Source organism: Pristiophorus japonicus, unplaced genomic scaffold (assembly GCF_044704955.1).
Source record: "Pristiophorus japonicus isolate sPriJap1 unplaced genomic scaffold, sPriJap1.hap1 HAP1_SCAFFOLD_190, whole genome shotgun sequence".
Lineage (NCBI taxonomy): Eukaryota > Metazoa > Chordata > Chondrichthyes > Pristiophoridae > Pristiophorus > Pristiophorus japonicus.
Window position 1 is genome coordinate 839334 of NW_027251590.1, and position 72089 is coordinate 911422.

A 72089-nucleotide genomic window follows, 5' to 3' on the forward strand; every position below is an offset into this window, starting at 1 on the left:
CAAACTGTCCCCTGTTCACAGACACAGACAGGATTCAACTTCCCCTTTTCTCCACATTCGCTCTCTGGCCAAAATGTTCAAGCAAAGCATGCCTGGATACCCCGACCATTTGGGCTACTTAAAAATATTCTAACAGTGCTGAGCAGGAAGAGAAGCCATTGCAGGGGATTCTCGGGCTACCACAGGACAGATAAGGATGGAAGCAGGCGAGGGCAGTCCCATCCAGTCTCCTCCCATTTCCCGTTTAAAATTTCTTTGGAAAAACTGTCAGGTCCCAAAGTGGTCGAGAAACGGACTATTGTGTCTGATTCCATCCTATTCCCCAGATCCCAATTCACAGAAGCTAGTCATACCCATTATCGATATTAATTCATATGCACCATCTGGGTGTTCGTTGGATGAATTCACACGGTGCCAAATGTTAAGTAACCTCCATTGTCCTCTGGTTCACTACAACACATTTCGAGTAAGCACGAGACTTCATAGTAGAGTATATGGAACAGACTTTATTGATACACCGTAAAGGTGATTGGTCTATAACTGTATCCAGAGAGTGACTTTTTCCTGGTTTCTGTACCCATCGAGCACACTAACAAACTGTTTGAAAACCATGCTCCTTTATACACCATACTTCGACTACATCTTAGGGAAATGTCAAAATGATGTATCTATTTCCCAAATCATTTGAAAACAGACCCTATGGAAACTCTAGAGAATATAGGCCTAGTTGATGTACACAGTTTGCAATTGTTTACCTCAGAATCACTTCTCTGAAACAAGACTTCCTTTATCTACTGTTATCTTTAGCAAATGGACTCACTGCCCGTTTTGTTCCCTCCACTTATTTCCTTACACAAGCACTTTACTTATCAGAAGACAAGCTATGCTTTCTCTGCACGGCATTTCAAAGTATTCTTGTTCATATCTTGGAAAGCCTGTTGCTTCAGATGCAAAGTTCAACTGTTAACCCTTAACTTCCCAGGATGTCCAGCATACATCTCCCCAGGATGTCCAACATACATCTCCCCAGGATGTCCAACATACATCTCCCCAGGATGTCCAGCATACATCTCCCCAGGATGTCCAACATACATCTCCCCAGGATGTCCAACATACATCTCCCCAGGATGTCCAGCATACATCCCCCCAGGATATCTAACACGAACCATGTCAATGGCTGCAGACAGGTGAAGAAGGATGAGGAGGGATAGACCACGGTCAGTCACATAGAATGTCAATTGTGACTTTAATGAGGCCCGTTTCAGTATTGTGGCAGGAGCAGCAACCAGATTCAACAACCGGCCACAACGGATTCAAATATTAGAAAGATGGGCATGGATTTGGGAGGTGACAAAACGTTCAAGGACTTTGGAAAAGGAAAGGGCATTTTAGATGGGGCAGTAGTTTGCAAAAACATAAGAATTTTGAGCAGGAATAGGCCATTTGGCCCCTCAAGCCTGCTCCACTATTCAATGAGATCATGGCCTATCATCTACCTCAACTCCACTTTCCTGCACTATTCCCATATCCATTGATTCCCTTAATATCCAAAAATCTATCGATCTCTGTCTTGAATATACTCAATGACTGAGCCTCCACAGCCCTCTGGGGTAGAGAATTCCAAAGATTCACCGCCCTCTGTGAGTGAAGAAATTTCTCCTCATCTCAGTCTTAAATGGCCAACCCCTTATTCTGAGACTGTGACCCCTGGTTCTAGACTCCTCAGCCAGCGGAAACATCCTCCCTGCATCTACCCTGTAAATCCCTGTCAGAATCTTGTCTGTTTTAATGAGATAACCTCTCATTCTTCTAAACTCTAGAGAATATAGACCGAGTCATACTTTGGATCTGTCTTCACGAAGGAAGACACAAATAACCTTCCGGAAGTACAAGGGGACCGAGGATCTAGTGAGAAGGAGGAACTGAAGGATATCCTGATTAGGCGGGAAATTGTGTTAGGGAAATTGATGGGATTGAAGGCGGATAATTTCCCGGGGCCTGATAGTCTGCATCCCAGAGTACTTAAGGAAGTGGCCCTAGAAATAGTGGATGCATTGGTGATCATTTTCCAACAGTCTATCGACTCTGGATCAGTTCCTATGGACTGGAGGGTAGCTAATGTAACACCAATTATTAAAAAGGGAGGGAGAGAGAAAATGGGTAATTATAGACCGGTTAGCCTGACGTCGGTAGTGGGGAAAATGTTGGAATCAATTATTAAGGATGAAATAGCAGCACATTTGGAATACAGTGACAAGATCGGTCCAAGTCAGCATGGATTTATGAAAGGGAAATCATGCTTGACAAATCTTCTAGAATTTTTTGAGGCTATAACTGGTAGAGTGGACAAGGGAGAACCAGTGGATGTGGTATATTTGGACTTTCAAAAGGCTTTTGACAAGGTCCCACACAAGAGATTGGTGTGCAAAATCAAAGCACATGGTATTGGGGGTAATGTACTAACGTGGATAAAAAACTGGTTGGCAGACAGGAAGCAGAGAATCGGGATAAACGGGTCCTTTTCAGAATGGCAGGCAGTGACTAGTGGAGTGCCGCAGGGCTCAGTGCTGGGACCCCAGCTCTTTACAATATACATTAATGATTTAGATGAAGGAATTGAGTGTAACATCTCCAAGTTTGCAGATGACACTAAACTGGGTGGCAGTGTGAGCTGTGAGGACGCTAAGAGGCTGCAGGGTGACTTGGACAGGTTAGGTGAGTGGGCAAATGCATGGCAGATGCAGTATAATGTGGATAAATGTGAGGCTATCCACTTTGGGGGCAAAAATACGAAGGCAGAATATTATCTGAATGGCAGCAGATTAGGAAAAGGGGAGGTGCAACGAGACCTGGGTGTCATGGTACATCAGTCATTGAAAGTTGGCATGCAGGTACAGCAGGCGGTGAAGGAGGCAAATGGTATGTTGGCCTTCATAGCTAGAGGATTTGAGTACAGGAGCAGGGAGGCCTTGCTGCAGTTGTACAGGGCCTTAGTGAGGCCACACCTGGAATATTGTGTTCAGTTTTGGTCTCCTAATCTGAGGAAGGATGTTCTTGCTATTGAGGGAGTGCAGCGAAAGTTCAACAGACTGATTCCCGGGATGGCTGGTCTGACCTATGAGGAGAGACTGGATCAACTGGGCTTTTATATACTGGAGTTTAGAAGGATGAGAGGGGATCTCATAGAAACATATAAGATTCTGACGGGACTGGGCAGGTTAGATGCGGGAAGAATGTTCCCGATGTTGGGGAAGTCCAGAACCAGGAGACACAGTCTTAAGATAAGGAGTAGGCCATTTAGGACTGAGATGAGGAGAAACTTCTTGACACAGAGAGTTGTTAACCTGTGGAATTCCCTACTGCAGAGAGTTGTTGAGGCCAGTTCACTGGATATACTCAAGAGGGAGTTAGATATGGCCCTTACAGCTAAAGGGATCAAGGGGTATGGAGAGAAAGCAGGAAAAGGGTACTGAGGGAATGATCAGCCATCATCTTATTGAATGGCGGTGCAGGCTCGAAGGGCCGAATGGCCGAATCCTGCACCTATTTTCTATGTTTCTAGTCGACTCAATCTCTCCTCATAGGACAATCCTCCCATCCCAGGAATCAGTCTGGTGAACCTTCATTGTGCTCCCTCAATGGCAAGTATATCCTTCCTTGGATAAGGAGATCAAAACTGTAATCAATACTCTGTGTGGTCTCACCAGGGCCCTATATAATTTCAGTATGTCTTTACTCTTGTACTCAAATCCTCTTGTAATAAAGACCAACACATCATTTGATTTCTTAATTGCTTGCTGTACCTGCATGTTTACTTTCAGTGATTCATACAAAAGGACACCCAGATCCCTCTGAACACCAACATTTCCCAATTTCTCACCATTTAAAAAATGCCCTGCTCTACTATTTTTACAACCAAAGTAGATAACTTCACATTTGTCCAGTGGTCAAGGGTGGATTTTTTGAAGAGATGGGTTATGACAGCAGATCTGAAGGGGAATAGGACAATACCTGAGGAGGTGGATCCATTCACAACATAAACTAACATGAGAGCCAGGAAGAGACATTGGGTTGTCAGCAGTTTGGTGGGACCAAAATGTGGGTCTCTTGAACAAGATGAGCTGGGAGAGGGTATGATGAGAAAGACTAGAGATGAGAGTTCAGGGTGAGAGCAGGAGGAATCTTTAGGGAAGTTTGGCCCAGTGCATTGGGTAGTCTCACCTCCACTTTCACCTCTGCTCTCCAACCCCCTCACCCCAACCCCTCCTTCAACCCTACTCTCCAACTCCTCACCCCAACCCCTCCTTCACCCCAACTCTCCAACCCCCTCACCCCAACTCTCCAACCCCCCTCACCCCTACTCTCCAACCCCCTCACCCCTACTCTCCAACCCCTCCTCTCCAACTCCCCCTCACCCCTACTCTCCAACCCCCCCTCACCCCTACTCTCCAACCCCCCCTCACCCCTACTCTCCAACCCCCCCTCACCCCTACTCTCCAACCCCCCCTCACCCCTACTCTCCCCTCACCCCTACTCTCCAACCCCCCCTCACCCCAACTCTCCAACCCCCCCTCACCCCAACTCTCCAACCCCCCTCACCCCAACCCCCCTCACCCCCTCACCCCAACCCCTCCTTCACCCCTACTCTCCAACTCCCCTCACCCCTGCTCTCCAACCCCCCTTACCCCTACCCCTCCTTCACCCCTACTCTCCAACCCCCCTCACCCCTACCCCTCCTTCACCCCTACCCCTCCTTCACCCCTACTCTCCAACTCCCCTCACCCCTGCTCTCCAACCCCTCACCCCAACCCCTCCTTCACCCCAACTCTCCAACCTCCCTCACCCCAACCCCTCCCCCTCCTTCACCCCTAGCCCCCAACTCCTCTTTAATCCCTACTCAACAGCCCCCTCTCATCTTCCATTGACTTTAATTGAAAGGAAACCAACAGTTTACACTAGTCAGAATTTGAAAGATATTTACAATTCGTTTTAGTCGTTCTTCGAGTTGGGATCTTTCTTTATTCTGTCCACTCGAGTTGGATAACAGACTTTTCCTGTGAATATAGAGCTGGAGTATTGGGTCGTGATGTGTTTACTTGTTTATCTTGTTGACTCTAAACCATTGCCAATTATTTGATGTAATCTGTTTATCTTTTGTTAAATACATTTGCTGAGTGGATTCAAATTTAAAACCAGGTTTGTAGGCGTGATGCTCCATTCACACATTGAAGGTGGAAGAGATGCTGTGGGGCACACGCTAAGTCCAGTAGCTGAGAGTGATCAACAAGACTGGGTTTTATATCCCAGGCATGTTGTCAACACCTTCCCTGGATACCAAGGCTAGGAGAGGCACTCTGGAAGGTAGGGGGAGCTGGGACGTGTCCCTGAGAGTAATCGAAGGTCTGAGAACTGAAATAATCGAGAGTTAGAAAGGAGAAAAGACCCAAAATGGAACAGTCAGTTAAAGGACATTAATTAGTCTCCTCTTATCTTGAATAGGGACGCAGTGTGTTTAATGCAACGCTGATTTATTTGACACATATCAAAATATTAATCTCCAGCCCAGTTTTAGGAATTATTAACATCAGCAGAAACAAACTCCAACTGTCAGAAGGAACATGGTTCAGTCCTGGATGTGATTTATCTTCATCATAGGCAGTCCCTCGGAGTCGAGGATGACTTGCTTCCACATTAAAAATGAGGTCTCAGATGTCTGTTAAGTCCAATGCGGGAGCTACAGTCTCTGTCGCAGGTTGGACAGACGGTGGTTGAAAGTACGTTGGTTGAAGTGCCGGTTTGTTGAAGTGCTTGGGTTGTCGTGTGCTCCTTCCGCCGTATACGCTTGGTGTCCGCTTGCTCCAAGTGAAGAGACTCGAAGTGTCACACGCCTTCCCGGATTATGCTCTTCCACCTTGAGCGATCTTGCGTGTTGACGCTGGTTTGGAGTTTGTCCTCCGAGTGAGCGCAGATGCAAGCATCATCTACATATTGTAATTCGAGGACAGAGGATGGCATGACCTTGGATCTGGTCTGAAGGTGATGGAGGTTGAACAGTTTCCCGTTTGTTCTATAGATTATCTCCACTCCAGCGGGAAGCTTACTGACGGTGAGATGTAGCATTGCAGCAAGGAAGATCGAGAAGAGCGTTGGTGCAATGACACAGCCTTGCTTCTCCCCGGTCCGTACATGAATTGGGTCTGTGGTGGATCCATTGGTCAGGATCACAGCTTGCATGTTATCATGAAGCAAGCCGAGGATGGTGACAAATTTTTGAGGACAGCCGAATTTGAAGACTACGCTCCATAATCCCTCACGGTTGACGGTGTCAAAGGCCTTGGTCAGGTCAAAGATGACCATGTACAAAGGTTGGTGTTGTTCCCTGCATTTCTCTTGAATTTGTCGCGCGATGAAGATAATGTCCATTTTTCCCCTAGTGGCCAGAATCCGCATTGCGACACTGGGAGCAGTTGTTCTGCCACAGAGAGATGAGGATTCTTGCGATAACTTTCCCTGTGGTACAGCAGGGAAATTCCTCTGTAGTTACCACAATCGGACATCTCCTTTCTTGAAGATGGTCACGATTACGGCATCTCCGAGATCCCCTGGTATGCTCTCCTCCTTCCAAATAAGAGAAATGACCTCATGTATTCGCACCAATAGTGCTTCTCCGCCATGTTTTCGTGCTTCGGTGGGTATTCCATCCGCTCCTGAGGCCTTGTTCCTCAATTGTCCAATGGTCTTTTCAACCTCGCGCAAGTTTGGGGCTGTACTGAGATGGTGGCACGTAGCATGCTGCAGGATGGGGTCGAGTACACTCACCTCGAAGACAGTCTTGGTTAAGGAAATCTTCAAAGTGCTCCTTCCAGCGGGCATTGACTGCCTCTCTGTCCTTGATGAGAACTTCTCTGTTCTTGGCCCGCAATAAGCCAGGACCTTGGGTGCTTGGGCCGTAGGTGGTCTTTACTGCACTGAAGAATCCTCGCACGTCGTGGTTGTCGGCTCGTTGCTGGATCTCCTGCGCTTTCTCCACCCACCATCTGTTCTTTAGGTCGTGAGTTTTTGTTGGACCTCGGCCTTCAAACGTCTGTAGAGCTGCTTTCTTGCATTCGAGTTGTCTTGCTGTTTCCAATTCAAGAATGCCTTGCGCTTGCAGCTTATTAACTCCTGGATTTCCTGGTCGTTCTATTCGAACGAGTCTTGGTGTTTCCTGGTCAAGTGACCGAGTGTCTCCTCACAGGTCTTAATTATGGAGGCCTTGAGGGCAGACCAGGCGCCGTGAGCCCCCTGCGTCCCTGGATCACTGAGTCGCCAGGTTGGTAGTGAGGTGCCGGCTGGATAGCGCGTTCTTAGCATGGTCTCCGAGTGCTCCAGCGTTGATTTTCCTGTGGCATTATTTCTGTTGCCGCCGCTGTATTTGGGCAACATTGGTGGACAGCACCGAGCAGATTAGGTGGTGGTCCGTCCAGCAGTCAGCTCCTGTCAGGGCACGGGTGATGCGCACGTCCTTGTGGCCCCTCGCTCGGACATAACGTAGCCCACCCCTAGAATAACGTGCACCACCACCTTGTTCCCTGAGCTGGTCTTCCCCTTCCTGCCGGGTCTCGCTTACGGGTCCAACGAGGAGTGTCCTATGAATTGCAGGGAGAGAGGTTCTGTGGGAAGGAGGATGATGGACAGTGGAAGTATGTTTATGATTCTATGTATGTACGAGGCTAATGCAACAGAGCCTGATCTCCAGTCGTCTTGGATCCCCTTGCCACTGGACCAAGACCTTGCTCTGTGAAGCCCGTGTGGCAGCTGGTGTACAGCGGCCACTCCACATTAAAATCATTCCGGAGATGAGGGGGTTACCTTATGATGATAGATTGAGTAGACTGGGTCTTTACTCGTTGGAGTTCAGAAGGATGAGGGGTGATCTTATAGAAACATTTAAAATAATGAAAGGGATAGACAAGATCGAGGCAGAGAGGTTGTTTCCACTGGTCGGGGAGACTAGAACTAGGGGCACAGCCTCAAAATACGGGGGAGCCAATTGAGAAGGAATTTCTTCTCCCAGAGGGTTGTGAATCTGTGGAATTCTCTGCCCAAGGAAGCAGTTGAGGCTAGCTCATTGAATGTATTCAAGTCACAGATAGATAGATTTTTAACCAATAGGGGAATTAAGGGTTACGGGGAGCGGGCGGGTAAGTGGAGCTGAGTCCACGGCCAGATCAGCCATGATCTTGTTGAATGGCGGAGCAGGCTCGAGGGGCTAGATGGCCTCCTCCTGTTCCTAATTCTTATGTTCTAATTCACACACAGGCATCTTCAATCACTTGGAATGAAGTTCTGGACCTGGAACGTCACGACCTTCATGGACAATCCCAACAGCAACAGACCAGAATGTCGTACTGCCATCATTGCCCAGGAACTCAGACGCTCTGACGTATATGATTCACAGCAGCAACAACAGCAGAATCCAACCCCTGTTGTCACATGTGAACTCGCTGGTGTGTCAGCAGGTGGGATGACCGAATGAATCCCTTCCCACACACGGAGCAGGTGAACGGCCTCTGCCCGGTGTGAGTACGTTGGTGGCTCAGCAGATCCCTTGTGCATTTAAAGCTCTTCTCACAGTCAGAACATTTAAAAGGTCTCTCACCAGTGTGAACAAGTTGGTGTGAAGCAAGGTTGGTGAACTGAGTGAATCTCTTCCCACACACAGAGCAGTTGAATGGTCTCTCCCCAGTGTGAATTCTCTGGTGTGTCAGCAGGTCGCATGTCCGAGTGAATCCCTTCTCACACACGGAGCAGGTGAACGGCCTCTCCCCGGTGTGAGTACGTTGGTGTGTCAGCAGATCCCTTGTGCGTTTAAAGCTCTTCTCACAGTCAGAACATTTAAAAGGCCTCTCACCAGTGTGAACAAGCTGGTGTTCAGTGAGGGTGGATGACTGCCCGAATCTCATCCCACAGTGAGAGCAACTGAACGGTCTCTCCCCAGTATGAACTCGCTGGTGTGTCAGCAGGTGGGATGACTGAGTGAATCCCTTCCCACACACTGAGCAGGTGAATGGCCTCTCCCCAGTGTGAATGCGTCGATGAGTTTCCAGCAGGGATGGGTATTTGAATCCCTTCCTACAGTCCCCACATTTCCACGGTTTCTCCATGGTGCTGGTGTCCTTGTGTCTCTCCAGGATGGATGATCAGTTGAAGCCTGGTCCACACACACAACACGTGTACGGTTTCTCCCCACTGTGAATGGTGCGATGTTTTTTTCAGGCTGTATAACTGGTTAAAGCTCTTTCCACAGGCAGTGCACTGGAACACTCTCACTCGGGTGTGTGTCTCGGTGCTTTTCCAGTCACACTGATGTTTGAAATCTTTTCCCACAGGCAGGACAGACAAACATTTCTCCTTCCACTTTCAAAGGCCGATGATATTCAGGTCCTGATAAATGGAGTGACTGTCACTTGAGTTTCCCGTCTGTAAATCCTCCCCTTCTAATACCCTGTAAAAGGAGTTTACAAAAGTCATCAAAAGTACAGGATAGAAGTTCAGAACAGACAATTTTATTTTCTATGGAACATACTTTCCTCTCTTGTTCCCCCAAAGCTGTGGTCCAATCAAATTAAACTCTGCAAGTGGCTCAGTTCGTAGCACTGTCGCCTCGGAGTCAGAAGGTTGTGGGTTCAAGTCCCACTCCAGAGACTTGAGCACAAAACTCGAAGCTGACACTCCAAGCAGTACTGAGGGAGTGCTGCACTGTCTGAGGTGTCGTCTTTCAGATGTTATCCCCGGTGTCCTGGGGCCAATATTTATCCCTCAACCAACATAACAAAAACAGATTATCTGGTCATTATCACGTTGCTGTTTGTGGGAGCTTGCTTCGTTTCCTACATTACAACAGTGATGATGCTTCAAAATTACTTCATTGGCTGTAAAGCGCTTCGTCTATCCAGTGGTCGTGAAAGGTGCTATATAAATGCAAGTCTTTATTTTCTTCTGTCTAAAAGAATCCAAAATAAGCAACAAAAGCAAAGTGCCCCTTCCCAACTAAACCAGAACGTTGTTATCAGTGTCTGAGACGCTCTGTACCCCGAGGTTCCCACCACTCATAGAAGGTATCAAACATACCGATGGACACCTCATGCTCCCTCTCCAGGGCCACCCAGGCACAGACAAGACTGTGGGAGAGAGGCAGGCAGCCAGAGTGACCCGGGCCCTGCCCTTCCTGGACCTACAACTTGCTGTTTTAGCCAGGCCCAAGAGCAGATCCTTCGACTTACCCACTCCACTCTACACGGGCGGCCAAAGGTTAGAAGCGTGGAGCTAAAGTGTAACCCTTCCATTTCAGGTAGCAGCTGAGTAAATCTTCTCTGAATCCTCTCCAGTGCCTCTATATCCCTTTTATAATATGGTGACCAGAACTGTACGCAGTACTCGAAGTGTGGTCTAACCAACGTTCAATGCAGGTTTGGTATTACCTCAGTACTTTTCAATTCTATACCTCTAGAAATAAACCCGAGTCTTGATTTGCTATTTTTACGGCCTTGCTAACCTATGTCGCAACTTTTAATGATTTGTATATTTGTAGTCCGAGGTCCCTTTGCTCATCTACCCCACCCAGATTCCACCCTCCAAGTAATGTGACCTCCGTACTCTTCCTACCAAAATGTAATGCCTCACATTTACCTCTGTTGAATGTCGTTTGTCAATGATATGCCCATTCTGCAAGTTTATTTATGTCCTCCTCAGTATTGACGAGCACCATCACCCAATTTGGTGACATCCGCAAATTTAGATATTGTGTTTTTGATTCCAAAGTCTAAATTGTTGATGTAAATTGTGAACAGCAGTGGTCCCAGCACTGATCCTTGTGGAACACCACTACCCACCTTCTGCCACTGTGAATAGCTACCCTTTACCCCTACTCTCTGCTTTCTGTCTTGAAGCCAGCTAGCTATCCATTCTGCTACTTGTCCCCTGACTGCGCATTCTCTGACCTTGTTCATCAATTTATTATGGGATACTTTATTGAAGGCCCTTTGAAAATCTAGATAAATTATATCTACAAAGCAAGTGTTTATATCGGCTAATCATTCAAGAGAAATTCCTACACGCAATGTTGGATGAGCACTGTCATCGGGTGTGTTAGCCTGGATTATGTGCTCAATTATCTGGAGTGGGACTTGAACTCACAACCTTCTGACTTAGAGGTGAAAGTCTGACTCACTGAGCCACAGCTGACACTTGCTCAAATACAAGATCAGCAGATTCTCTGTCCTCTACCGTACCTTCCATTGACCCATCAATCAGAGTAAACTTGCAAGTCCCACGTGTCCACAGTAACTGACACCAGGTCAGCCCGCTGGATGGAACCTCGGGGGCCCTGAGCTTGATCTCCGGTGTCTCCAGTCCCCACTGCCCCCTTACATCAGTCTCCCCTCACTTTTATACCCTGCACTGATCCACCTCTGGCACCGGACTCTTCTTTGTCTCCTCTGCTGGGTTTGGGCAGGAAGTGAGGAAAAGACAGCTGGAACTTCTCTAATCTGTGATTTACAAGGTCACTTTCCCTGGTTCCCAGCAGGTACTTTTCTTCAGTAATTTTCTCATTATCCCTAAACTACTCTTCCTACTGTTAGTTGTTATTTCTTATAGTTTCACAATTATAGGTATAAACATCACACATTATAATCTAATCTATTGTGTTACTCACTCTGGTTTAAGCTTATACTAACAGACAAACCCTGTTCTTTCCCCTGATCTGATTACAGATTCCAACAGTGGGTTCAGTGAATGGAATGTCTGATCAGTGTTGCCATGGCGACCTGTCTGCAGTGAATCGATTGTTTGAGTTTCTAACTCAGACAAACTTCTCTTTCCCATGATGCACATTATATCAGACATTAGAGATGTCAATGTGTTTTAGCCAAGTTGTGTTATTATCTCAAACATACAAGGGCTTCAGTTACACAAATCTTTAAAAGTAGGAGAACAAGTTGATAAAGTGGTTAAAGAATCACATGGGGTCCTAGGTTTTATAAATAGGACAGAGGTCATGTAACCCTGCACAAATCATTGGTTAGGCTGCAGTTACATCGAAACAGAGAAAATAGGTGCAGGAGTAGGCCATTCAGCCCTTTGAGCCTGCACCACCATTTGATAAGATCATGGCTGATCATTCCCTCAGTACCCCTTTCCTGCTTTCTCTCCATACCCCTTGATCCCTTCAGCCATAAGGGCCATATCGAACTCCCTCTTGAATATATCCAATGAACTGGCATCAACAACTCTCTGCGGCAGGGAATTCCACAGGTTAACAACTCTCTGAGTGAAGAAGTTTCTCCTCATCTCAGTCCTAAATGGCCTACCCCTGGTTCTGGACTTCCCCAACATCGGGAACAATCTACCCGCATCAAACCTGTCCCGTCCCTTCAGAATCTTGTATCTTTCTATGAGATCCCCTCTCATCCTTCTAAACTCCAATGTATAAAGGCCCAGTTGATCCAGTCTCTCCTCATATGTCAGTCTTACCATCCCGGGAATCAGTCTGGTGAACCTTCGCTGCACTCCCTCAATAGCAAGAACATCCTTCCTCAGATTAGGAGACCAAAACTGAACACAATAGGTGAGGCCTCACCAAGGCCCTGTACAACTGCAGTAAGACCTCCCTGCTCCTATACTCAAATCTCCTAGCTATGAAGGCCAACATACCATTTGCCTTCTTCACCATCTGCTGTACCTGTATGCCAACTTTCAATGACTGATGATCCATGACACCCAGGTCTCATTGCACCTTCCCTTTTCCTAATCTGCCGCCATTCAGATAACATTCTGTCTTTGCGTTTTTGCCCCCAAAGTGGATAACCTCACATTATACTGCATCTGCCATGCATTTGCCCACTCACCTAACCTGTCCAAGTCACCCTGTAGCCTCCTAGTGTCCCCCTCACAGCTCACACCGCCACCCAGTTTAGTGTCATCTGCAAAATTGTAGATATTACACTCAATTTCTTCATCCAAATCATTGATGTATATTGTAAAGAGCTGGGGTCCCAGCACTGAGCCCTGCGGCACACCACTAGTCACTGCTTGCCATTCTGAAAAGGACCCATTTATCCCGACTCTCTGCTTCCTGTCTGCCAACCAGTTCTCTATCCACGTTAGTATATTACCCCCAATACCATGTGCTTTGATTTTGCACTCCAATCTCTTGTGTGGGACCTTGTCAAAAGCCTTTTGAAAGTCCAAATACACCACATCCACTGGTTCTCCCTTGTCCACTCTACCAGTTATAGCCTCAAAAAATTCTAGAAGATTTGTCAAGCATTATTTCCCTTTCATAAATCCATGCTGACTTGGACCGATCCTGTCACTGCTTTCCAAATGCGCTGCTATTTCATCTTTAATAATTGATTCCAACATTTTCCCCACTACTGATGTCAGGCTAATCGGTCTATAATTACCCGCTTTCTTTCTCCCTCCCTTTTTAAAAAGTGGTGTTATATTAGCTACCCTCCAGTCCATAGGAACTGATCCAGAGTCGATAGACTGTTGGAAAATGATCACCAATACATCCACTATTTCTAGGGCCACTTCCTTAAGTACTCTGGGATGCAGACTATCAGGCCCCAGCAATTTATCGTCCTTCAATCCCATCAACTTCCCCAACAGAATTTCCCGCCTAATCAGGATATCCTTCAATTCCTCTTTCTCACTGGACCCTCGGTCCCCTAGTATTTCCGAAAGGTTATTTGTGTCTTCCTTCGTGAAGACAGAACCAAAGTACTTGTTCAATTAGTCTGCCATTTCTTTGTTCCCCATTATAAATTCACCTGAATCCGACTGCAAGGGACCTACGTTTGTCTTCACTAATCTTTTTCTCTTCACATATCTATAGAAGCTTTTGCAGTTAGTTTTTATGTTCCCGGCAAGCTCCATCTCATACTCTATTTTCCCCCTCTTAATTAAACCCTTTGTCCTCCTCTGCTTAATTCAAAATTTCTCCCAGTCCTCAGATTTGCTGCTTTTTCTGGTATAATTATATGCCTCTTCCTTGGATTTAAAACTATCCTTAATTTCCCTTGTTAGCCACGGTTGAGCCACCTTCCCCATTTTATTTTTACTCCAGACAGGGTTGTACAATTGCTGAAGTTCATCCATGTGATCTTTAAATGTTTGCCATTGCCTATCCACCTTCAACCCTTTAAGTATCATTTGCCAGTCTATTCTAGCCAATTCACGCCTCAAACCATCGAAGTTACCTTCCCTTAAGTTCAGGACCCTAGTTTCTGAATTAACTGTGTCACTCTCCATCTTAATAAAGAATTCTGCCATGTTATGGTCACTCTTCCCCAAGGGGCCTCGCACAACAAGATTGCTAATTAATCCTTTCTCATTACACATCACTCAGTCGAGGATGGCCAGCTCCCTAGTTGGTTCCTCGACATATTGCTCTGGAAAACCATCCGTAATACACCCCAGGAAATCCTCCTCCACTGCATTGCTACCAGTTTGGTTAGCCCAATCAATATGTAGATTAAAGTCACTCATGATAACTGATGTATCTTTATTGCATGCATCCCTAATTTCTTGTTTGATGCTGTCTCCAACCTTACTATTACTGTTTAACACAACTCCCACGAGCGTTTTCTGCCCCTTGGTATTCTGTCACTCCACCCATACCGATTCCACATCATCCAAGCTAATGTCCTTTCTTACTATTGCATCAATTTCCTCTTGAACCAGCAATGCCACCCCGCCTCCTTTTCCTTTCTGTCTATCCTTCCTAAATGTTGAATACCCCTGGATGTTGAGTTCCCAGCCTTGGTCACCCTGGAGCCATGTCTCCGTGATGCCAATTACATCATATCCGTTAACTGCTATCTGCGCAATTAATTCGTCCACCTTATTCCGATTACTCCTCGCATTGAGGCACAGAGCCTTCAGGCTGGTCTTTCTAACACACTTTGCCCCTTTCAAATTTTGCTGTAATGTGGCCCTTTTTGCTTTTTGCCTTCGGTTTCTCTGCCCTCCACTGTTACTTTTCTTTCTATCTTTTGCTTCTGACCCCATTCTACTTCCCTCTGTCTCCCTGCTTCGGTTCCCATCCCCCTGCCATATTAGTTTAACTCCTCCCCAACAGCACTAGCAAACACTCCCCCTGGGACATTGGTTCCGGTCCTGCCCAGGTTATTTCGAAGGAGGAGTTTTCCCCGGTGTCCTCGCTCACATTTATCGCTCAACCAACATCACTAAAACAGATTATCTGGCCATTATCACATTGTTGTGTGTGGGAGCCGACTGTGTGCAAATTGGTTGCTACATTTCGTACATTACGACAGCAACTGCAATTAAAAGGTACGTCATTGGTTGTAAAGGGAGTTGGGACATCCTGAGGTGGTGAAAGGCACTTTATAAATATGTCATCAATTAGTCTCCTTTTGGAGAAATCAAAGAATCGACTCACTGTATGTAGGAAACAAAGCTGATTTATTTGACAGTTGTTTGACAGAGGGTGCAGAAAAGATTTAGAAGAATGCTTCCAGGGATGAGGGACTTCAGTTACGTGGATAGATTGGAGAAGCCGGGGTTCTCCTTCGAGCAGAGAAGTTTGAGAGGAGATTTGATAGAGGTGTTCAAAATCATGAGAGGTGGAGAGAGAGAAACTGTTCCCATTGGTGGAAGGGTCGTGAACCAGAGGACATAGAGTTAAGATGATTGGCAAAGGAACCAAAGGCGACATGAGGGAAAACCTTTTTACGCAGCGAATGGTTAGGATCTGGAATGCACGGCCTGAAAGGGTGGTGGAGACCAATTCAATCGTGGCTTTCAAAAAAGGAATTGGATAAGTACCTGAAGGAAAAGGATCCAGGGAAAGGGAGGGAGAGTGGGACGAGCTGAAGTGCTCTTGCAGAGAGCCGGCACAGGCTCGACGGGCCGAAAGGCCTCGTTCTGTGCTGTAACCATTCTATGATTCGATGATATCCAGAAAATTAAACTCCAGCTCAGTTATCGGGATTCATTACACCAGCAGCAACAAACCCCAACTGTCAGAGTGAACATTTTTCAATCCAGGATGTGATTAACAGCAAAATCCAACCCCTGCAGTCACGTGTGAACTCACTGTTGTGTCAGCAGGATGGATGAACGAGTGAATCCCTTCCCACACACAGAGCAGGAGAACGGTGTTTCCCCAGTGTGAACCTGTTGGTGTTTCATCAGATTATTTCTCCTATTAAAGCTCTTCTCACAGTCAGAACATTTAAACGGTCTCTTATTGGTGTGAACAAGTTGTGTGCAGTGAGTTGAACTTGTGAATCCTGTCCCACACATGGAACAGGTAAAAGGACTCTCCCCGGTGTGAAGTCACTGGTGAGCCAGAAGCTCGGGTGAATTAGTGAAGTCGCTGGTGTTTCAGCAGGTTGGATGACTGAGTGAAGCCCTTCCCACACACACAGCAGGTGAACGGCCTCTCCCCAGTGTGAACTCGCTGGTGTGTCAGCAGGTCGGATGACCGACTGAATCCCTTCCCACACACAGAGCAGGTGAACGGTCTCTCCCCAGTGTGAAGTCGCTGGTGTTCAGTGAGTTTGGACGATTGAGTGAATCCCTTCCCACACACAGAGCAGGTAAACGGCTTCTCCCCGGTGTGAAAATGCTGGTGTACAGCGAGGTGGGATGAGTGCCTGAATCTCTTCCCGCATTGAGAGCAGCTGAATGGTCTCTCCCCAGTGTGAACCCGCTGGTGTTGTATTAGTTCCGGTGAGGTTTTAAAGCTGTTCCCACAGTCAGAGCATTTAAATGGTTTCTCCCCAGAGTGAACTCGCTGGTGTCTCAGCAGGCTGGATGCCGAAGGGAATCCCTTCCCACACACGGGGCAGGTGAACGGCCTCTCCCCGGTGTGACTGCGTCGATGAGTTTCCAGCTGGGACGGGGAACGGAATCCCTTCCCACAGTCCCCACATTTCCACGGTTTCTCCATGGTGCGGATGGCCTTGTGTCTCTCCAGGTTGGACGATCAGTTGAAGCCTCCTCCACACACACAACACGTTTACAGTTTCTCTGCGCCGTGAATAGTGTGATGTTTTTTCAGGCTGTGTAACTGGTTAAAGCTCTTTCCACAGTCAGTGCACTGGTACATTCTCACTCGGGTGTGTGTGTCTCGGTGCTTTTCCAGTCACACTGATGTTTGAAATCTTTTCCCACAGACAGAACAGAGAAGCATTTCTCCTACTTTGAAAGGCCGATGATAGTCAGGTCCTGATGAATGGAATGACTCTGTCAGATCTTGACATCATGTTTGGTTCGAGTTTCCCGTCTGCAAATCCTCCTCATCTAATATCCTGTAAAATGGGTTTACAAAAAGTCAGCACTGGAAGTGCAGGATAGAAATTGAGGTCAGATAATTCTAGTTTCTATGGAACATCCTTTCCTCTCTTGTTTCCCCCAAAGCTGTAAATCTCCATCCCACACACTCTCCCACCCTGGGCTGACATCCAAACCCATCGCAACATCGCCATCATTTCTTCCCTCCAGCCCCAGTTTTCTCGCCCTCTCTGCTCTGGTTGTGTTCAATTTTTCACCCGCTGTGTGCAAAGTAAGAATAAAATCAATGAGTCGATGATTTTCTCTCCTGGTCACTGGGATCCTGAAGCCCCACCCACTCTCTGCTCTTGCAGCAAGAGGGCCACACAGGCACCCTGATCCATCCCTGTCCAAGATGGCGGCCAGTTACCCCAGGCGGCTGGGCCTATCACCATGGTGCAAACACGGGACTTGCGGGCTTTTATTCCATCAGGTAGGCAGCAGTTCCCGGAGCGCATCTCGCTCTCCAACCAATATTCTGTTCCTCCGGGGAGTACAGCCAGAGCCAAATCCGCAGCACCACGAGTCACTCAGTTGAATGGGCCGGGGAGGGCGGGGGGAGAGGTTGAGAAGAGTGGGAGAGCAATAGTGGTAGGGGATTGGATAGTTAGGGGGAACAGACAGGCGTTTGCAGGGCTAAGGGGAAAGGGCAGGGGAGAGAGACTAGCTGAGAGTTGGCATGGGCTCGATGGGCCAAATGGCCTTCTATGCTGTAACGATTCTATGATTCTAAAAGGGCCATTAACGGCTTCTTTGAACATCAATAAAAACAGACTTGCATTTATATAGCGCCTTTCACGACCACTGGATGTACCAAAGCACTTACACCCAATTTTGAAGTGCAGTCACTGTTGTAAAGTCGGAAACGCGGCAGCCAATTAGCACAATGTGATAATTACCAGATAATCTGTTTTAATTATGTCTATGGAGGGATAAATATTGGCTCAGAACACCAGTGATAACTCCCCTGCTCTTCTTCAAAATTGTGTCACAGTATCTTTTACAGCTACCTGAGAGCAGACACGACCTCGGTTTAACGTCTCATCTAAAAGACGGCACCTCTGACAGAGTGGCACTCCCTCAGCACTGCGCTGCAGTGTCAGCCTAGATTTTGTGTTCAAGTCTCTGGAGTGTGACTTCAACCCACAACCTTCTGACTCAAAGGGACGAGAGCTATCCACTGAGCCATGGCATAGACATAGGAGGGGAGGAGATGGGGAAAAAAGAAAAACACATTCCCATATTTGCCTGTGGGACCCACCAACTGAATCATGTCTCCATACACCCATGACATTTTCTACCCTCCCACCCAATATAATGTTGCTTTCTCAAAAGTTGCTCTATTTTCATAAAAAATATTAATTTGGGGGCGGAAATTCCCAAACGACCCAGCATCAGAAACTTAAAAATGTTGTCTCAATGTTGTCCCAGTCCAGCGCCAGTGAAGCTGATTTTCAGGCCCCAGCTGCTGCAAAGGTTGGACTAACAGTAATGGCGGCTGCAATACCCACAAGCCCTCGCGCCCCAGAAAGCGCTCCGGCCGCCGCGCTGAGTTGTGGCACACAGCCCGAATGCTCAGCTCACACCCCGCTTCAGAACCCGGATCACCAGCGGAAAGTGCGTTTTATGCGGGTTTTTTTTTTATATAAATAGCGGAGTGAAGCGCGAGCGGAGAGATAAACAAAAATAAAATACAAACCGGAGCGGGCCCGGCACCGAGCGGCCGCAGCACGGGGTCTCCTGCAGGGAACCGAACTCAGCCACGTGATCAACTCCACGGCAGTGATTGACATGAGCTCCGAGCGAAACAGCGGGCGGGGCTCCAACCAATCGGGGGGCCCGAGGGGCGGGACTCAGGCACAGCTTCCGAGAATGGTGACGTCACAGAGTGGTGACGTCACAGAGGGAGGCCGCTCGGCCCGTGCCGGCTCCCTGCCAGAGCATCTCAGGGAGTCCCAGTCCCCGCAATATCTCTCCTTCACTCCCTGATCCCACTCCCTCAACACCACAATTGTCTCTCCTTCACTCCCTGATCCCACTCCCTCTCAACACCACAATTGTCCCTCCTTCACACCCTGATCCCACTCCCTCTCAACACCACAATTGTCTCTCCTTCACACCCTGATCCCACTCACTCTCAACACCACAATTGTCTCTCCTTCACTCCCTGATCCCACTCCCTCTCAACACCACAATTGTCTCTCCTTCACTCCCTGATCCCACTCCTTCTCAACACCACAATTGTCTCTCCTTCACTCCCTGATCCCACTCCCTCAACACCACAATTGTCCCTCCTTCACACCCTGATCCCACTCCCTCTCAACACCACAATTGTCTCTCCTTCACTCCCTGATCCCACTCCCTCTCAACACAATTGTCTCTCCTTCACTCCCTGATCCCACTCCCTCTCAACACCACAATTGTCTCTCCTTCACTCCCTGATCCCACTCCCTCTCAACACCACAATTGTCTCTCCTTCACTCCCTGATCCCACTCCCTCTCAACACCACAATTGTCTCTCCTTCACACCCTGATCCCACTCCCTCTCAACACCACAATTGTCTCTCCTTCACTCCCTGATCCCACTCCCCCTCAACACCACAATTGTCTCTCCTTCACACCCTGATCCCACTCCCTCTCAACACCACAAGTGTCTCTCCTTCACACCCTGATCCCACTCCCTCAACACCACAATTGTCTCTCCTTCACTCCCTGATCCCACTCCCTCTCAACACCACAATTGTCTCTCCTTCACTCCCTGATCCCACTCCCTCTCAACACCACAATTGTCTCTCCTTCACTCCCTGATCCCACTCCCTCAACACCACAATTGTCCCTCCTTCACACCCTGATCCCACTCCCTCTCAACACCACAATTGTCTCTCCTTCACACCCTGATCCCACTCCCTCTCAACACCACAATTGTCTCTCCTTCACTCCCTGATCCCACTCCCTCTCAACACCACAATTGTCTCTCCTTCACTCCCTGATCCCACTCCCTCTCAACACCACAATTGTCTCTCCTTCACTCCCTGATCCCACTCCCTCTCAACACCACAATTGTCTCTCCTTCACTCCCTGATCCCACTCCCTCTCAACACCACAATTGTCTCTCCTTCACACCCTGATCCCACTCCCTCTCAACACCACAATTGTCTCTCCTTCACTCCCTGATCCCACTCCCTCTCAACACCACAATTGTCTCTCCTTCACACCCTGATCCCACTCCCTCTCAACACCACAATTGTCTCTCCTTCACACCCTGATCCCACTCCTTCTCAACACCACAATTGTCTCTCCTTCACACCCTGATCCCACTCCCTTCTCAACACCACAATTGAGTCTGCCTCAACCACCCTTTCAGGCCGTACATTCCACATCCTAACCACTCGCTGCGTAAAAAAGTTTTTTCTTACGTTGCCTTTGGTTCCTTTGCCAATCAACTTAACTCTGTGTCCTCTGGTTCTCCACCCTTCGGCCAATGGGAACAGTTTCTCTCTATCTACTCTGTCCAGACCCCTCATGATTGTGAACACCTCTATCAATTCTCCTCTCAACCTTCTCTGCTCCAAGGAGAACAACCCCAGCTTTTCCAGTCTATCCACGTAACTGAAGCCCCTCATCCCTGAAATCATTCTTGTAAGTCTTTTCTGCAGCCTCTCTAAGGCCTTCACATCCTTCCTAAAATGTGGTGCCCAGAATTGGACTCCAGTTGAGGCTGAACATAAGAACATAAGAAATAGGAGCAGGAGTTGCCCATACAGCCCCTCGAGCCTGCTCTGCCATTTAATACAATCATGGCTGATCCGATCATGGACTGAGGTCCACTTCCCTACCCGCTCCCCATAAACTCCCTTAATCACTTATCGGTTAAGAAACTGTTTATCTCAGTCTTAAATGTATTCAATGACCCAGATTCCACAGCTCTCTGAGGCAGCGAATTCTACAGATTTACAACCCTCTGAGAGAAGAAATTCCTCCTCAGCTCAGTTTTAAATGGGCGGCCCCTTATTCTAAGATTATGCCCCCTCGTTCTAGTTTCCCCTATCAGTGGAAACATTCTCTCTGCATCCACCTTGTCAAGCTCCCTTATAATCTTATATGTTTCAATAAGATCACCTCTCATTCTTCTGAATTCTAATGAATAGAGGCCCAACCTACTCAACCTATCCTCACAAGTCAATTCCCTCATCTCCGAAATCAACCTAGTGAACCTTCTTCAAACTACCCCCAAAGCAAGTATATCCTTTCGTAAATATGGAAACTAAAACTGCATGCAGTATTCCAGGTGTGGCCTCACCTGTATAACTGTAGCAAGATTTCCCTGCTTTTATACGCCATCCCCTTTGCAATAAAGGCCAAGATTCCATTGGCCTTCATGATCACTTCCTGTACTTGCATACTAACCTTTTGTGTTTCATGCACAAGTACCCCCAGGTCTCGCTGTACTGCAGCACTTTGCAATTTTTCTCCATTTAAATAATAACTTGCTCTTGATTTTTTCCTGCCAAAGTGCATGACCTCACATCTTCCAACATTATACTCCAGCTGCCAAATTTTTGCCCACTCACTTAGCCTGTCTATGTGCTTTTGCAGATTTTTTGTGTCTTCCTCACACATTACTTTTCCTCGCGTCTTTGTAGTGTCAGCAAATTTGGCTACATTACACTTGGTCCTTGCCTCCAAGTCGTTAATATAGATTGTAAATAGTTGGGGTCCCAGCACTGATCCCTGCGGCATCCCACTTGTTACTGATTGCCAAACCAAGAATGAACCATTTATCCCAACTCTGTTTTCTATTAGTTAGCCAATCCTCTATCCATGCTAATATATTACCCCAACCCCGTGAACTTTTATCTTGTGCAGTAACCTTTTATGTGGCACCTTGTCAAATGCTTTCTGGAAGTCCAAATACACCACATCCACTGGTTCCCCTTTATCCACCCTGTTCATTACATCCTCAAAGAATTCTAGCAAATTTGTCAATGCTTCTTTAATAATGGACTCCAACATTTTCCCAACCACAGATGTTAGGCTAACTTGTCTATAGTTTCCTGATTTTTGTCTGCCTTCTTTTTTAATTAGGGACATTACATTTGCAGTTTTCCAATCTGCTGGATCTCCTCAGAATCCAGGGAATTTTGATAAATTACACCCAATGCATCCACTATCCCTACCGCTACTTCTCTTAAGATACAAGCCATCAGGTCCAGGGGATTTATCCTCCTTTAGTTCCATTGAGTACCACCTCCTTAGTGATTGTGATTGTGTTAAGTTCCTCCCCCCCATAGCCCCTTGACTATTCACTGTTGGGATATTTTTAGTGTCCTCTACGTAAAGACTGATACAAAATATTTGTTCAGAGTTTCTTCCATCTCCATGTTCCCCATTACTAATTCCCCGGTCTCGTCCTCTAAGGGACCAACATTTACTTTAGTCACTCTTTTCCTTCTTGTATACCTGTAGAAACTTTTGCTATCTGTTTTTATATTTCGTGCTAGTTTACTTTCATAGCCTATCTTCCCTTTCTTAATCACTTTTTAGTCATTCTTTGCTGGTGTCTAAAAGCTTCCCAATCTTCTGTTCTCCCAGTAGTTTTGGCCACATTGTATGCCCTTGTTTTTAATTGGATACCATCCTTTATTTCTTTAGTTACCCACAGATGGCCATCTTTTCTTTAACACCCTTTCCTCCTCACTGGAATATATTTTTCTTGAGAGTTGTGAAATATTTCCTTAAATGTACGCCATTGTTCATCAACCGTCCTACATTTTAATCTATTTTCCCAGTCCACGTTATCCTACTTTGCCCTCACACCAATGTAGTCTCCTTTATTTAAGCTTAGTACGCTGGTGTGAGATCCAACTTTCTCGTCTTCCATCTGAATTTGAAATTGAACCATGCTATGATCACTCATTCTAAGGGGATCCTTTACTAGGAGATTGTTTATTAATCCTGTCCCATTACACAGGACCAGATCTAAGATAGCCAGCACTTAAGAGGAAGAGAGGGAGAGGAAACCAGTGAGTGTAGAACTGAACCCAGCCAGAGTCTACACCATCAGGGGAGGAGAGGGAGGGGAACCAGAGAGTCTATATCTGAACCCAGCCAGAGTCTGCTCGTTTAGGAGAGGGAAGGACACCAATGAGTGCAGAACTGAACCACGCCAGAGTCAGCACCATCAGGGGAGGAGAGGGAGGGGGACCAGTGAGTGTGGAACTGAACCCAACCAGAGTCAACACGATCAGAGGATGAGAGCGGGAACTAGTGAGTGTAGAACTGAACCCAGCCAGATTTGGTGGTGAAAACTGGGAGTGATGAAGAAATAGTCTAGAAATGTGTGATGGGTTTGGATTTCAGCACAGCAGGAGGGACAATGTGTGGGACAGGGATTGACAGCTTTGGAAGAACAAGAGAGGAAAGAATGTTCCATGGAAACTAGATTTGTCTATTCTGAATTTCTGTCTTGTACTGACAGTGATGAGTTTTGTTATCTCCTTTTACAGCGTATTAGAAGGGGAGATTTTCAGACAGGAAACACAAACCAAGCATCGCGTCAAGATCTGACGGAGTCAATCGATTCATCAGGACCTGAATATCATCGGCCTTTGAAAGTGGAAGGAGAAATGTTTGTCTGTTCTGTCTGTGGGAAAAGATTTCAAATATCAGTGTGACTGGAAAGGCACCGAGACACACACACCCGAGTGACAGTGTTCCAGTGCACTGCCTGTGGAAAGAGCTTTAACCAGTTACACAGCCTGAAAAACATCGCACCATTCACAGCGGGGAGAGTCTGTAAACGTGTTGTGTGTGTGGGCGAGGCTTCAACTGATCGTCCAACCTGGAGAGACACAAGGATACCCGCACCACGGAGAAACCGTGGAAATGTGGGGACTGTGGGAAGATATTCAGATCATCGTCTGAGCTGGAAATTCATCGACGCAGTCACACTGGGGAAGAGGCCATTCACCTGCTCCGTGTGTGGGAAGGGATTCACTCGGTCATCTCACCTGCTGAGACACCAGCGAGTTCACAAGTGACTGCAGGGGTTGGAATCTGCTGTTATTGCTGCTGTTAATCACATCCCGACTGAACCATGTTCATTCTGACAGTTGGGGTTTGTTTCTGCTGATAATAACCCTATAACTGGGCTGGACTTTAATATTCTGGATATATTGCTGATGGTGTTCTCGGGGCTGCAGTGTCCATTTAAGAAACGCTGTGTGTTATCTTTCCCCTTAATTCAGCGACTCTCAACAGAAATTCAGCTTGCAATAAATTTTGAACTTTCACTTTAATCCTAAATTGATCTTTGGCACAAAATCTACAATAGTGTCAAAATTTCCACTGAATAAAATCTCCAATTAGAAAGAGCTTGCTGACAATTCTTACTGACTTGCACATTACACACAGTGGCCCCTCCATTATCCACCAGAAAGAAGGGGAATGGGAATTGGTGGGGAATCTGTGTCCCCAAATGTTGTCCCTCCCGTCTGGTGTTGCAATCCCCTCGGCACGGGAATGGAGACAAGTCCAGACCAAAACTGTGCGCAGTACTCCAGGTGTGGTCTTACCAACGGCCCGTACAGTTGTAGCAGGACTTCCCTACTTTTATACTCCATCCCCCTTGCAATAAAGGCCAGCATTCCATTTACCTTCCTGATTACTTGCTGTACCTGCATGCTAACTTTTTGTGTTTCATGTACAAGAACCCCCAGATCCCTCTGTACTGCAGCATTTTGTAATGGTCCCCATTTTAATAATAATTTGCTTTTTTATTTTTCCTACCAAACGATATAACCTGACATTTTACCACATTATAGTCCATCTGCCAGATTTTAGCCCACTCACTGAGCCTATCTCTATCACTTTGTAGATTCTTTGCGTCCTCCTCACAACTTGCTTTCCCACCTATCTTTGTATCATCAGCAAATTTGGCTGCGTTACACTCGGTCCCTTCAAACAACTCATTAATATAAATTGCAAATTGCACTGATCCCTGTGGCACCCCACTAGTTACAGTTTGCCAACCTGAAAAGGAGCCATTTATCCCAACTCTCTGTTTTCTGTTAGTTAGCCAATCCTCTATCCATCCTGATATATCACCTCCAACACTGAGCTCTTAGCTTGTGCAGTAACCTTTTGTGTGGTACCTTATCGAATGCTTTCTGGAAATCCAAATATACGACATTAACTGGTTCTCCTTTATCCACTCTGCTTGTTGCATTCTCAAACAGCTCCAGCAAATTTGTCAAACATGATTTCCCTTTCATAAAACCATGACTGCAATATGATTTTCTAAATGTCCTGCTACTACTTCCTGAATGATGCACTCCAGTATTTTCCCAATGACAGATGGTAGGCTCACTGGTCTATAGTTTCCTGCTTTCTGTCTCCCTCTTTTCTTAAATAGGGGTGTTACATTTGCGGTTTTCCAGTCCGTTGGGACCTCTCCGGTAGATTACAACTATCTGCAGCCACTTATTTTAAGACCCTAGGATGCATGTCCACCTTTAGTCCCATTAGTTTGCTTAGTACCTTATCTCTAGTGATAGTGACTGTTTTAAGGTCCCCCTGCACCCCGTGCAATAGCTCCTTGATTATCAACTATTGGGATATTTTTAGTGTCCTCTACTGTGAAGACAGATACAAAATATTTGTTCAAAGTCTCTGCCATTTCCATGTTTCCCATTATTAATTCTCCAGTCTCATCCTCTAAGGGACCAACGTTTCCTTTAGCTGCTCATTTCCTTTTTATATACCAGTAGAAGCTCTTACTGCCTGTTTTTATATTTCTTGCTAGTTTGCTCTCACATGCTATCTTCTCTGTCTTTATTATTTTTTTTGTCGTCCTTTGCTGGTTTCTAAAAATGTCCCAATCCTCTGGCCTTCCACTGTCCTTTGCAACATTGTATGCTTTTTTTGCCAATTTGATACCATCCTTTACTTCCTTAGTTAGCGAGGGATGGTTCATCCTTCTCTTAACATCTTTATTTCTCACTTGAATAAATCTTTGCTGAGTTATGAAATATCTCCTTAAATGTTTGCCACTGAGTTTCTACAGTCTTACCCTTTAACATATTTTCCCAGTGCACTTGCTGTCAGTGACAAGGGTTGATTTATATCACATGGGAGGAGATTGGTGTCAGTGACTGTGGGGTTGGTTCAACCTTCTTCGACCTGACCAAGGCCTTTGATATTGTTAACCGTGAGGGATTATGGCGTGCACTCTTCAAATTCGCTGTTCTCAAAAATTTGTCACCATCCTCGGCTTGCTTCATGATAACATACAAGCTGTGATCCTGACCAATGGATCCACCACAGACCCAGTTCATGTACGGATCGGGGAAAAGCAAGGCTGTGTCATTGCACCAACGCTCTTCTCCATCTTCCTTGCTGCAATGCTACATCTCACCCTCAGTAAGCTTCCCGCTGGAGTGGAGATAATCTATAGAACAAACGGGAAACTGTTCAACCTCCATCACCTTCAGACCAGATCCAAGGTTCTGCCATCCTCTGTCACCGAATTACAATATGCAGATGATGCTTGTGTCTGTGCTCACTCAGAGGACGAACTCCAAACCATCATCAACACGTTCACCGTAGTGTCTGAGAGCATAGGTCTTACACTAAACATCCGTAAAACAAAGGTGCTCTATCAACCTGCCCCCACCACACAGCACTGCCCCCCGACCCCCCCCCGATTATCAAAATCCATGATGAGGCCTTGGACAATGTGGACCATTTTTCATACCTCGGGAGCCTACTGTCAACAAGGGCAGATATCGATGACGAGATCTACCACCTTCAGTGTGCCAGCGCAGACTTTGGTCACCTAAGGAATAGAGTGTTTGCAGACCAGAACCTTAAAATCGGCACAAAGCTGATGGTCTTTAGTAGTAGTGATACCTGTCCTCATACATGCTTCTCAGACACGGACTATGTACAGCACACACATCGAAGCACTGGAGAAGCACCATCAACGCTACCTCCGGAAGATCCTGCAAATCCATTGGCAGGATAGACGCACCAACATCTGTTCTCACGCAGACCAACAGCCTCAGCATTGAAGCATTGACCACGCTCGATCAGCTACGATGGACAGGACACATTGTCCAGATACCCGATACGAGACTCCCAAAGCAAGCACTCTACTTGGAGCTTCGACATGGCAAGCGAGCCCCAGGAGGGCAGAGGAAACGTTTCAAGGACACCATCAAGGCCTCCTTGATGTTGTTCAACATCCCCACCGACACCTGGGAATCCCTGGCACAAGATCGCTGAAAATGGAAGCGAATAATCCATGAGGGCGTTGAACAATTCGAATCTCTTCACTTGGAGCAAGCGGAGACAAAGCGTATACGGCGGAAGGAGCGCACGACAACCCAAGCACTTCAACAAAGCGGCAATTCAACCAACGTACTTTCAACCACCGTCTGTCCAACCTGCGACAGAGACTGTAGCTCCCGCATTGGACTTAATAGACATCTGAGACCTCATTTGTAATGTGGAAGCAAGTCATCCTCAACTCCGAGGGACTGCCTATGATGATGATGGTTAGTTTATATCAGACAGGAGGAAATTGGTGTCAGTGACTGTGGGGTGGGTTTATATCAGACAGGAGAAGATTGGTGTCAGTGACTGTGGGGTGGGTTTATATCAGACAGGAGGGGATTGGTGTCAGTGACTGTGGGGTTAGTTTATATCAGACAGGAGGGGATTGGTGTCAGTGACTGTGGGGTGGGTTTATATCAGACAGGAGGGGATTGGTGTCAGTGACTGTGGGGTGGGTTTATATCAGACAGGAGGGGATTGGTGTCAGTGACTGTGGGGTGGGTTTATATCAGACAGGAGGAGATTGGTGTCACTGACTGTGGGGTGGGTTTATATCAGACAGGTGATTGGTGCCATGGAATATAGCAGTTTACAACACAGAAGGAGGCCATTCGGCCCATCGTGAGTGTACAGCCAAAAAAGAGCTATCCAGCCTTATCCCACTTTCCAGCTCTTGGTCCGTAGCCCTGTAGGTTACGGCACTTCCAGTGCATATCCAAGTACTTTTGTAAATGTGATGAGGGTTTCTGTCTCTACTACTCTTTCAGGCAGTAAGTTTCAGACTCCCACCTCCCTCTGGAGGTTATGCTGGAACTGTGTAAAACACGAGATAGGACACAGCTAGAATACTTGCACAGTTCTGGTCATCACATCACCCTATTGGACCAGCCCAGGCTCACCTTATTGGGCCAGCCCCGGGCTCAGTCTATTGGGCCAGCCCGGGCCTACCCTGTTGGGCCAGCACAGACTCACCCTATTGGGCCAGCACAATAGAACCAGTGTTGAGCAGAGAAAATCAGCAGCTGATTGATTTTATTCTCACTCTGCGCACAGCGGGTGCAGAACTGAACCCAACCCTGTAAACTGGAAATGCATTGTCACAGTCACACCAGGGAGAGGCCGTTCACCTGCTCTGTATGTGGGAAGGGATTCACTCAGTCATCTACCCTGATGACACACCAGCGAGTTCACAAGTGACTGCAGGGGTTGGATTCTCCTGTTATTGCTGCTGTTAATCACATCCCGACTGAACCGTGTTTGTTCTGTCGGTTGGGGTTTGTTTCTGCTGATGTTAATAACCCCTATAACTGAGCTGGAGTTTAATATTTTGATATTAAATGTCTCCAAAATGAGAGACTAATTGATGTCCTGTTACTGACTGCACCATTTTGGGCCTTTTCTCCTTTCTAACTCTGGATTATTTCAGTTCTCAGACCTTTGGTTACTTTCAGGGACAAGTCCCAGTTCGCCATACCTTCCTGAATGCCTCTCCTAGTCTTGGGATCAGGCAAGGTGTTGGTAACATGCCTGGGATCGCTAAACACAAAACCTAGTCTGTTAATCACTTTCAGATACTGGACTTAGCGTGTGTCCCACAGTATCTCTCTCACCTTCGATGTGTGAATGGAGCATCATGCCTGGTTTTAATTTAAATTTGAATCCACTCAGCAAATTTATTTTTAAAAATATGTCCATGTAAACTGATCACATCAAATAATTATCAAAGATTTAGAGTCAACAAGATGAATAAATAAACACATCACGGCCCAATAAACCAGCTCTATATTCACAGGAGAAAGTCTGTTATCTAACTCCTCGAATGTCAGTTGGTGGGATGAGACTGAATCACTTTCCACACACAACAATAGTCAGGAGACCAGGGTCAAAGTGCGAGGTCCCATGGAGGGACAAAGCCGGTGGAAGCAGGATGGGGCCGGCGCGGAGCATCGACGAACCGCTGTCCAAATTCAGAGACGGGCGCAGCAGGCGAGGGAAGTCCAGAGGCTATTTGAGGGGCAGAGAGTTCGAGGAGTGAGTTGCCGCAGGAATGAGAGTCAGTGGCGGTAAAGGAAGCTGATGGTGAAACAGACCCAAGTTGGAAGTCACCGTAGATCAAAGTAAAACCACAAGCCAGCGAGCAGCAAAGCTGGAAACCGGTGGAACGAGTCACCGGACGGACAGCAAATGACACAGCAGGTGTTAGCTACAGGCCAACAGCGCTGAAAAACCACAGGAACCAGTTCAGCACACACGGCCGCAGTTTCAATTAGTTTAAACTTTTTTTTTAAACAGCAGAGATAGACAAAGCAGAAACGTAGTCTCATCAACATCACAGGCAGTCACTCGGGATCGAGGAAGACTTGCTTCCACTCTTAGCATGAGTTCTTAGGTGGCTGAACAGTCCAATACGAGAACCACACTCTCTGTCACAGGTGGGACAGACAGTGGTTGAAGGAAAGGATGGGTGGGACAGGTTTGCCGCACGCTCCTTCCGCTGCCTGCGCTTGATTTCTGTATGCTCTCGGCGACGATACTCGAGGAACTCAGCGCCCTCCCGAATGCACTTCCTCCACTTAGGGCGGTCTATGGCCAGGGACTCCCAGGTGTCGGTGGGGATGTCGCACTTTATCAGGGAGGCTTTGAGGGTATCCTTGTAACGTTTCCTCTGCCCTCCTCTGGTTCGCTTGCCGTGGACGAGTTCTGAGTACAGCGCTTGCTTTGGGAGTCTCGTGTCTGGCATGCGAACTATGTGGCCTGCCCAGCGAAGCTGATCAAGTGTGGCCAGTGCTTCAATGCTGGGGATGTTGGCCTGGAAGAGGACGCTAATGTTGGTGCGTCTGTCCTCCCAGGGGATTTGCAGGATCTTGCGGAGACATCGTTGGTGGTATTTCTCCAGCGACTTGAGGTGTCTACTGTACATGGTCCATGTCTCTCAGGCATACGGGAGGACGGGTATTACTACAGCCCTGTTGACCATGAGCTTGGTGGCAGATTTGAGGGACTGATCTTCAAACACTTTTTTTCCTCAGGCGGCCAAAGGCTGCACTGGCGCAATGGAGGCGGTGATGATCTCATCATCAGTGCCTGCTCTTGTTGAGAGGAGGCTCCCGAGATAGGGGAAGTGGTCCACGATGTCCAGGGCTGCACCGTGGATCTTGATGTTTGGGGGGCAGTGCTGTGCGGCGAGGACAAGCTTGTGGAGGACCTTTATCTTACTAATGTTTAGCCTAAGGCCAATGCTTTCATACGCCTCGGTAAATACGTCGACTATGTCCTGGAATTCAGCCTGTGTGTGTGCACAGACGCAGGCGTCTTCCACGTACTGCAGCTGACGACAGAGGTTGGGGTGGTCTTGGACCTGGCCTGGAGACGGCGAAGGTTGAACAGCTTCCCACTGGTTCTGTAGTTTAGTTCCACTCCAGCAGGGAGCTTATCAACTGTGAGGTGGAGCATGGCAGGGAGGAAAAGGGCTGGGGCGATGATGCAGCCCTGCTTGACCCCGGTCCGGACATGAATTGGGTCTGTGATGGATCCATTGGTAAGGATCACGGCTTGCATATTGTCGTGGAGCAGGTGGAGTATGGTGATGTACTTTTGGGGGCATCTGAAACGGAGGAGGACGCTCCATAGACCCTCGCGGTTGACAGTATCGAAGGCCTTTGTAAGGTCGTAGTCTAGATGTCCACTGAAGCCCAGATCGCAAACCAATTTGAGAAATGAATTCAGCAGCTGAAGACACTGAAGCGACTGAATAGCAGAGCAGAGACACAGCGGCTGAGTCACACAGTGTGCTCAGTAGAGCAGCGGAGTCCTGTGGCCGAGGAATCCAGCTGATGGAAACAAGTTTCAGCAGAGTTCCGGCAGGTGAACGGGCTCAGTGAGAACAAAGACACACAGGGTCGGGGGATGGGCAGCGCACTCAGCAGGGACACCTTTAAACCTGTAGTTTGGCCTGAAATGCCTTCACCATCAGAGCCAGGGTATCTTTAGCAACGAGAGAAAGGACATTGGGGGAAGAAAGGGCAAAGGATGGCCAAGGATACCGCTGGAGAAGAGAGCTCAGTAAGGAGCTGTCAACCCAGGAGTCATCTTGAATCCAATATTCACCAATCCCAGTCACTGACACCAATCTCCTCCTGTCTGATATAAACCAATCACAGTCACTGACACCAATCTCCTCCTGTCTGATATAAACCAATCACAGTCACTGACACCAATCTCCTCCTGTCTGATATAAACCAATCACAGTCACTGACACCAATCTCCTCCTGTCTGATATAAACCAATCACAGTCACTGACACCAATCTCCTCCTGTCTGATATAAACCAATCACAGTCACTGACACCAATCTCCTCCTGTCTGATATAAACCAATCACAGTCACTGACACCAATCTCCTCCTGTCTGATATAAACCAATCCCAGTCACTGACATCAATCTCCTCCTGTCTGATATAAACCAATCCCAGTCACTGACACCAATCTCCTCCTGTCTGATATAAACCAATCACAGTCACTGACACCAATCTCCTCCTGTCTGATATAAACCAATCACAGTCACTGACACCAATCTCCTCCTGTCTGATATAAACCATCATCATCATAGGCAGTCCCTCGAAACGAGGATGACTTGCTTCTACATCAAAAAGGGATGAGTTCACAGGTGGTTTAATGAAGGACCTAATATTCCAGATACCGAACCACATGCGGAAGGGTGGAAGATGCCTGTGTGTGGTGGCCGTTACACACCAGCCACCACACGGGCTTGACCGAGCTCGGTCTTGGTCCAGTGACAAGGATTAACCAAGACGACTGGAGACCAGCTCTGCTGCACTGACCTAGCGCGCACACATATCACAGTGTGGGCTGGCCAGTGCTGGCTCTGGGCCCCGACCACGCCCCCACTACGAACTCTCGCCGCTCCTTCGCCCCGACCTCACCGCCCCTGCTGTACCTGCCTGCCTGAACTCCAATCAGCGACCTGGATTTGGACATCATCAAATTTGGGTTGCTCCTTCTAATGGCCCCGGCCCGCAAGACCATCAGCAGGCCGGGGGCACCAGAGGGAGCAACGTGCGGTGGCCCGCCCGGAAATCAGCGCGGTCCTGGCCTGAAAGACCATCAGCAGGAGTAGAGATACAACAGAACCATCGAGAGCGGATTGAAACCTCCGCGACACTCAAGGCCTCAAGGTACAAACTGCGCTGCCCACGAGAGCAAAACATGGGACACCCAGCTTTAAAATATCCCCCCATTAAATCTATAACTATGCTGCTGCCATGTCGCTCGCTGGCCCTTTACAACAGGAATCCTGTGGGAGAACTGATGGGGTGATATAAACCCACCCCACAGTCACTGACACCAATCCCCTCCTGTCTGATATAAACCCACCCCACAGTCACTGACACCAATCCCCTCCTGTCTGATATAAACCCACCCCACAGTCACTGACACCAATCTCCTCCTGTCTGATATAAACTCACCCCACAGTCACTGACACCAATCCCCTCCTGTCTGATATAAACCCACCCCACAGTCACTGACACCAATCTCCTCCTGTCTGATATAAACCCACCCCACAGTCACTGACACCAATCCCCTCCTGTCTGATATAAACCCACCCCACAGTCACTGACACCAATCTCCTCCTGTCTGATATAAACCCACCCCACAGTCAGACACCAATCCCCTCCTGTCTGATATAAACCCACCCCACAGTCACTGACACCAATCTCCTCCTGTCTGATATAAACCCACCCCACAGTCACTGACACCAATCCCCTCCTGTCTGATATAAACCCACCCCACAGTCACTGACACCAATCCCCTCCTGTCTGATATAAACCCACCCCACAGTCACTGACACCAATCTCCTCCTGTCTGATATAAACCCACCCCACAGTCACTGACACCAATCTCCTCCTGTCTGATATAAACCCACCCCACAGGCCCAGAACCATTAAACTCAGCCCGTTATTTGGATTGAATATGTCTCCATTCCCGTGCCGAGGGGATTGCTGCACCAGACGGAGGGGCAACATTTGAGGACACAGATTCCCCACCAATTCCTATTCCCCTTCTTTCTGGTGGATAATGGAGGGGCCACTGTGTGTAAGATGCAAGTCAGTAAGAATTGTCAGCAAGGATTAACCAGCACTTTCTAATTGGAGATTTTATTCAGTGGAAACATTCGGACACTGAATTGTAGATTTTGTACCAAAGATCAATTTAGGATTGAAGTAAAATTTCATAATTTTATTGCAAACTAATTTCTGATGAGAGTCCCTGAATTAAGGGGAAAGATAACACAAAGCGTTTCTTAAAATGGACACTGCAGCCCCGAGAACACAATCAGCAATATATCCAGAATATTGAAGTCCAGCCCAGTTATAGGGTTATCAGCAGAAACAAACCCCAACTGTCACAATGAACATGGTTCAGTCGAGATGTGATTAACAGCAGCAATAACAGCAGATTCCAACCCCTGCAGTCACTTGTGAACTCGCTGGTGTCTCAGCAGGTTGAATGACTGCGTGAATCCCTTCCCACACTTAGAGCAGGTGAATGGCCTCTCCCCGGTGTGAACTCGCTGGTGTTTCAGCAGGTTCGATGAACGAGTGAATCGCTTCCCACACTCAGAGCAGGTGAACGGTCTCTCCCCAGTGTGATCTCGCTGGTGTATCATTAAGGTGGATGACTGAGTGAATCCCTTCCCACACGCTGAGCAGATGAATGGCCTCTCCCCAGTGTGAACTCGCTGGTGTCTCAGCAGGGTGCATGCTAGAGTGAATCCCTTCCCACACTCAGAGCAAGTGAACGGCCTCTCCCCAGTGTGAACTCGCTGGTGAGATACAAGGTGGGATGACCCAGTGAATCCCTTCCCACACTCTGAGCAGGTGAACGGTCTCTCCCCAGTGTGAACTCGCTGGTGAGTTACAAGGTGGGATAACCCAGTGAATCCCTTCCCACACTCGGAGCAGGTGAACGGCCTCTCCCCGGTGTGACTGCGATGATGAATTTCCAGCTCAGACGGGTAATTGAATCCCTTCCCACAGTCCCCACATTCCCACGGTTTCTCCATGTTGAGGGTGTCCTGGTCTCTCCAGCTTGGACGATCAGTTGAAGCCTGGTCCACACACACAACACGTTTACAGTTTCTCCCCGCTGTGAATGGTGTGATGTTTTTTCAGGCTGTGTAACTGGTTAAAGCTCTTTCCACAGGCAGTGCACTGGAACACTCACTCGGGTATGTGTGTCTCGGTGCTTTCCAGTCACACTGATGTTTGAAATCTTTTCCCACAGACAGAACAGACAAACATTTCTCCTTCCACACTCAAAGGCCGATGAAATTCAGGTCCTGAGGAGTCGAGAGACTGTCAGATCGTGACGTGATGTTTGCTTTGAGTTTCCTGTTTGCAAATCCTCCCCTTCTAATACCCTGGAAAAGGAGATTTCAAAACTCATCACTAAGTACAGGACAGAAATTCAGAACAGGCATATGTAGTTTCCATGGAACATTCTTTCCTCTCTTGTTCCCCTAAAGCTTTAAATCCGTGTCCCACACATTGTCCCTCCTCCCTGTGCTGAAATCCAAACCATCACACAACTCTCGACTGTTTCTCCTCCACTCCCAGTTTTCACCACCAATTCTGGCTGGGTTCAGTTCACCTCTCCTCCCCTGAAGGTGCTGACTCTGGCTGGGTTCAGTTCTACACTCACTGGTTCCCCTCCCCTGAAGGTGCTGACTCTGGCTGGGTTCAGTTCTACACTCACTGGTTCCCCTCCCTCTCCTCCCCTGAAGGTGCTGACTCTGGCTGGGTTCAGTTCTACACTCACTGGTTCCCCTCCCCTGAAGGTGCTGACTCTGGCTGGGTTCAGTTCTACACTCACTGGTTCCCCTCCCTCTCCTCCCCTGAAGGTGCTGACTCTGGCTGGGTTCAGTTCCACACTCACTGGTTCCCCTCCAATATGTGACCCATGTGCCCAATCTCCATGTGTGAACCTCGACAGTGAGTGTCGACAGGCTATTCCACTGTCCTCACCTGAGGCCTCACACTGGCATTCCAGTGTGACTGAGTCATAGGAACAGGAGGGACCCAGGTTTAATCCTGTCTGCATATCCTCCCCTTCTAATCCCCTGTAAAAGCTGTTTACTGTAAGTCGGAACATAGGAACAGGAAAAGGCCATTCAGCCCCTTGAGCCTGTTCCGCCATTCAATTAGATCGTGGCTGATCAGTATTTTAACTTCGTCGACCTGCCTTGGTTCCATCGCCCTTAATACCCTTGCCTAAGAGGAATTTATCAATCTCAGTTTTGGGATTTTCAATTGGCCCCCAGCCTCAATTTTATGGGGAACAGAGTTCCCGATTTACATTACCCTTTAATAACATAAGAAATAGGAGCAGTAGATCATACGGCCCCTCGAGCCTGCTCCGCCATTCATTGAGATCACGGCTGATCTTGTACTTCAGCTCCACTTTCCCCGTATCCCTTGATCACTTTAGTGTCCAAACAGCTCTCTATCTCAGCCCTGAATACACTCAATGGCTCTGTTGTGTATGGAGAAAGAATCAGACTGAACACAGTGAGCTCAAAGTAAAGTGTGACCGTAGTCCTTTATTGCAGGTCTCCAGAGTACCTCTCCAACCTGTGAAGCCTCCTTAAATATCTGCAATCCCAAGGGATTATGAGATTCCTTGGGACTCCAGGAGATGAGCCCTCTAGTGGTTGTACAGAGTAAATACAAGTCCACATATATAACAGAGTCAGCATCCACAGCCCTCTGGAGCAGAGAATTCCAAAGGTTCACAAATCTCAGTGCAGAATTTCTCATCTCAGTCCTAAATGGCCGACCCCTTATCCTGAGACGATGATCCCTAGTTCTAGACTCTAAAGCCAAGAGAACAGCCAATCAGCATTTGTGTGAGGAAGTGCTTCCTGACATTAGTCCTGAACGGCCTGGCTCTGATTTTAAGGTTGTGTCCCCTTGTTGTGGACTCCTCCACCAGAGGAAATATTTTATCTCCATCCACCCGATCAACTCCTTTAATCATTTAAACACCTCAATTAGATCACCTCTTCATCTTCTAGATTCAAGGGAATACAAGCCTAGTCTGTGCAACCTGTCCTCATCATTTACAAAAGTCATCATTGCAAGTACAGGACCAGAGAGCTCAATTTTCCCCAATGCCGTTTTTTGGTGTATTTCAAGAGTTACACCCATTTTCTTTTGGCCCCGACGACTCCAAGCATGCCCAGTACACCTCCCGGTCTGAATTCAACCATTTTAAAGAGCCAGTTGTGTGTGAGAACTTTAATTCTCAGTGGAAAACAATCGGAGCTGCAATATGCGATGTGGCTCAAGGACCAAGAATTTCTGACGAGGAAGTGGAGGCCCTGGTTACTGTAATTGAGGTCAGAGGGCACGAACTGGACACCAGCAGAGGTCACATAAAAGTTTCACCAAAAGAAAAGAAGAAACGCTGGAACCAACTTGCAGAAGATCACTGTGCAATGGTGACCACCCCGAGGTCTGGAGGCCAGTGCAAAAAGAAGCGGCAGGACCCTGGTCAAGTAGTTAGTGTAAGTAATATTTTCATTTATTCACTGGAGTTGCAATTGTAAATGTGACCATCTGTATATGTTCTACCCAGCAGAAAGACACCCTCGCTAAAAAGTTATATTTCCATCTTTGCAGAGGAAGGGGGCACACAAGAGAGAACTTGAACAGGAGGAGGCCCGGCAAATCTGCAGCCACTGACACCCTTGGATGCTGCTTTGATGGGCCCTGCCTGCAGAAAAGCAACCACCACTGCACAAGCTGGGCCCACACTCGAGGGAGAGTCCTGCAAATTCCACATTCTGGCTTTGCTAAAAGTTAAGTACTGTGTGGGCTAGCCATGCTTCAGTTCATGGGGATGTCTCCGTCAGTTCGGTTGATGCAATGTGCTATCATTCATCGTGGTCCTTCAAATGAGCCTGCTGCCTGTGCTGTGTGAGCCCACTCATGGCTCTCTGCACCTCCTCCGCTGCTAACCATTTGTCTGTTCGGTTATATTTTGCAGAACTTGAGGCCAACCCTGACGAGGCTGAAGCCGATGCAGAAGATGATTCCGACACTGTCGAACCTGAAGAGGAGAACATCTTCCAATCCCACCTTCCAGACCAAGAGCATGGGGGTGAGGGGGAGGGCAGGATGAAGCCCCCACTGTTGTACTCACTCTGGAGGAAGTGCTGGTGCCGTCCATTGAGGTGCCAGCCCCTTTCCTGAGTGGTACAAGTGTTGGGACATTGCATGGTTTCTCTCAGTCTGAGGCTGCAGGTCCCAGTGTGGTGCAGCAAGGCACACCCAGGGCCCCACCGTCTGAGGCTGCAGGTCCCAGTGGGATGCAGTGAGCCACACCCAGGGTGAGGAGGGGAAGGAGAGCTCGACAGCGCTCTGCTGAGATGCAAGATCTAACAGATGTTGTTCAGATGATGGCAATGAGTGCGGAGAGCACTGACCTTACGCGATCACTCCTGGACACCATCAGTGGGGTGGGTGACGAGGTATCGAGACTGTCGGGAGAAGTAACAACACTCTCACGAGAAATGGAAACACTGTCCGGGCACGTGAAGGAATGTCGCAGGTAGCTGATACACTGTTAGTGAACATGAGGGAGGGAATGTTGCAGGTAGTTGAGATGCTGTCGGGGCACATGAGGGAGGGAATGTCAGAGGTAGTTGCTGCAATAAGGGAACATGTTCAGACCCCGCGGCCATTGACGGAATCAACTGCCACTCCCACTCCAATCCCCAGACCAGCCTCCGAAGAGGCCCAAGCCGAGACTTCCACATTACCGCCTGCCCACGCCCCCCCCCCCATCGAGATGTTCGAAAGAATAAGCTTGGTACCAACCCAAGAAACACTGCACCTCCGCCCGCGGGCAGGAGTGGAGTCACCAAGACCAAGCGCAGCAGGCGGACTTGGAATAAGGTGGAGGAGAGATGTAAATTTACAAGTTTAAAAGTTTATAAGTGATCTTAACTGAAAACTTTAAAGTTTGATACAAAAATATTTTAACTAAAGTTAAGGTAAGTACAGACAAGTATTAAACTTTTGAATAAAATATATTTTAAATTCTAACTGAATCATTTCCATTATTTGTTCCATTAACACAACACAACATTACGGAACAGGTCCAAACAGTAAACATGGTCCATGTGGAATAGTTGCCGCTGGGCCTTCAGGCAGAAAAGCGTTCTCGGATGAGCTGCTGGTACAAGGCTTGAGCAATCGTTAAAGGGGCACAACGGCCCACCCACACTCCTCCGCCGTCCTGCTCCGGGTTCAGGTCGTTGCATGGCTTCCTCGTCATCTGCATCTTCCTCATCGTCAGCCACTCTCCCCTCAGGTGGGTCTTCTACTACCAGCTGCTGCTGCCTCACGATGGCTAAATTGTGCAGCATACAGCAGACAACAGTGAACTGAGCGACAATCTCAGGGGAGTATTGCAAGTAGCCTCCGGAATGGTCCAAACATCGGAAACGCTGCTTCAAGATGCCAATGGTCCTCTCCGTTATGTTGCACGTCGCATTGTGCGACATGTTGTATTCCCGGTCAGCTTCTGTCCGGGTCATGCGTAGGGGCATCATGAGCCAGGTGGCGAGGCCGTACCCTTTGTCCCCCAACAGCCAACTCTGTCCTTCTGGCTGCTGCTGAAACATGGCCAATAGTGTTCTCGCGTAGGATGAACGCATCATGGGTGCTCCCAGGGTATCTCGCATCAACTGTCATGATGCGATGCATGTCGGCATAGACGACCTGCACATTCGCGGAGTGGAAGCCTTTTCTGTTCCTGTACATCTCGGAATCCTCTAAAGGTGCTCGCAAGGCGATGTGGGTACAATCAATGCAGCCCTGTACCATTGGGAAGCCAGCAATCCTGGAGAAGACCACAGCCCTGTCACGCATTGCCTGGGCAGTCATGGGGAACTTTATGTAATCATTCCTCTGGGCATATAGTGCAGCAGTCACCTGCCAAATGCAGATATGTGTTGCATGTTGAGAAATGGTGCACACATCCCCAGCTGTGGCCTGGAATGATCCAGATGCATAAAATGAAAGTGCAGCTGTAACCTTTACTTTAACTCACAAAGCAATCCTCCTGAGACTTCGAGGGTGCAGGTCTGCTTTTATTAACTCACAGATCTCGGATACAATTTCTTTGTGGAAACGCAGCCTTCTCACACAGTCTGCATCACTCAGGTGCAGGTATAAACGCCTGTCTCGATATACCCGATGTGGGTAAGGCCTCCTGCCTATCATCCTACGTGCTCGGAGGTTCCTCATGTGATGATGTCAAATCAATATTCTGCTCCGCAGCACAATCATGCAGAAGCCTTGCGAGGTATGGCATTGTCAATATCGCCCCCATAATTTAACAGCAGGACTGTTGAAGGGCGTTTCCTAAGGCAAAGGCACCTGCGAGGTACATATGAAATGGCTGCTAGAGATTCCGCAAAGCATTAGGGGAACTTAGCTAGCCGACTTGACCACATTCCTAGTTAACTGATATAACAGCATTTCCTCACACAGGAACACACAAAAAGGCACATTCAGCAAACCCCCAGACAAGATGTCCTGGTAAAATGCTAAACAATGGTACTCCTGTAACAGTGTTAAGATAAGAAGGCTATGCGCACACAGAACCCAAGGACAGTAGATAAAGGGGGGGCCTGGAAAACCTCACGAGACCATGAGTAACCCCCTAGCTGAACATGAAGTGATCACGCAGACCCCTGCTTCTTCGGGGCCAATTCCATTGGCCCAAATAAACCTGTATGTAATCTATAATCGGTATGATTGGATTGTGTCCAGCCAAAATGGGCTGAGTAACTGTTGTAAACTGTTGTAAAACATATAAGTATCGATGAATTTCTTTGTTCGGTGGAGAGGGGTGCCTGGTGTTACCCAGAGGCTTTCTCCCCGCCGGCGTAAATAAAACCATTTTGACGTTTGGAACCGACCCGATTGACGAGTGATTCTTCCAGGATTCATTCGTGCTAACAGTGGCAGGATATTTCGGAGGGCGCTCGATATCGGTGGAAACATCGGGGGAGTATATTTAAACTTATCCCGGGGCCGGGGGATGCCTAGCGATCAATGAACGGTGAACAGGGTCAGACCAACAGGTAAAACGGTGATCCGTAGTTCGTTAAGGAGATGTAGAGCGCTCTCGGGAATTGCTTAAAGTATTTAAGAATTGTATCATAAGCCTGGTGTAAGAAAGACATTGTGACAGACTTGTGACCTGATAGCTAGCCAGCCAGGAGACGGTCTACAAGTATCGCTAGACAGAAAGCGGACCTCAGAGTAGGTTCCTAATGGTTCTAATCCTACCCAGGAATGGCTAATGAACAGACAAAACTCGATTGGGGGCCAGAAGGGTCCCTTACCCGCCACCTGGCAGAGAAACAGAAGAAAGCAATAGAAAGGATGATTAAATCTCGCCCGCCGGCTGACCAGCAGGAGTGGTGAAAGGAGGAAAAGAAAGATAAGGGCGAGAAGGCCTGGGTTCGGATTCTTCGAGCCCACGTAAAATTAACAGAGAAAGTAAATCAATATGTAAGAAATAAAAGGGAGCAAGTAACTGTCATGTCCGGACAAACAGTCCTGCCAACACTAACAAAAGGTCCCAATGCACCACCGAGTGAGGATGATATTGACTGGGGAAGAAGAGGCAGATAATTATGACCAAGGAGGAGGGGAAGCTCTACCACCCCCATATACCCCAACAAACCCAGCCAAAGCGGCTCCCATAAAGGTGGAGTACATACCCGGGACCCCAGCACCAGGCGGAGCGGACCCTTGGGTCACCCCGCCCAACCCGCGCAAGTAAGGATGACATACGTATCCCTATCTCCCGGGGATACTATGCAGCTACTAGATAAATTACCACTCCCAACACCCCGACATAGTCATGCGGTCTTCTGTCAGAAGATCAAGGAGATGCAAATTTGCCACTTGCTCCACAATCGGGACGTAACAGGATTAGTTAGAACCAAAATGCCAGAGAACTATCGGGAACGATTACAGGTGGCCCACCGGGACGGTACCTGGTGTGAGGACCAACAGCAACAGGAAGAAGACCCAATCGCCTTTAAAGCAAATGTGACAGCAGCTTTCGGTCAGGACCCTGTAAATCGGAACTCAATGGTGGGAGCGACACAAAAAAAAAGACAAAGGGGCGCAGGAATACGGGACTAGAAAATGTGAGGCCTTCCAAGCATACAATGGTGTACCAAATGTGGACCGACAGAACCCGGCTTTCACACAGTTATACAAGGTCAGATTAAGCCCCGTTCACCAGACAATACTAAAGAGAGGATTGGTAGCGTTCAATAATTACGTCGATCTGGAGAACTGGGCCACTGCGGTAGATAGCCAACAAAAGTCCAAAGTGGCAGCCAGTACAACTGAAGCCTGTTCAGCAGCCACCATGAAAGCGACCGGAATATGATTTAACTGCAACAAACCAGGGCACTGCCGCGCCGAGTGCAGAGCCCCAAGGCGCGATAGCCGCAAAAGGTGCAAGAACTGTAACAAGGTAGGGCACGAGATAAAGGATTGTTGGGCAGAGGGGGGCGGACAGGAAGGAAAGGGACCACGACAGGGACAGAAGAAGGGGCAAGGTACTGACAAGAAAACCGTAGATGCTAGCAAACTGGGGAACCAGCAGCTGTTAGACATTATACAGCAGACGCAGCCCCAGTGAATTGCATCGGCCCCCGGACAAGGACCCGATCGCCGTATGTGGATCAATGCATCGTTAGGGGACCGGCGATACGACATGTTAATAGATACAGGGGCATTGGTGTCCCTAACCAACCTGGATCTGCCCAACACCCGACGATCTATTACAATCCAGGGAGTGGGGGGGGGAACAGGACCATTGTGTACCAGAGCGAAACACAATTATTAGAAGTAGACGGTATAATGTTACCGGTCCAGTTCTGGGTGTGCCCAAACCCGGAGGGTACAATACTGGGGATGGACTTACTCAACGAACTGGGTATGATAGTGGATGCGCAAAATAGGCAAACAATCTGGACAGCGAGAAAGGGACACAAAGACAAAATCATCGGAAAATGGGTCCTGGTGAGAAACGTAGCCACAATAGGCAACGCGGGTGCATTGACTAGAGATTAGTCCGAAGACGGTATGTCAGGCCATACCAGAGATCTGGGCAAAAAGCAAACAGGACTGCGTCCTCATTAATATTACGCCAGAGAAAATCGCAGGACCAATACACCCTCCCCACAAACAATACCCCATTAAACCAGAGGCCATGCGGGCAACTGAGAATAAAAGCCTTGGTGGAACGACAGATAGTATCAGTCACAAACTCCCCGATGTGGCCAGTCAAAAAACCCGATGAGAGTTCCCGACTAACTATAGATTATACGGCCCTGCATAAGGCAACACCTAAGGAACACCTTATCGTAGCCAGCCCAGCTACGATCTTTAACGGTCTAAGTCCGGAGTATAGGATTTTCACAGTTTTAGACATCGCCAATGGATTCTGGTCGATCCCCCTGGACCCTGAGTCCCAGGAAAAGTTTGCCTTCGCCTCAAAGAGCAGACAGTAAACGTGGACTCGACTCCCGCAGGGGTTCCATAATAGCCTGAACATTTTCCACCGAGTTACGAGTAAGGTCCTGGAGGAATGTGATTTAACACCGTACAATGGCACGATCCTACAATACGTAGATGACATCCTAATAGCCTCATCAAATGACCGAGAGCACCTGGGAGCCACAACAACCGTAGTAATGACCTTAGAAAAAGCAGGATTTAAGATAAATCCAAGGAAGGCACAAATCGGACAGGCTAAGGTGCGATACTTGGGACATGATAAGTCAGGGAAGTAAGACACTCCCCACAGACCGGAAAACAGCAATCGCTAACATGCCCCGACCCACGATGGTGCAAGGGTGTGCGGCGGGTAATGGGCTTGTTCAACTACTGTAGAAATTTCATTCCCCAATTCACGACCATAGCCGAACCCATTCAGCGCTTAGTAAAGGGAGGAAAGCCAGGAACGGATCAAGTAGAATGGGGAACGGAGCAGGAAGAAGCGTATGAGAAATTAAGGGCTGGACTGCTAACAGCCCCTGCCCTGAAGTTACCAGACATGACCAAACCGTTCCACGCATACCACGATCTCGAAGGGGGCCGTTCCACGCATACCACGATCTCGAAGGAGGCAGTTCCACGTATACCACGATCTCGAAGGAGGCAGTTCCACGTATACCACGATCTCGAAGGGGGCCGTTCCACGTATACCACGATCTCGAAGAGGGCCGTTCCACGTATACCACGATCTCGAAGGAGGCCGTTCCACGTATACCACGATCTCGAAGGGGGCCGTTCCACATATACCACGATCTCGAAGGGGGCCGTTCCACGTATACCACGATCTCGAAGGGGGCTTTTACAGCGCCATAGTGACCCAGGAAAAGGGAGGGGTGATGAGACCAGTAGCTTATTACTCAACACAGAAGTCCCCGGTCGTTAAAGGACTCCATCTGTGTGTAGCTCCCCTCGACTGTGCCGCCTGGGCTGCGAGAATATGCTAACCAGTGACAATGTCCGGGCAGCTAGTCATACACACCAAACATACCATAGTGGAATTGTTGAATACCGGGAGATTAAAAACAGTGTCCGATGCCCGACAGGCCACGTGGGAGGCGGTGTTACTACCCAAAGACCAGTCTATACGGATAATCAGGGATATAGGATTTAACCCAGCCGAGGGAAGGCGAGCCCCACCGGTGTCAGACAGAGATGGATCAGGGGACAGAAGGAGAAATAGCCGACGTACCCCGAACCAATCCCGACCTGACTCTTGTATGTCGACGGGTCCCGACGGTATATCAACGGAGAGTTCCATACCGGATGGGCCGTGGTAGACCAAGACGGTACCACCCTCCTACGAGGAGGATTGGAAGGGACGATATCCGCTCAGGTAGCGGAGCTCGTGGCTCTAACTGAAGCTCTGAAATTAGCAGAAGAAAAGCGTGTGAATGTCTTCACGGACAGCCGATACCCGTTTGGGGTAGTACACGATTATATGACGGCTTGGAGTAGACGAGGGTACGTAACATCAGGAGGGGGACACATTAAGCACGAGAATGCAATTCGAGAATTAGTGAAAGCAGTGAACCAACCCGCTACGGCAGCCGTGATAAAGATTAAGGCACACTGGAGGATCGAAAGTAGGGAGCAGCAGGGAAATGTGCTCGCGGACCAAGCAGCCCAAAGGGCTGCAGAAGAGGCCGAGCCCCAGGCAATACAAGTAGCCGCGGTAGGGCCAGGGGAATTAAACATCCGGAAAGTGCAGGAAGAGAACAGCCCGGAGGAACGGTCCCGATGGGAATGTCAAGGGGCAGTTATTGGAGAAAGGGACTGCAGGTAGTCGCCCCACCGTCGATCCAGACCCAACTACTCAGACGACACCATGAGCCGGACCACAGCAGGCGGGACGGGAAGCTGAACCGTCTACTCAAAGACTGGTGGTGGGCCGAGATTGGACGAGACGTAGCAAAACATTGCCAGCGCTGTATAATATGTGCGTAGCATAACCCAGGAAAACCCACAAAGGTTAAGATGGCACATCAGCCGCGCCCCAAGGGTCCGTGGGAAAACTTACAGATCGGTTTTACCGGACCTCTACCCAATAGCAGGGGAAAGAGATACAGTCTGGTAATCATTGATCAGGCCACCCAATGGGTTGAGGCATTCCCCCCCGTATTCCCGCCGGTGACATAATCCCACGCTGGGGAGCACCCCTTCAAATTGATTGAGACCAAGGTACACACTTCACGGAACAAGTCATGAAGCGGGCGTGCGGTTTATTGGGGATCCGACAACGGTTCCATATCCCATACCACCCCCAGAGTTCAGGGATGGTGGAACGAATGAACCGCGCCCTTAAGGCCGCGATCGCCAGGCCATAACTGAGGCAGGGAAGGGATGGGTGGATATCCTACCCTGCATATTAATGAGACTCAGAGCCACCCCCCATCGAACAACGGGTCTGACCCCCTTCGAACTAATGACAGGGAGGGCCATGAAACGCCCTGAAAACATTATAGTGGGTGGGGAGGACATGGGACCCCTACGAGACCGGATTAAACAATATGTAAAACAATTAGATTCACAGTTAAAAGAATTACGATAAGAAGTGAGGTATCAACAGACCATATGCGACTAAGAGACCCAAGACCAGGGAAAGGCCGACCCACACTACCACAGATAGGGGACAAGGTTTTAGTACGAGTCACCCCTGAACAAGTCGGATTTGCCCCGAAATGGACCGGACCCTACAACATCATCCTGACTGGCGACACCTGTGCCTGCGTCGATATGAACGGAAAGGGCCGGTGGAAGCACTGGTCCCAACTAAAAAATATCATCAAAGGGACAATGGCCGACCCAGAGGTAGTGCCCATCAGGGAGCCCCCGCCTGGTATGCCACAAAATATCAGGAGTGGCAAAACACACCAAAGGATGGGATGTTTGGAGGAACAGTGCTGGCACTGATGACAATTGGAGTTTGGATAATATTTAGGTGGGTCACCGTGCAGGCTCGAGCACAACAGGCCCAAATGCAAAACCGACAGCAGCTCAGACAGGAACATGAGGTGATAGAGATGGTACGACGATAAAGAATATGGATAACCTAACCTTACCTCCGATTTCACAGAGTGACCTCGACATGCATGGATAAAAGAGGAGTGGACCAGAACCTAACACCAGGTGACGACCAGGCTATCTGTTTAAAATTTGCAGGTAAAACACTCACCGAGATGGGACCACAGCGGCTATTTCAACTCTGGAGACTCAGGATACTGGGAACCTTGAGGCCCATGCAAGCACTGGATAATACAGACGGACTACGAGAGATACAGCACACGCAGGAAAGACACAACTACATGAACTATGGGGCTTTGTTTAATTTAACTAACGGAATATGCATCCCAGCAGCCAAGGACTGGAGCAAGGACAGAACTTATTTTAACGCATGACTACAAGTACACTCGAGCAAGGACAAAGTACGCGTGCAATGTTCCACCGATACAAGGGTCAGCTGCACCGGAAGAAGAGAGGCCAGAGGGCCCGATAAGTGTACTTTTGGAATAATTTGTGCGCCCCCTGTCAAGCCCCAACCAACGGTTACCGACCGAAAGGAGGGGGGGGGGGGGGAAAGGAGTGTGCGGGTATTATGAGGAGGTAGGGGCAGCCACTGTATCTTTGTATGTGTACTTTTCGCCTCCTCCGATGCTGCGCCCCCTAATAACCTCCACCCAGCCTGTGAACTTGTCATGTCCCACAACTACTAAGGGACCAGAAAATGGGATTGAACTGTTCAACGAAGGTGAACTATTATATGATAATGTTAAGCATGAAATCGCGCCTGTTCTGATCAATATCTCAGGCATACGAATGCCGGAATATTGTACGGAACAAGCAAGAAATATGTATAGTGTATTAAAGTAAGGTTGTAACGCAGCAGGCTGCCGATGCCATGGGCGCCAGTAGATTCCGAGGACAGGAGCAAGTTGATCGGACCAAAAGGGGAATAGTTAATGACGCTGCTACTGGTTTTAACACCGGAACCTCCATAGTAAACTCGCTGGATATACAAGGGCTAAACGAAAAGGTGGAACAACTCAAAGGGGTGATGAAAGGACTATTAGAACGGCAGAGCAGAATCAGGAAGATCAAGCTAACCTAGGAAGAGAGGGCACAGAAATCCAACTGGATGGAATTTCAGTCCTAGAAGCTCAAGCCAAAACAACGAATCGCCTCATCGACAGAGAGAAGGAAGATGCCGGAACGGTCAGACAGAGACAAGTCTGTCACGCTTATGACTTATGGGTGGTGGGACAGATACGACACAACCTCGATCAGATCCAAAGGGGGGTGGTGGTGGGGGGAGGTGCCAGACTGGATAGACAGCCCACATCTGGCTCAATTGGCCAAACTGAAGAGGACACTGGGTAACTGCACTCTGAAGGGACTGACCAGAGTATACCCAGTGATCCCAAACTGCCCAATGGGCAAAGCTCCCGGAGTGGGAAACATAGAAAACAGGTGCAGGAGTAGGCCATTCAGCCCTTCGAGCCTGCACCACCATTCAATAAGATCATGGCTGATCATTCCCTCAGTAACCCTTTCCTGCTTTCTCTCCATACCCCTTGATCTCCTTAGCTATCTCCCTTTTTCTAACTCCCTCTTGAATATATCCAATGAACTGGCATCAACAACTCTCTGCGGCAGGGAATTCCACAGGTTAACAACTCTCTGGGTGAAAAAGTTTCTCCGCATCTCGGTCCTAAATGGCCTACCCCTGGTTCTGGGCTTCCCCAACATCGGGAACATTCTACCCACATCTAACCTGTCCCATCCCGTCAGAATCTTATATGTTTCGATGAGATCCCCTCTCATCCTTCTAAACTCCAATGTATAAAGGCCCAGTTGATCCAGTCTCTCCTCATATGTCAGTCCTGCCATCCCGGGAATCAGTCTGGTGAACCTTCACTGCACTCCTTCAATAGCAAGAATGTCCTTCCTCAGATTAGGAGACCAAAACTGAACACAATATTCCAGGTGAGACCTCACCAAGGCCCTGTACAACTGCAGTAAGACCACCCTGCTCCTATACTCAAATCTCCTAGCTATGAAGGCCAACATACTATTTTCCTTCTTCACCGCCTGCTGTACCTGTATGCCAACTTTCAATGACAGACGAACCATGACACCCAGGTCTCGTTGCACCTCCCCTTTTCCAAATCTGCCGCCATTCAGATAATATTCTGTCTTCGTGTTTTTACCCCCAAAGTGAATAACCTCACATTTATCCACATTATACTGCATCTGCCATGCATTTGCCCACTCACCTAACCAGTCCAAGTCACCCTGCAGCCTCTTAGCGTCCTCCTCACAGCTCACACCACCACCCAGTTTAGTGTCATCTGCAAACTTGGAGACATTACACTCAATTCCTTCATCCAAATCATTGATGTATATTGTAAATAGCTGGGGTCCCAGCATTGAGCCCTGCGGCCCCCACTAGTCACTGCCTGCCATTCTGAAAAGGACCCATTTATCCCGACTCTCTGCTTCCTGTCTGCCAACCAGTTCTCTATCCACGTTAGTTTATTATCCCCAATATCATGTGCTTTGATTTTGCACACTAATCTCTTGTGTGGGACCTTGTCAAAAGCCTTTTGAAAGTCCAAATACACCACATCCACTGGTTCTCCCTTGTCCACTCTACTAGTTACATCCTCAAAAGATTCTAGAAGATTTGTCAAGCATGATTTCCCCTTCATAAATCTATGTTGACTTGGACCAATCCTGTCACTGCTTTCCAAATGTGCTGTATTTCATCCTTAATAATTGATCCCAATATTTTCCCCACTACTGATGTCAGGCTAACCGGTCTATAATTACCCGGTCTCTCTCCCTCCCTTTTTAAAAAGTGGTGTTACATTAGCTACCCTCCAGTCCATAGGAACTGATTCAGAGTCGATAGACTGTTGCAGAATGATCACCAATGCATCCACTATTTCTAGGGCCACTTCCTTAAGTACCCTGGGATGCAGACCATCAGGCCCCGGGGATTTATCAGCCTTCAATCCCATCAATTTCCCTAACACAATTTCCTGCCATATAAGGATAGCCTTCAGTTCCTCCTTCTCACTAGACCCTCAGTCCCTTAGTACTTCCGGAAGGTTATTTGTGTCTTCCTTCGTGAAGACAGAACCAAAGTATTTGTTCAATTGGTCTGCCATTTCTTTGTTCCCCATTATAAATTCACCTGAATCTGACTGCAAGGGACCTACGTTTGTCTTCACTAATCTTTTTCTCTTCACATATCTATAGAAGCTTTTGCAGTCAGTTTTTATGTTCCCGGTAAGCTTCTTCTCGTACTCTATTTTCCCCCTCTTAATTAAACCCTTTGTCCTCCTCTGCTGAATTCTAAATTTCTCCCAGTCCTCAGGTTTGCTGCTTTTTCTGGCCAATTTATATGCCTCTTCCTTGGATTTAACACTATCCTTAATTTCCCTTGTTAGCCACGGTTGAGCCACCTTCCCCGTTTTATTTTTACACCAGACAGGGATGTACAATTGTTGAAGTTCATCCATGTGATCTTTAAATGTTTGCCATTGCCTATCCACCTTCAACCCTTTAAGTATCATTTGCCAGTCTATCCTAGCCAATTCACGTCTCAAACCATCGTTTCTGAATTAACTGCGTCACTCTCCATCTTAATAATGGTCACTCTTCCCCAAGGAGCCTCGCACAACAAAATTGTTAATTAGTCCTTTCTCATTGCACATCACCCAGTCTAGGATGGCCAGCTCCCTAGTTGGTTCCTCGACATATTGGTCTAAAAAACCATCCCTAATACACTCCAGGAAGTCCTCCTCTACCGCATTGCTACCAGTTTGGTTAGCCCAATCAATATGTAGATTAAAGTCACCCATGATAACTGCTGTACCTTTATTGTATGCATCCCTAATTTCTTGTTTGATGCTGTCCCCAACCTTACTACTACTGTTTGGTTGTCTGTACACAACTCTCACTAGCGTTTTCTGCCCCTTGGTATTCTGTCACTCCACCCATACCACATCATCCAGGCTAATATCCTTTCTTACTATTGCATTAATTTCCTCTTGAACCAGCAACGCCACCCCGCCTCCTTTTCCTTTCTGTCTATCCTTCCTAAATGTTGAATATCCCTGGATGTTGAGTTCCCAGCCTTGGTCACCCTGGAGCCATGTCTCCATGATGCCAATTACATCATACCTATCTGCGCAGTTAATTCGTCCACCTTATTCCGAATACTCCTCGCATTGAGGCACAGAGCCTTCAGGCTTGGTCTTTCTAACACACTTTGCCCTTTTAGAATTTTGCTGTAATGTGGCCCTTTTTGCTTTTTGCCTTAGGTTTCTCTGCCCTCCACTTTTACTTTTCTTCTTTCTATCTTTTGCTTCTGTCCCCATTCTACTTCCCTCTGTTTCCCTGCTTAGATTCCCATCCCCCTGCCATATTAGTTTAACTCCTCCCCAACAGCATTAGCAAACACTCCCCCTGGGACATTGGTTCCGGTCCTGCCCAGGTGCAGACCGTCCGGTTTGTACTGGTCCCACCTCCCCCAGAACCGGTTCCAATGTCCCAGGAATTTGAATCCCTCCTTTGTGCACCACTCCTCAAGCCATGTATCGTCCTGATGATCCCTATAGTCTCAAGACTCAGGGCCATTTCACCTTTATCAACTGGAGAATATCGAGGTCACACGGGAAAACACCTCCCTCTGTTACTATCTCTCCGCAGAGACAACACACTCTATTGGATCTCCCTGACGGGATGCAAGAAGAGGGGTGACGTTACGGAGTGCCCTCACCCAGTGGGACAAGGAGAATTAGACGAGTGTGGGTTCAACTGAACGGATGGATGCGCATTAGAAATAGTACCTGCCCCCACACACTTTGCCAGAGCAGGTTACGGAGGCAAAGGGAAATACTGTGTCTCTACCACGGAACGCTCTTATCAGTACAATGGCCTACACAATGGCAGATCTCACAGCCAAACTTTTGCTTTACACCTCTACGACCCGTTACTATAGGGCAAGCCCGCATTATCCAGGTTAGACGCCGAGGTACTGAAATGATTAACGTCACCGATCAGCTCCACGATCACCTACAGGATTATGACGAGCCAGAGCAGGCCCCGATCCCACATTTAGCTGAGGTACTAAGGGAACTAAGACTCAGAGTGGGCCAGTCTGTCAAGCTCTACCACCAATTACAGACAAAGATTGAAATACTGGAAAAGAGTACCGACACAGAGTTACAAAACCAGAGTTGGTGGAGGAAGATCTGGAACTGGGGGATGAATGTAAACATCCACCCCTGGATTCAAATAATATCGCACATACTGGTCAGGGTACAGCTGGTCTTGGCACTAACATGGGGTGTTATTGCCTGTTGATCCTGCAGGCATTATGCACGACGAAGGAGCATCAGAACCAGAGCTCAAGTAAACAAGGAGATCTGCCTAGCAGAGGGACAGGGTAATTTGAAATATATCAATTTGATCAAAGCAATTGGAACTCCTGAGACCACGTGACTGGCCAGCACGTTGAGGTGGGGAGTACCAGGTGGTACGTAAAACAATAAATGGGGTAACAAATAGTGTCGGTTAAAGGGGACTAGGACTAGTCCCTTACCGAAAGGGGGGATTGTTGGAGCGAGTTTCCTAAGGCAAAGGCACCTGCAAGGTATAGATAAAATGGCTGCCAGAGGTTCTGCAAAGCATTAGGGGAATTTTGCTAGCCGACTTGACTACATTCCTAATTAACTGACATAACTGCATTGTCTCACATAGGAACACACAAAAGACATGTTCAACAGAATGTCTCTAATCAACAACCTCCAGACCCCCAGACAAGATGTCCTGAGACCATGAGTAACCCCCTAGCTGAACATGAAGTGATCACGCAGTCCCCTGTTGCTTAGGGGCCAATTCCGTTGGCCCAAATGAACCTGTATGTAATCTATAATCGTTATGATTGGATTGTGTCCAGCCAAAATGGGCTGAGTAACTATTATAAACTGTAGTAAAACATATAAGTATCGATGAATTTCTTTGTTCGGCGGAGAGGGGTGCCTGGTGTTACCCAGAGGCTTTCTCCCCGCCGGCGTAAATAAAACTGTTTTGACGTTTGGAACCGACCCGAGTGACGAGTGATTCTTCCAGGATTCATTCGCGCTAACAGATGCATAATGAGGGGAAATCAATCTGTGCACCTTTAACTAACAGCGACATGAGGGAAATGAATGATCTTTAAACACCTGGTCCAGTTGGCACTGAAGTGTCTGAAACTCATAATAGGAACTCCAGGGAAACAAAATACTGACAAATGTTAAACTGTTTGGTTGACAAAAGAAATCTCGATTTAACTGTTTAACTATTAACGCTATTTAAAGATGAATTGTTTAACAGGGGTTCACACTGACTCACCTGATTGGCCGACTCAGGATCCACCCCTCAAGCACCGCGATTGGTTACAGAACACGCTGCTCCCTGGGCCCTCCGGCCTCTGAGCTCTCTTCCTGTTGGTTCCCAGGGCAATCAATCACCACTCGCCAACATTACGCTGCCAGATGAAGTTGAGGGGCTCAGAGGAAGAAATAAAATGAGGCTGTGAATCTGAGTTAAGAAATAAAATTAGAGAAACATGATTAAATTTATAAACAAAACTATTTAAAGTCAAATCAAATTAATTATTGCATTTAATATATTCCTTTTGGGCCAAGTGGGAAACAAGTGATGTGTGGGCTGTGCAGAGTGTCTGTGCCCGGTTACACAGCGTGTCCCTGGCTCCCCGCTCCAAGTGCACATGTTTCAGCTCACATCCAACTGACTGGATAAACCTCGGCCGTCTAAACCCATCACACAAATATCAGCATTTGTGTTTAGTTATGCTCAACCTTTATAAACACTGGTTAGGCCTCAGCTGGTGCACTGTGTTCAATTCTGGGCACCACACTTTCAGAAGAATGTCTACACCTTAGAGAGGGTGCAGAAGAGATTTACTAGAATGGTACGAAGGATGAGGGACTTCAGTTATGTGGAGATACTGGAGAAGCTGCAGTTATTCTCCTTGGAGCAGAAAAGGTTAAGAGGAGATTTGATAGAGTGTTCAAAATCATGAACGGTTTTAATAGACTGAATAAGGAGAAACACTTTCCATTGGCAGAAGGGTCGGTAACCAGAGGACACAGAGTTCAGGTGATTGGTAAAAGCAGAGGTGACATGAGGGAACATTTTATAAGCAGCGAGTTGTTGCAATCTGGAACGCACTGCCTGATAGGGTGCTGAAAGCAGATTCAATAGTAACTTTCAAACGTGAATTGGATAAATACTAAAGGGACAATATTTGCAGATCTATGGGGAAAGAGCAGGGGAGTGGAACTAACTGGATAGCTCTACCATAGAGTCAGCACAGGCTCGATGGGCCGAATGGCCTCCTTCTGTCCCGTTTCATTCTATGAAAATGGCAGATGATCTTACCTAGAATGCTGTGACCACATATCCCCAGCATAACCAACACCGCCTATTTCCACCTCGATAACATCGGCCGTCTCCACCCCTGCCTCAGCTCATCCTCTGCTGAAACCCTCATCCATTCCTCGGTTACCTCGAGACTTGACTATTCCAACACACTCCAGGCTGGCCTCCCACATTCTACCCGTCGTAATCTGGAGCTCATCCAAAACTCGGCTGCCCGTGTCCTAACTCGCACCAAGTCCCGCTCACCCATCACTCATGTGCTCGCTGACCTACATTGGCTCCCGGTTAAGCAATGCTTAGATTTCAAAATTCTCATCCTTGTTTACAAATCCCTCCATGGCCTCACCCCTCCCTATCTCTAATCTCCTCCAGCCCCACAACCCCCAGCGATGTCTGCGCTCCTCTAATTCTGTCCTCTTGAGGATCCTGATTACAATCACTCAACCATTGGTGGCCGTGTCTTCTGTTGCCGAGGCCCCAAGCTCTGGAACTCCCTGCCTAAACCTCTGTGCCTCTGACCTCTCTTTCCTCCTTTAAGACGCTACTAAAACCTACCTCTGATGCAGCTTTTGGTCACCTGCCCTAATTTCTCCATATGTGGCCCAGTGTCACATTTCTTGTCTCATAATATAACACTCCTGTGAAGCACCATGGGCCGTTTTACTACATTAAAGGCGCTATATCAATACAAGACAAAAACAAAATACTACTGGAATCTGAAATAAAAACAGAGAATGCTGGAAATCTCAGCGGGTCAGGCAGCATCTGTGGAGAGAGAAACAATATCTTATATTATATAAATACAGATGTCGTTGGCATGACCACACCGCACTCACTCAGCACACGAGCACACCGCACTCACTCAGCACACCGCACTCACTCAGCACACGAGCACACCGCACTCACTCAGCACACGAGCACACCGCACTCACTCAGCACACGAGCACACCGCACTCACTCAGCACACGAGCACACCGCACTCACTCAGCACACGAGCACACTCACTCACTCAGCACACGAGCACACTCACTCACTCAGCACACGAGCACACTCACTCACTCAGCACACGAGCACACTCACTCACTCAGCACATGACCACACTCACTCAGCACACGAGCACACTCACTCACTCAGCACACGACCACACTCACTCACTCAGCACACGAGCACACTCACTCACTCAGCACACTCACTCACTCAGCACACGAGCACACTCACTCACTCAGCACACGAGCACACTCACTCACTCAGCACATGACCACACTCACTCACTCAGCACACGAGCACACTCACTCACTCAGCACACGAGCACACTCACTCACTCAGCACATGACCACACTCACTCACTCAGCACACGAGCACACTCACTCACTCAGCACACGAGCACACTCACTCACTCAGCACATGACCACACTCACTCACTCAACACACGAGCACACCGCACTCACTCAACACACGAGCACACCGCACTCACTCAGCACAGGAGCACACCGCACTCACTCAACACACGAGCACACCGCACTCACTCAGCACAGGAGCACACCGCACTCACTCAGCACACGAGCACACCGCACTCACTCAACACACGAGCACACCGCACTCACTCAGCACAGGAGCACACCGCACTCACTCAGCACACCGCACTCACTCAGCACACGAGCACACTCACTCACTCAGCACACGAGCACACTCACTCACTCAGCACAGGAGCACACTCACTCACTCAGCACAGGAGCACACTCACTCACTCAGCACACGAGCACCCCTCCCCCATCGAGCTAGCTCTCGCCTGCGGGCTGGCAGCCTCTATCTGGGGCTCTGCGGCTGGCAGTGATTCTCAGCCAAAGGCTGGTGTCAGTTCTGAGCCGGAAGCTCTCCGGGGGCCGGGTGGGGGCTGTAGTGACGTTTGCTCAACATCTGAATGTGATCGGGTCCGAGCTGGAAAATCTGCCCCGAGAGTCCCAGGCGGCTGTTGCTCAAACAGCAACTTCGCTCGTCGTGTGGCTAGTGATTGCCTGTGACGGTTCCTGAGTTAAATATCAAATGACACACTAGACAATGGCAGTACCGCTAATGATCATTTAATGCAGAAAAAGTACAAGACTCACCACTTATACTTTATAGTTACCCAATAGGTCTGCTGATGATCAGTCCCGTCCTAACACTGTTCCGTTAAGGGTTTCTTCCGATACCTGCTTCTGCCTAGTGCTGCTCTTGGGTCCTCGCTATGGACTGTCCGAACCTGTCTATCTTTATACCCTTCTTCTGCCTGTTCTGTTCTAACCTAAACTATCGAGTTGGTTCCAGTAAGTCTGAGGTGATCATGTCAGTAAGTCTAATATAATCAGCTAAATTCAATGACCGTTGTTCTGCTAATGTCTGGCGATTCACTAGTTTAGCTTGTACCTGGTCTATTGTAATACAATTGGGGTGACTAGCTTCTTTCCTGCAGAAATTGAAAGTGCATAATGGCCTGTACTTCCAGAGCTGTACATCCCAGCCGCGAGCCGATTCCGTTTGTCCGCAGCCACGTGATCCACGGGAGGTGCTGACCAATAGGGAGCGAGTGGGCGGCACCTTGAGGACCGAGAGTGCGGCTGGTCCTCCAACCAATCCGAGGGCCTGTGGAGTGGGGCTTCAGCCGAGCTTCACTCAGCATCAATGCTGTACCTGCCCTGGGAGTGTTTGATGGGACAGTGTAGAGAGAGCTTTACTCTATCTAACCCCATGCTGTCCCTGCCCTGGGAGTGTTTCATGGGCCAGTGTAGAGAGAGCTTTACTCTATCTAACCACATGCTGTCCCTGCCCTGGGAGTGTTTCATGGGCCAGTGTAGAAGGAGCTTTACTCTGTATCTAACCCGTGATGTACCTGCCCTGGGAGTGTTTGATGGGCCAGTGTAGAAGGAGCTTTACTCTGTATCTAACCCGTGATGTACCTGCCCTGGGAGTGTTTTATAGAATCACAGAAATTTACAGCACGGCAGGAGGCCATTTCAGTACATCGTGTCCGCGCCGGCCGACCAAGAGATCGCCAGCCTAATCCCATTTTCCAGCTCTTGGTGCGCAGCCCTGTAGGTTACAGCATTTCAAATGCACATCCAAGTATTTTTTTTAAATGTGGTGAGGCTTTCTGCCTCTACCACCCTTTCAGGCAGAGAGTTCCAGACCCCCACCACTCTCTGGGTGAAATTTGCCCTCCTAGCACCTCTAAACCGTTTACCATTTACTTTAAATCTATGCCCACTGATTGTTGACCCCACCGCCAAGGGACACAGGTCCCTCCTATCCTGGCCCCTTATAATCTTATACACCTCAATCAGGTCTCCTCTCAGCCTCCTCTGTTCCAAAGAAAACAGACCCAGACTATCCAATCTTTCCTCAAATCGCCAAAATTCTACAGACCAGGCAACATTCTTGTAATTCTCCTCTGCACCCTTTCCAGTGCAATCACATCTTTCCTGTATTGTGGTGACCAGAACTGCACACAGTACTCCAGCTGCAGCCTGACCAGTGTTTTCTACAGTTCAAGCATAACCACCTTGCTCTTGTATTCCACGCCTCGACTAATAAAGTCAAGTATTCCGTATGCCTTCTTAACCACCTTATCTACCTGGCCTGCTACCTTCATGGATCTGTGAACCTGCACTCCAAGGTCCCTTTGTCCTCTACAATTTTCAGTGTTGTATCATTTAATGTGTATTCCCTTGCCTTGTTAGACCTCACCAAATGCACTACCTCACCCTTATCCGGATTGAATTCCATTTGTCACTGTTCTGCCCACCTGACCAGTAAATTGGTATCTTCCTGCAGTCCGCAACTTTCTTCTTCATTATCAACCACACAACCTATTTTAGTATAACCTGCAACTTCTTAATCATACTCCCAACATTCAAGTCTAAGTCATTGATATATATCACAAAAAGCAAGGGACCCAGCACTGAGCTCTGTGGAACCCCACTGGATACAGCCTTCCAGTCACAAAAACACCCATCAAGCAATACACTTTGCTTCCTGCCTTAGAGACAATTTTGGATCCAACTTGCCACTTTGCCCTGGATACCATGGGCTTTTACTTTTGTGACCAGTCTTCCATGTGTAAAAGTAGCCAGGACACCAGGGATAACCCCCAGCTCTTCTTCGAAATAGTGCCATGGGATATTTTACTTCAATCTGAGAGCAGACGGGACCTCGGTTTAACTTCTCATCCGAAAGACCGTGTTTGATGAGACAGTGTATATTCAGATCCTGATAAATTGAGTAACTCTGTCAGATCTTAACATGATATTTGGTCTGAATTGCTTGTTCTCCAAAGCTGTAAATCTCAAGCCCACACACTCTCCCTCCTCCCTGTGCAGAAATCCAAACCCATAGCAGCATCTCATTTTCCTCTGCTTCCAGTTTTTTTCCCCTCCCTGAAAGCACTGACTCTGGCTGGGTTCAGTTCTACACTCACTGGTTCCCCTCCCTCTCCTCCCCTGAAGGTGCTGACTCTGTCTGGGTTCAGTTCTACACTCACTGGTTCCCCTCCCTCTCCTCCCCTGAAGGTGCTGACTCTGACTGGGTTCAGTTCTACACTCACTGGTTCCCCTCCCTCTCCTCCCCTGAAGGTGCTGACTCTGTCTGGGTGTCTGTGCTCTCGTCACCTCTTTATACACTCTGACCGTCCCTCTCTATCTGTAATATCTCCCTGTTTTGGTGATGGGCTCTCCCTGACCACTCTCCATTTCACCACCTTAGACAGATGCTCCCAGACTGTCACCATTTCAGGGAACCATACAGCACAGGAGACCAATCGGCCCATCGAGCCTGTCCGACTCACTGAAAGAGCCGCTCCCTGCACCTACCCCAAAACACCAGAACATTTCCCCTTTGAAACATTCATCGTTTTGAAAGTTATTATTGATGAACTTTTCAAAGTGTGGAGCCCAGAATGGGGCCCAAGCCTCAATATGTGAGGTGTAACTAGTGACTGATAAAGGTTGACCATAATCAGCTTGTTGTTGTACTCTATACTGCTATTAATCCTGGAACAGATTGATCAGCTGACCCCGCCCCTCACAGGTTTGTGGTCACCTTTAAATTGGACCATTTGCTTCAGAAAGTCTCCCATTTTTCTTGCTTCCAGAATACATTGAGTGTGGGTGTCCCTGGGAGCCTGAGGCCCTGTCCCCGCGGGCGGGCGGGCCAAAGCCGGGCCCAGCCTCTGGCCTGTTACTGGGCCCTGGGCCCTACACCAGGGGTTTATGAAGCTCACCAGCCCCACTCGCGGCTCCAATTCCTGCCCCGCGCCGACAACCCACCGTCTCGTGTCCCACATCATCCGGGCCCCACCGACTGTCGCCGCCGCCGCTCCGGGCTCAGCCCCGCCCCTCGCACACTCCGATTGGTTGGAGGACCGCCCGCCCGCTCGGTCCTCCAGTCCCGCCCCCGCTCTTCCTATTGGCCCGGAGCCGCCGTCAATCACCCGGGCAGTCTGAGCTGAGCATGCGCGGTGGGGCCGGCTGTGTCTGAGGCAGCGGCTGAGAGATGGGCGGAGGGAGCGGGTTAATAAACCCCGGGGGGACGCGGGCTTCACACACACCGAGTGCGGGCCCAGGCCCCGCCCGCCCGAGACACCACACTCCGCATTACCCGCTTCACACACACCCGCTGTGGGCCTCAGGCCCCGAACAACAACCTGCGGCTCCGGCCTTTCCCCGAGCGGGGCCCCCGGGGGGCAGCTGCGGGGCTTTCTCCCGGTGACAGGCCCCCGGCAACGGCCGCTCTGTCCCGGGGTGGGCGCTGGGTGCGGGGGGGAGGCGCTCCCGGGCCTCCTGTGGGGCTCTGTGTGTTGCAGCAGTTTGAGCGGCAGTGGGGATGGAGGAGAAGCTGCTGGGTCCCCCCCAGTACTTCTGGGCCCAGTGGGACCAACAATTGCCCATGTGGGGCTGTCCGGGGAGGTGGGCTCTGGGCCCAGTGGGACCAACAATTGCCCATGTGGGGCTGTCCGGGGAGGTGGGCCCTGGGCCCAGTGGGACCAACAATTGCCCATGTGAGGCTGTCCGGGGAGGTGGGCCCTGGGCCCAGTGGGACCAACAATTGCCCATGTGGGGCTGTCCGGGGAGGTAGGCCCTGGGCCCATGTGGGGCTGTCCGGGGAGATAGGCCCTGGGCCCATGTGGGGCTGTCCGGGGGGGTGGGCTCTGGGCCCAGTGGGACCAACAATTGCCCATGTGGAGCTGTCCGGGGAGGTGGGCTCTGGGCCCAGTGGGACCAACAATTGCCCATGTGGGGCTGTCCGGGGAGGTGGGCCCTGGGCCCAGTGGGACCAACAATTGCCCATGTGAGGCTGTCCGGGGAGGTGGGCCCTGGGCCCAGTGGGACCAACAATTGCCCATGTGGGGCTGTCCGGGGAGGTGGGCCCTGGGCCCAGTGGGACCAACAATTGCCCATGTGGGGCTGTCCGGGGAGGTGGGCCCTGGGCCCAGTGGGACCAACAATTGCCCATGTGAGGCTGTCCGGGGAGGTGGGCCCTGGGCCCAGTGGGACCAACAATTGCCCATGTGGGGCTGTCCGGGGAGGTAGGCCCTGGGCCCATGTGGGGCTGTCCGGGGAGATAGGCCCTGGGCCCATGTGGGGCTGTCCGGGGGGGTGGGCTCTGGGCCCAGTGGGACCAACAATTGCCCATGTGGGGCTGTCCGGGGAGGTGGGCCCTGGGCCCAGTGGGACCAACAATTGCCCATGTGGGGCTGTCCGGGGAGGTGAGCTCTGGGCCCAGTAGGACCAACAATTGCCCATGTGGGGCTGTCCGGGAAGGTGGGCTCTGGGGGAGATTAGATTATTAAACAATGTAAGTTTGTTTTAGGAACAAGTATTTCTGTATGGACTTTTAATCCATTTAACATTTACATGTTTTTTGTGTGTTCTGGGCTGTGGCCGATTCTGACAAGGCCAGCATTTATTATCTGTCCCTAATAACACTGGAGAAGTTGGTGGTGAGTTGCCTACTTGAACCGCTGCAGTCCGTGTGGTGGAGGCACTCCCACAGTGCTGTTAGAGAGTTCCAGGATTTTGACCCAGTGACGATGAAGGAATGGCGATATATGACCAAGTCAGGATGGTGTGTGATTTGGAGGGGACTTGCAGATGATGGTGTTCCCTTGCGCCTGCTGCCCTTTTCCTTCTAGGTGGTAAAAGTCACGGGACAGGTTGGGTGGCAGGTTCCCTTCCATAAGAACATAAGAATTAGGAGCAGGAGTCGGCCATACGGCCCTTCGAGCCTGCTCCGCCAGTCAGTGAGACCATGGCTGATCTTCGAGCTCAACGTGACTTTCCCGCCCGATCCCCATATCGCTGAAGGACATTAGTGCGCCAGTTGGGATTTAGTGACAATCCGGCAGCTTTCATGGTGACTGTTTATTCTACAGCCTGCCCCACAAATTCCCCCATTCATTAAACTCAATTTTACAACCAGCCTGTGTGTTTTTCTGGGTTCTCTCTCTCATTCCCTTTTACCTGTTTTATATTTATTTTATAGGTTATTAGAAGGGGAGGATTTGTAGATGAGAAATTTAACTCCAACATTACATCAAGATCCATTCGTCTATTCATCGGGACCTGAGTATCATCAAACAAAATGCGTTGACAGCGGGGCGAAACCGTACATGTGTTGTGTGTGTGTGGACTAAGATTCAGCCGATCCTCTGGCCTGGAGAAATACAAAAGCAGTCACACTGGGGAGAAACCGTGGGAAAGGATTCAGTTACCCGTCTGAGCTGGAAACTCATCAACACAATCACACTGGGGAGAGGCCGATCACCTGCTCCGAGTGTGTGTCAGGATTCATTTTTTCAACCCACTGACTGAGACACCGACCTGTTCACACTAATGTGAGACTTTTTAAATGTTCGGACTATGAAGAGCTTTAAAAGCAAAAAGGAGCTGCTGGCACACCAGCGCACTCACACTGGAGAGTGGCTGTTCACCTGTTCCGTGTGTGGGAATGGATTCAACAGCAATTTCCACTTTGAGACACCAGCGAGATCACACCATGGAGAGGCTGTTCACCTCCTCCATGTGTGGGAAGGGATTCATTTGATCATTCAGCCTGCTGAGACACCAGCGAGTTCACAGGCAACTCCAGGGTTTGGATTCTGCTGTTATTGCTGCTGTTAATCACATCCAGGACTGAACCATGTTCATTCTGCTGTGGAACTCCGCTGACCCTGCTGAAGGTTGTAAGCTCAGGGAGTGGGACCTCCAGGAGTGGACTGTAAGAAAGCTGGGTTTCAGTATCCTGACAAATATATGGTGCAGTACCAGAGGAATCCTTACTGGTTAGGATCTGGAATGTACTGCCTGAGAGGGTAGTGGATGCAGACTCAATCATGGCTTTCAAAAGGGAATTGTGCAAGTACCTGAAAGAAAAAGATTTGCAGGGCTACGGGGAAAGGGTGGGGGAGTGGGACTAGCTGAAGGGCTCTTGCAAAAAAACAGCACAGACTTGATGGGCCAAATGGCCTCTTTCTGTGCTGTAACCACTCTGATTCTGTACAAAGGAACCATCTGGGGTTTGACTGTCCAGCGTGGGTCTAGGGGTGAATGATACCTAATTCCCTGAACTGTTTCACATTGAACCCAGTTCAGACCAAAATGAATTCAGTTTAGACGAATAGAGAGAAATATCACCCCCAACTGAGGGAGACAAAAGCAGCCATTGGAGAAACTAAGAGATCTTTGGAAAAGAAGATAGTGCTCAATTATGGTAATCATTGCAAAAGTTTTTACAACTCCGTCAGGAGGCAGAAGACCATTAAAGATGGTTTAGGGCAGTGGTGGGCATTATTTGGGCTGGAGGGCCACTTAACAAGTTTTGCTGAGTTGTTGAGGGCTGCCCACCAATGTTCCCCCCAAGGTGGCCGGCCGCACGGTCACGCACCAATCGCGAGGTCCCGCCGCTGGGAGAGACACCTGCAGCAGATTTAAATGGACCACTCACCCGCTCCCACAGCTGGGAGAGACACTGTGCAGCAGATTTAAAGGGACCACTCACCCGCTCCCACCACTGGGAGAGACACCGTGCGGCAGATTTAAAGGGACCACTCACCCGCTCCCACCGCTGGGAGAGACACTGTGCAGCAGATTTAAATGGACCACTCACCCGCTCCCACCGCTGGGAGAGACACTGTGCAGCAGATTTAAAGGGACCACTCACCAGCTCCCACCGCTGGGAGAGACACTGTGCAGCAGATTTAAAGGGACCCGCACGTTGGTGAGAACAAAGTACTGAATTGGTAAATTTGAAACGATCCCACTCTTAGTGTTGGGCATCACACCATTTCTACCCTCCCAATAATTTATAAACATAAAGCCATATACTAACTTAAATACACACAATGTGGCCTGAAACAGTAAAATCTTCCGTCGCTAAATGAATGAAATGATCGATTGATGAATTATCTGTTGTACTGAATGTCTACGGGGCTGTTTGGCAGAGCAGCTCGAGTATTTTGAAGCACAAGTAGCTCTTTGTGGACACTGTTTCTGCTTCACAAACCTGAAAAACGTAATAAATAATTAACGGAGACTGGCACAGCTGCCAGTTCAACAAATGGCAGCACAGAATGGTGGGATGTGGGTTTGTGCTCTTTGTCCCTCACACAGCAAGTCCGCAATCTCCACTGGACTGTCGGGAAGGAGGAAGGGTCAACAGAAAATGAGCATGTCCCACAAGGCAGTAAATGTGGAGGGTGAGATACCACGGGTCACAGTCAGAGATCTGGGAGCAAGTGGGCCACCTTTTCTCTCAGCTGAGAATGCACTGGTTGTGGGCAGGGACCGAAAGACTAAAAACACCCAACAGAGTAAAAGGTAAAAGGAAACTTCACAGGGTTTGTTTAAAGTAAGAAAATACGATACAGTATTTGTAAAATAAATGCAGGTAGTTCATTAACTAAACTCTTATTTACTCAAACAATCATACTCCAGTCAGTGATATTGCAGCTTGCTGTTGATAATCAGATGTACTTTGTAGATAAATAGTGTGTGAGGTTTAAAAGCACTTTGCTTCCCATTTGGCCATTCATGTTGTTGCGGAACTGCTCAGACTGTTTCCATGGTTATTTTATTTTCTTTTTGGCCATTTTTAGTCGTTGTCCTTCTATTCCTGCTCCTAATTCTTATGTTCTATTTTCTTGTGCTTAGCTCTCTCTACAACATGCTGCTTCCACTGTTTAACATGCACATAGTCCAGTGTTGTAGCTTTACCAGGATGGTACCTCATTATTAGCTCTGCCTGGTGCTGCTCCTGGCATGCACTTCTACACTCCTCATTGAACCAGGGTTGGTCCCCTGGCTTGACAGTAATGGTAGAGTGAGGGATGTGCCGGGTCACGAGGTTACGAGGCCGTTCGCCTGCTCAGTGTGCAGGAAGGGATTCGCTCATACGTCCCACCTGCTGAAGCACCAGCGAGTTCACATTGGGGAGAGACCATTTACCTGCCACATGTGCCGGAGAGATTCGTGCATTCACCCAACCTGTGGGCGCATCATCTTGATCACACTGGCGAGTGGCCGTCGCGATGTTCCGATTGTGGGAAGGGCTTTAAAAGGTTCTGGCAGCTGAAGAGACACCAGAGAAAGGCCGTTCATCTGCTGCGTGCGTGGGAAGGTTTTCAGTGATCCGTCCAACCTGCGAGCACACCAGTGGGTTCACACCGATGAGAGATCCTGTAAGTGTTCTGACCGAGGGAAGAGCTTCAGCAGACACAGGAACCTAGCACGCTGCAATTAGGCCCTTCGTCTGCTCCCTGTGTTCAAAACGATTCACTCTGTTATCCACCCTGCTGAGACACCAGTGAGCTCACACTGACAAGAGACATTTTAAATGTTCTGACTGTGGGAAGAGCTAGAAAAGCTCCAATAACCTGCTGAGACACCAGCGAGTTCACACTGTTCTGTATTGCAGGGCCTGCAGATCGCTGAGGCACCATGACTGAGGAATGGATGAATGTTTTATAAATTTTGTACTGTTTAATCTTTCAAACTGTTGTGCTCGCTGACCTACATTCTTCCCGGTTAAGCAACGCCTCCATTTCAAAATTTTCATGCTTGTTTTCAGATCCCTCCATGTCCTCGCCCCTCCCTATTTATGTAATCTCTCCCAGCCCCACAACCCCCGAGATATCTGCGCTCCTCTAATTCTGCCGTATTAGGCATCCCTGACAATAATCACTCAACCTTCTGTTGTCTCGGCCCCAAGCTCATACTCGTTCCCTAAACCTCTCCGCCTCTCATTCCTCCTTTGAAGACACTCCTTAAAACCTTTGTCTTTTACACCTGTCCCAATATCTGATTATGTGGCTTGGTGTTATGTTTTTGTCTTATAATACTCTCTGAAATTCCTTCAGACGTTTTACACATTGAAGGCATTATATAAATACAAGTTTTGTTTTTGTTGTTGCTGATTCCCTTGATTTGACCTTTCAGGGTATTACATAGAATGTACAGCACAGAAACAGGCCATTCGGCCCAACTGGTCCATGTCTGGGTTTAAATGTCACACGACCCTCCTCCCACCCCATCAACATATCCTCCTATTCCTCTACAGTGAGGAGTTCCATAGTCACTGGTTGCCTTCTAGTGCCTGTCCAAAGGGCCAATGTGTGAGGGTATGCAGTGATTATTGGCATCCTATTCAACCTTGGGGGCATCACAGTCCAAGAAATGCTCCTTTGCAGACTTGGCCTTTGCTGCTGGGGTGAGTGGACAGTGATCAGTAGCAGGAGCCCAGGGCACTGAGGTTAACTGCAGTCTCCCCCACTACAGCCCAGGCTGGGATCAGCTGACAACCCCCACAGTAAGCAGCTGGAATATACAACCTCTCCTGGTCTGCACTGGGGAGCAAGGGAGGTCAAGGGTCAGCACAGAATGTGCTTTGGTGAATCAAGTTGCATTGACGTCATGACATCTGCACGTTTCATGATGTCAACACGTTCCAGCGACGTCACCCTCAGCCGCCCGCCCACTGTTCCCGCGATCTCGCTCCCCATTGGTCGGAAGCTCCTATCAATCAGGCCGTGGGCCCGGGTCACGTGTCCCTCATGTGCGCCGCCCAACGACCGGAGGCGGAGAGAAGATTCCGGAGCGGGGGAGGAGGGAGCGGCGGCGGCGGGGCGCAGGGGAGCCCTGGAACCGGTAGGGAGGCTTTCTAAACACCCGGGGTAGGCCTCAGGCCCCGAACAAGAACCTGCGGCTCCGGCGTTTGCCCCGAGCCGGGCCCCCGGGGGCAGCTGCGGGGCTTTCTCCCGGTGACAGGCCCCCGGCAACGGCCGCCATCTTGGGGCAGGATCTGCTGGGGACAGTGACGTCACGGGGCTGCAGGGCGCTGATTGGTTGGTGAGTCGGACAGGCTTTGTCCCTCCGCGGGCTGACAAACTGTCCATTGCTGCAATCACAACTTGTATTTATATAGCGCCTATAACGGAGCAACACGTCCCAAGGGCTTCACAGCAGCGTTACAGGCACAACACATACATTTAACACCCAGACACAAAAGGAGCAATTGAGGCAAGTGACCAAAAGCTGGTTTAAAGAGGCAGGTTTTAAGGAGCGTCTTAAAGGAGGAAAGAGAGGGAGAGGTTTAGGGAGGGAGTTCCCGAGCTTGGGGCCCAGGCAGCTGAGGGCACGGCCACTGCTGGTGGAGCGATTAAAATGAGGGATGTTCAAGAGGCCAGAATTTGAGGAGCGCAGACGTCTCGTCGGGTTGTGAGGCTGAAAAAGAGTGATTTATAAAACAGGGTGAGAATTTTGAAATCGAGGCGTTGTTTAACCGGGAGCCAAAGTAGGTCAGCGAGCACAGGGGTGGTGGGTGATCGTGACTTGGTGCGAGTTAGGACACGGGCTGCTGAGTTTTCGATGACCTCAAGTTTACGTTGTGTAGAATGTGGGAGGCCAGCCAGGAGTGAGTTGGAGTAGTCAAGTCTCGAGGTAATAAAGGCATGGATGAGGGTTTCAGCAGCAGAAGAGCTGAGGCAGGGGTGGAGGCGGGCAATGTTACAGAGGTGGAAAAAGGCAGTTTTAGTTATGCTGCGAATATGTGGCTCAACTCATTTCAGCTTCAGATATGACACCGAGGTTGTGAACAATCTTATTCACCCTCAGATTGATGCCAGGGCGAGGGATGGAGTCAGTGGTTAGCGAATGCAGTTTGTGGCGGGGACCAAAGATAATGGCTTCGGTCTTCCCAATATTTGGAGAAAATTTCTGCTCATGCAACCGGATGTCGGACAAACAATCTAATTCATAACTACTTTATTTAATTGGTAACTAGCGTAACATAAGAAAAAGGAGCAGGTGTAGGCCCCTCGAGCCTGCTCCGCCATTTAATACGATCATGGCTGATCCGATCATGGACTCAGGTCCACTTCCCTGTCCGCTCTCCATAACCCCTTATTCCCTTATCGGTTAAGAAACTGTCTATATCTCGGTCTTAAATTTATTCAATGACCCAACTTCCACAGCTCTCTGAGGCAGAGAATTCCACAGATTTACAACCCTCAGAAGAAATTTCTCATCTCAGTTTTAAATTGGTGGCCCCTTATTCTAATATTATGCCCTCTAGTTCTAGTCTCCCCCACCAGTGGAAACATCCTCTCTGCATCCACCTTGTCAAGCCCCCTCATAATCTCACACATTTCGATAAGATCACCTCTCATTCTTCTGAATTCCAATGAGTAGAGGCCCAACCTACTCAACCTTTCCTCATAAGTCAACCCCCTCATCTCCGGAATCAACCTGGTGAACCTTCTCTAAACTGCCTCCAAAGCAAGGATATCCTTCTTAAATATGGAAACCAAAATTGCACGCAGTATTCTAGGTGTGGCCGCACCAATACCCTGTATAACTGTAGCAAGACTCCCTGCTTTTATACCCCATTCCCCTTTGCAATAAAGACCGAGATGCCATTGGCCTTCCTGATCATTTGCTGTACCTGCATACTAACTTTGTGTTTCATGCACCAGGACCCCAGGTCCTGCTGTACTGCAACATTTTGCAACTTTTCTCCATGGTGTGCAACAGCCACCACACGTTTAAAAATTGCTGAAGTTCATCCATGTGATCTTTAAATGTCTGCCATTGCCTATCCACTGTCAACCCTTTAAGTATCATTTTCCAGTCTATCCTAGCCAATTCACGTCTCATACCATTGAAGTTCCCTTTCCTTAAGTTCAGGATCCTAGTCTCTGAATTAACATTGTCATTCTCCATCTTAATAAAGAATTCTACCGTATTATGGTCACTCTTCCCCAGGGGGCCTCTCACAACAAGATTGCTAATTAGTCCTTTCTCATTACACAACACCCAGTCTAGGATGGCCAGCTCTCTTGTTGGTTCCTCGACATATTGGTCTGGAAAGCCATCCCAAATACACTCCAGGAAATCCTCCTCCGCCGCATTGCTACCAGTTTGGTTAGCCCAATCTATATGTAGATTAAAGTACCCATGATAACTGCTGTACCTTTATTGCACGCATCCCTAATTTCCTGTTTGATGCTGTCCCCAACCTCACTACTACTGTTTGGTGGACTGTACACAACTCCCACTAGCGTTTTCTGCCCTTTGGTATTCCGCAACTCTACCCAGACAGATTCCACATCATTCAAGCTAATGTCCTTTCTTACTATTGCGTTAATTTCCTCTTTAACCAGCAATGCTACCCCACCTCCTTTTCCTTTCTGTCTATCCTTTCTGAATATTGAATACCCCTGGATGTTGCGTTCCCAGCCTTGGTCACCCTGGAGCCATGTCTCCGTAATCCCAATTATATCATAATCATTAATGGCTGCCTGCGCAGTTAATTCATCCACCTTATTACAAATACTCCTCCCATTGAAGCACAGAGCCTTCAAGGCTTGTCTTTTTAACACCCTTTGTCCTTTTAGAATTTTGCTGTAATGTGGCCCTTTTTGATTTTTGCCTTTGGTTTCTCTGCCCTCCACTTTTACTATTCTCCTTTCTATCTTTTGCTTCTGCCCCCATTTTATTTTCCTGTCTCCCTGCATAGGTTCCTATCCCCCTGCCATATTAGTTTAACCCCTCCCTAACAGCACTAGCAAACACTCCCCCTAGAACATTAGTTCCGGTCCTGCCCAGGTGCAGACCATCCAGTTTGTACTGGTCCCACCTCCCCCAGAAACGGTTCCAATGTCCCAGGAATTTGAATCCCTCCCTTCTGCACCACTCCTCAAGCCAGGTATTCATCTGAGCTATCCTGCAATTCCTACTCTGACTGGCATGTGGCACTGGTAGCAATCCTGAGATTACTACCTTTGAGGTCCTGCTTTTTAATTTAACTCCTAGCTCCCTAAATTCAGCTTGTAGGACCTCATCCCGCTTTTTAACTATATCGTTGGTACCTGTATGCACCACGACAACTGGCTGTTCACCCTCCCGCTCCAGAATGCCCTGCAGCCGCTCCGAGACATCCTTGACCCTTGCACCAGGGAGGCAACATACCATCCTGGAGTCTCAGTTGCGACCACAGAAACGTCTATCTATCCCCCTTACAATAGAATACCCCGCCACTATCGCGCTCTCACTCTTTTTCCTGCCCTCCTGTGCAGCAGAGCCACCCATGGTGCCATGAACTTGGCTGCTGCTGCCTTTCCCTGGTGAGCCATCTCCCCCAACAATATCCAAAGCGGTACATCTGTTTTGGAGAGAGATGACTGCAGGGGACTCCTGCACTGCCTTCCTACTCCTGCTCTGCCTGGTGGTCACCCATCTCCTATCTGCCTTTGTAACCTTTACTTGCGGTGTAAACAACTCACTGAATGGGCTATCCACGACATCCTCAGCATCGCGCATGCTCCAGAGTGAATCCATCTGCAGCTCCAGTGCCGTCATGCGGTCTAACAGGAGCTGCAGCTGGATACACTTCCTGCACACAGTCGTCAGGGTCACTGGAAGCGTTCCTGATTTCCCACAGGGCACAGGAGGAGCATGACATGGGTCTGGGCTCTCCTGCCATGACTTAAACCCTTAAAATAACCTAATTTGGCAACAATGCCAAAAGGTTTCTTACTGACAAGAAAGTAAAGATCCCCCCAACACTGTCCCTTCAAACGCTCCCGCAGCAGGTACAGCACAGGTTAAATACAGAGTAAAGCTCACTCTGCACTGTCCCATCAAACATTTCATGGGCAGGTATTACACGGATTACATACAGAGTAAAGCTCCCTCTGTTCTGTCCTATCAAACATTCCCAGGCAGATACAGTGAGAGTTAGATACAAAGTAAAGCTCTATCTACTGTCCCATTAAACACTCCCAGGATGGGACAGCTCGCGTTAAATACAAAGCAATGATCCCACTATATTGTCCTAGCAAGCATTCCCAGGGCAGGTACAGCACAGGTTAGATACCGAGGAAAGCTCTTCCTACACTGTCCCATCAAACACTTCCAGGGCAGGTACATCACGGGTTAGATACAGAGCAAAGCTTCCTCTACACTGTCCCATCAAACACTTCCAGGGCAGGTACAGCAAGGGTTAGATACAGAGTAAAGCTCCATCTGCACTGTTCCTTCAGGGGAGGAGAGTGTAGAACTGAACCCAGCCAGAGTCAACACCTTCAGGGGAGGAGTGGGTGGGAATCACTCAGTGATTGTGATTGTGGTAAGTTCCTTCCCCACCCCCCTCTCCCCCATAGCCCCTTGACTATCCAATGTTGGGATATTTTTAGTGTCCTCTACCGTAAACACTGATACAAAATATTTGTTCAGAGTTTCTGCCATCTCCATGTTCCCCATCACTGATTCCCCGGTTTTGTCCTTCAAGGGACCAACATTTACTTTTTATATACTTGTAGAAACTCTTGCTTATATTTTGTGCTAGTTTACTTTCATAGCCTATCTTCCCTTTCTTAATCATTTTTTTAGTCATTCTTTGCTGGCTTTTAAAAGTTTCCCAATCTTCTGTCCTCCCACTAGTTTTGGCCACTTTGTATGCCCTTGTTTTTAATTGGATACCGTCCTTTATTTCTTTAGTTACTCACAGATGGCTATCTTTTCTTTTATACCCTTTCCTCCTCACTGGAATATAGTTTTCTTGAGTTGTGAAATATTTCCTTCAACGTATGTTACTGTTCGTCAACCGTCCTACACTTTAAATCTATTTTCCCAGTCCACTTTAGCCAACTCTGCCCTCATACCTTTGTAGTCTCCTTTAAGCTTAGTACACTGGTTTGAGATCCAACTTTCTCGCTCTCCATCTGAATTTGAAATTCAACCATGCTATGATCACTCATTCCAAGGGAATCCTTTACGAGGAGATTGTTTATTAATCCTGTCTCATTACACAGGACCAGATCTAAGATAGCCAGCACTTCAGAGGAAGAGAGGCAGAGGAAACCAGTGATTGTAGAACTGAACCCAGCCAGAGTCAGCACATTCTGGGGAGGAGATGAATGGGAACCAGTGAGTGTAGAACTGAACCCAGCCAGAATTGGTGGTGAAAACTGGGAGTGGAGGAGAAACAGCCTAGAAATGTGTGATGGGTTTGGATTTCAGCACAGCAGGAGGGACAATGTGTGGGACAGGGATTTACAGTTTTGGAAGAACAAGAGAGGAAAGAATGTTCCATGGAAACTAGATGCGTCCATTCTGAATTTCTGTCTTCTACTGACAGTGATGAGTTGTGTTATCTCCTTTTACAGTGTATTAGAAGGGGAGATTTTCAGACAAGAAACACAAACCAAACATCGCGTCAATATCTGACTGAGTCAATCGATTCATCAGGACCTGAATATCATTGGCCTTTGAAAGTGGAAGGAGAAAGGTTTGTCTGTTCTGCCAATGGAAAAGATTTCAAACATCAGTGTGACTCGAAAAGCACCGAGACACACACACCCGAGTGACAGTGTTCCAGTGCACTGCCTGTGGAAAGAGCTTTAACCAGTCACACAGCCTGAAAAAACATCGCACCGCTCAAAGCACGGAGAGACTGTAAACGTGTTGTGTGCGTGGGCGAGGCTTCAACTGATTTTCCAACCATGGAGAGTCACAAGGATACCCGCACCATAGAGAAACCGTGGAAATGTGGTGACTGTGGGAAGGTATTCAGATCACCGTCTGAGCTGGAAATTCATCGACGCAATCACACTGGGGAGAGGCCATTCACCTGCCCAGTGTGTGGAAAGGGATTCACTCGGTCTTCTTATCTGCTGAAACACCAGCGAGTTCACACTGAGGCGAGGCCATTCACCTGCCCAGTGTGTGGGAAGGGATTCACTTGTTCA

General features: G+C 48.5%; 1 protein-coding gene across 3 annotated transcripts; it reads right to left on the minus strand.

Annotated features, from left to right (window-relative positions):
• Nucleotides 1-5511: 5511 nt before the first annotated feature.
• LOC139243886 (zinc finger protein 135-like) lies at nucleotides 5512-59181 on the minus strand. 3 transcript variants are annotated; one of them, XM_070870905.1, is made up of 4 exons: nucleotides 59070-59181; nucleotides 52763-52951; nucleotides 16380-17327; nucleotides 5512-9063 (listed from the first exon to the last, which is right to left on the minus strand). In XM_070870905.1, exons 3-4 carry the CDS (start codon nucleotides 16964-16966, stop codon nucleotides 8472-8474), a joined length of 1179 nt encoding a protein of 392 aa, XP_070727006.1. In that variant the 5' UTR covers nucleotides 16967-17327; nucleotides 52763-52951; nucleotides 59070-59181; the 3' UTR covers nucleotides 5512-8471. The 3 variants fall into 3 exon arrangements, 1 of the variants encoding a protein (XP_070727006.1); XR_011589744.1 differs by lacking the exons at nucleotides 5512-9063; nucleotides 16380-17327 and adding an exon at nucleotides 26400-26797; XR_011589743.1 differs by lacking the exons at nucleotides 5512-9063; nucleotides 16380-17327 and adding an exon at nucleotides 39867-40147.
• Between the last annotated feature and the right edge of the window lie 12908 nt (nucleotides 59182-72089).

Excerpts from the sequence above, each read along its gene's own strand:
- LOC139243886 (XM_070870905.1), bottom strand. The coding sequence starts at position 16,966 with ATGGAGAAACCGTGGAAATGTGGGGACTGTGGGAAGGGATTCCGTTCC. Across the intron at positions 9,064-16,379 it reads AAACACCAGCGACTTCACTA|TGGGGAGAGGCCATTCACCT; the intron begins ATTCACCCGAGC and ends ACGCATTCACAC.